Genomic DNA, 72,089 nt, shown 5'->3' with positions numbered 1-72,089 from the left:
TCATTCAATAATATACATCAAGACTTCTAGGTGTGGGATCCAGGACAAGATGTGAAATACAGTGTCATTTCAGCTTACAAGGAAAAACTATCATGGAAATATGGAAGAGATGAGATACCGGTTCTCAAGCAATTATGGAAGCTAAAAATCTCGCCTAAGGCAGCAACTCTAATCTGGAGATTACATCAAAATGCAAATGCCAACTGTTGATAATCTGATAAAAAGAAATATTGGGGTTTCTTTTGAGGATCAACTATGCAGGTTCTACAAGGGGACTCAAGAAATAAGCCACCACTTGTTCTTTGTATTCAACACAATTGACACACTCTGGAAAGCATGTTATGGGTGGGAAAATTTATCTATTGTACTACATTCAAATACCGAACAACATTTCATGCAGCTACCGTGCTCAATTTCTTTTGGAAAAGCAACAAAAGGCTAGAAAATCTTGTGGTGCGCAGTCGTATATAACATTTGGTTGGTCAGAAATAACATCATTTTTAGACAAGAAAGATTGGATATTGAGCAACTTCAATAGAAAATCAAATATACGACATGGTCTTGGCTAAAAATGGACAAGGATTTCACCTTCAACTATGTACAATGGGAGGCCGACCCTGGCACGTGCCTAACTTCATTTGGGTAACAAAGGATGTGATCCTAGGGGTAAGACAAGCAACAAGCAGGAAACACAATGAGCTAGATGTCAAGGGAGGTTCGACAGGGGACAAGGGAGAACGGCTTAAATTAACGTAGTCACATGGCCACAAATGCAATTAGTCTTTTGTTTTGTAATGGGCTCGACGCCGCACAACACTTGTGGGCTTAAATCATCTTTATTCTTCTCTTCTTGGTTATCAGTAGTGTAGTCATCTGGATTATACTACTTCTAACCAAGTATCTTGTACATAGGGTCTTGGCACCCCTAGTGCCATATAATTAAAACTTTATTTTGCTATTTCAAAAAAAAAATGATAAGTGTGGTTTCTCTACTTTCTTCTAATTAATCTCAAGTTATGTAAGGGTTACATATCACTATAAGAAAATTCGCTATTACAAACGGCCAAAATCCGTGGGAAATGCCAAAAATCCGTGGATAATAGTGCATTTCCCACGGATTACCGACGGACACTAACCCGTCGGTAAATTGCTTGTCTGAAATATTTACCGACGGATTTTTATCCGGGGGAAATTACCCTGAAGGATTTTTTCGTCGAAAATTATAATTTTTTTTAATTTTAATAAATTTATTAATGTAACAACCCTCATATTTGGCCTCTCAAGGGTTTTATTTCACGATATTTCATTGTTTAGCGTGTTTTATCCTTACTTGTGCAATTTCTGGGAAACTTCCCAGAAGGTCACCATCCCTGTACTACTCCAGGTCAAGCACGCTTAACTGTAAAGTTTTGATGAGTAAGCTACCGAAATGTATACGTATGTTGTTAGTATAACTTGTACAAATTAATTCATTTAAGTCATCCTCGAATATACAATCTCATATTTGTACTATAATAATAATATATAATAATTTTATATTACAAATAATAATAATAATAATATATTTAATTATTATTTATTTATATATACTTACTTTTATAATTAACATCTACTTATTTTTATTTAAAATTATAATTTAAATTATTTAGTTTTATAATTTATAATGATAATATAATTTAAAAAATTATAAATATTTATTTAATACATACTTATAAATTAAATTATAATATTTTAAATAAATTATTAATTCATTTAATATATTTATTTACCTTAAATCAAACATATAAAATTCAAAAAATGTATTTATCCTTGTTTTTTTTTAATTATCAACTATTAATAAAATACTAACTTAAAATCTTATCTAATTATATATAATATTCTCATATCAAATTTAAAGTCAGATATTAGTTATACAAAAATATTAAGATCATATACTAAATTGTCAATAAGATTTTAGTTAAATAATTTAAAATAATTAATGTTTCAATTATATTGTTAATTCACAAATAATTTATTCCAAAACTAATTAATTTTTTATATTAATTATTAGTAAAATTTAATAAATTTTAATTTAACAATTAATTGGATTGATAAAATTCAACACACGTCATGAGTTACTGAGCAGAATAACTTTACCAAGAGTTATTTTATAAGTTATCTTAAATCAAACATATAAAATTCAAAAAATGTATTTATCCTTGTTTTATTTTTTAATTATCAACCATTAATAAAATACTAACTTAAAATCTTATCTAATAATATCATAATATTTTCATATCAAATTTAGAACCAGTTCTTACATTTTTGACAAATATAAATTTGTCTGAAATATTTCATCAATAATATAGCTTTTCCTACAAAAATTTTCTCATCGAAAATATAAATTTTCCAACAGATTCAATTTTGTTTTATAAGAAATCATCTTTGATTAATATAACATTTTGTATATATGATTTAAGAGTAAAGTATTTTTAATTTAACAGTTGAATTTACAAAATTCACATTTAATATAAAGTTATACGTCATCTTGTAACTGATTTTGTCTAAAAAATAATAGATAATCATACCCTTAACTGATTTTTATTTTATATATTCTAATTTTATTTGTAATAATATGATTATATATTTAAATAATTTAATTTTAATAATTTTTTAAGTATATTTTTGTCTTTTCACTTAAAATATTTGAATTTCCATATTTTAATTTGAATTATTTTTTAAGTATATTTTTCTCTTTTTGTCTTAAATTTTTGAATTTCTATATTGTAATTTAAATAATTTTTTATTTCTATTATTTATTAATTCTTTTCTTTTTTAATGTTTTATAACATTATTAAAATTTTATAATTTTAATCTCTCTAATTTTATCTTACTTTTTATTTTATAAATATAATTTGAATTATTCATTTTATAATTAAATTAAATTTTTTTAAATTTTTTATGGGTTTACATTCTAAGAATGTATTGAAACCCCTCAATATTTGATTATTAGATAACAACAACATGAATATTCTGATTATTAGACATTATGTTATAATTCTACTGATCGTACTATATGTTATTTTTAAATTTGAACTCTTAAACTTTATTTGTTATGTATGACATTTTATTTTGTATGAATGAATTTGTTTTGATTTACATAATTATGATTGATTTAATATCTTTAAATAGGACAATTATTTAATACAATTTTGAATTAAAAAAAAAATTTCACAGAATTACCCACGGATTAGTCCGTGGGAAATTACCCATGGATAAATCCGTGGAAAATTCTGTGAAAAATTATTTTTTTAAAATTCAAAATTTTATTAAATAATTATCCTATTTAAAGATATTAAATCAAACATAATTATGTAAATCAAAACAAGTTCATTCATACAAAATAAAATGTCATACATAACAAATAAAGTTTAGGAGTTCAAATTTAAAAATAACATATAGTACGATCAGTAGTAGAATTATAACATAATGTCTAATAATCAGAATATTCATGTTGTTGCTATCTAATAATCAAAGATTGAGGAATTTCAATACATTCTTAGAATGTAAACTCATAAAAAATTTAAAAAAAATTAATTTAATTATAAAATGAATAATCCAAATTATATTTATAAAATAAAAAGTAAGATAAAATTAGAGAGATTAAAATTATAAAATTTTATTAATGTTATAAAATATTTAAAAAGAAAATAATTAATAAATAATAGAAATAAAAAATTATTAAAATTAAAATATAGAAATTCAAAAATTTAAGACAAAAAGACAAAAATATACTTAAAAAATAATTCAAATTAAAATATAGAAATTTAAATATTTTAAGTGAAAAGACAAAATATACTTAAAAAATTATTAAAATTAAACTATTTAAATATATAATCATATTATTACAAATAAAATTAGAATATATAAAATAAAAATTAGTTAAGGGTATGATTATCTATTATTTTTTAGACAAAATCAGTTACAAGATGACGTATATTTTCCTTTATCTATTACTATAGATAATCAAACAACTATATATTTAACTATTTTTCTTCCATTCATTTTCTCTGTCTTTATCTCTACTTTCTATATATAGATTCATTGAAATTTTAAATACTCATATTTATACTCGTTACTTTGTATTTTAATGATTTACGTAAATATAAAATTCAGAAATCAATTGTGACACCCTTACTACCCCAACACATACATCGTAATAATGTAATTAAATTAAGAAAAATAAACTTTCGAAGTTGGTAAAAGGGTTCACATAAAACTTCATAACTGTTCTTTCTTCAATATCCAAAATAACTGGAAATAAAACTTGAAAGGTAAAATTTAAGAGTTTACAAATTGTTTTCAAAATAATAGGTTTTACTCCATATACAAATACAAATCATGTCTTAGAAATCCTCTGCCCCGATGTCACAATATCATAGCATACCCATAAATCAACTGTTGGCATTTTAGATTCCACTCAAAGCCAGATCTTCCTCACCTAAAACATCCATAAATTGCACGGTGAGAAAAGAAAACATCTATATATAAAGCACATAAGAAAAACATAACATAATCTCATCATTATTCATTAATGAAATATTCACAATCATTTATATATATATAATTTATCAATCATTCAACATCTTCACATCTCAATTACATCAATCCATCACAATCCACACAAATCTTACAATTAACACTATGCCAAGGCCACGCCACAACTAACATAAGTGATACGGGTTAATTGTCTCACTCATCCCACACCATGCCAGGGTCACGCCCTCCCTGTAGCATCACTTACCCAGGGGTCGTGCCATCCCTAGTCATTGATGTGGGGAACCACAATCACATCACAATCCACACAATCTCTTGCAATTAACCCTATGCCAGGGCTGCCATATTTGACATAAGTGATACGTGTTAATTGTCTTACTCATCCCACACCATGCCAGGGTCACGCCTTCCCTGTAGCATCACTTACCTAGGGGCTGTGCCATCCCTGGTCATTGATGTGAGGCACCACGATCACAATCATAATCACATCCATACAACATCTCATCTCATAGCTCAATCCCATATCATATACACAGTTTCATATACACAACAGATAAGTCTAACAAAATAAGGGTTTACACACCCCTCAAGCAATTCACATCTAGATCATCAATTCTTAACAAGTAATATAACAATTATATTCATAAATTAATATAATAATCAATGGAATTACCAATTTAATATAATTTCAACATAACGATAAAACCCCCAATTGTTCATTTTTTTACAGTTTTAATTGTTCTTCCTCTCAGATCATCATTCTTACAAATTAAATATATATTCTAATCCTCAACACATACAGAATCTAATAGGATCATCAATTTCTCAAACAGAAATAATCCAATTTTTTCCAAAACCTAACTTATATGCACTTTTCTATAATTTTGTTCTCTCTCCTAGAGCATCATTTTTACAAATAAAATATATATTCACAATCCTAAATTCATACAGAATCACATAAAACCAACAATTCTCCTAACAGAAATAATTATAAAATTAATCATAATCTTAAGGGCTCTTCCTCTACCAAATTCCCTCATGTAACTCTACATATAAATAATTCCCTTTTTCCCCCGTACCTGGATAAACAGCAGTTGAACTAAAACAGGAATCTCTTGGTCTCCTCCTCTAAATGCCCCTTGGTCTTCAGAGAGAAGAAGAGGAAAAGAAGAGAAAACATAAGAGAATAAGAAGAGAGAATGAGAGATGTGTGAAAATGAGAGGTGAGGGGCGCTATTTATAGGATTTCAGGATCACCTACCGGAACGGCCCATTCCAAAAATGGAACGGTCGTTCTGGACCCTTCGAAACTATGCAAAATTCTCAACTGGAACGGCCCGTTCTCCCACCAGAACAGCCCGTTCTCAATCCCACCAGAACGACCCGTTCTCCTAACCAGAACGGCCCGTTCTGCTTCTCCAATTTTGGGCATTTTTTTATTTCGGAACGGCCCATTTCACTTTTGAAACAGCCCGTTCCGGGCAATCAATTGGGCCTCTGGCCCAGCGATTTTGGGCTGTTACAATACTCTCCTCCTTTATGAAATCTTGTCCCCGAAAATTTTTGCAATGGTACAGTCTTCGCTTCTTATTTTCTAATTCTTATGCAACCTCACTACTTTATTGATGTACAACTCTATCAATTTCACCAAAAGATATCTAAGGGCAAAACAAGTAAACTTGGCGAGCCTATCCACTAAAACACAAATAGAATCAACCTCTTAAGCGTCTCAGACAAACCTACAATTAAGGCCTATCCACTCATCATCTTACTTCCAAAATGGGACGTCTAAGTGCTACAAAAATTCCTAAAGACTTCTAGCATACTAAACACGAGTATACAATTTCTCTACTCCTCTTCTTCACCTTAGGCCACCATGCTTCCGCTGCACCACTCTGATACATCCTCCTAAGGTCCCGATACATCTCATTAGCTCCTAAATATATGTTAAGAGTATTGTTATGTCCTTCCTCTAAAACCATCTTTCTTAATTCAAGGTTACTAAGTACCCAAGTTTGTTCTTGTACCTCAAAACAACGTCGATTTCTACTTAGAAATGGTTATCTATACTTCTACCAATCTTCTCCACTTGGTTCCCTAAGAAAGGATCTGACTCCTAGGCTTCTCTAATCTCATCCATTAATTCACTAGTAACTTTCAACATAATCAATTCAATGCTCGTAAGGATAATCTCACATACCAAGCATAAGTCTTAAATTCTTCAATCAAATCCAACCCTTAAATCATTAAAAATGATATATCAGAGGTCATCATAATCAAGGCATCTGCCACAATATTGGTTTTACTTCTATGATCATTTTTAAAGATCAAGCACCTAAGCATAAGTACACTCGGTATTCATATCAGATCTCTAATTTCACCACTCCATCTACACCCAAGTCAAACTCTTATCCATCACCTTATCCTATAGCCTTATATCTTGTCACCAAAATGAATCATCTAATTATGCTTCTCCAATTTCCTTCAACAATCCATTCGTTACTCAAGTCATACTTAGTCTCACACTACTAAAGGTAACCTTATAAGCCCAACTTAAGTCTCTAATTTGAGCCAAAAGGATTCATCTCTCTAATCATAAGGGAAGATAAATATAAAGGTTTCCTACAAAAAACATCGGTCACCACAATAGCTTTACTCAATTAACAACTAAGTTTGAAATATTAGTCCTCCAGAAATTAAACTATCTCTTTTGTCACATAATTAACTCCTTCAATCAACAGATAATTAAGGCTCTAACGATCAATAAATACCTCAAGCTTAGAATCATATAGGTAGTGTCTCTAATTGTCTCTAAATATTACAACTGCTAACTTAAAATCATAGGTAAGGTAATTCCTCTCATGAATTTTCAATTACCTAGACACATAAGCTACTACCCTTCCTTCTTGCATCCATACTCCAACCAACCCATCTTAGAAGCATCACTATATACCACATAATACTTACTAAAATACGGTAGTATTAACACTAGTCAATCTTTCTTTAAGAGTTTGAAAACTACTCTCACATTTGTTATCCCATACAAAGGCAACTCTTTCCTAGTCAATCCAGTCAAAGGTAATAGTAAGCGACCCAGAGAAGTAAGCGACGAAATGCTTTGGGGAGTTAAAAAAATAAGCATAGGTCCAGGAATTCCCGATATAGATTAACCTTTCGAACTACTACTGAATCCATGGGTAGGAAAGAGACAACCTGGTGAACTGAAACATCTTAATAACCAAAGGAAAAGAAAGCAACAACGATTCCCGTAGTAGCGACGAGAGAAACGAGAGCAGCCTAAACCGTGAACCTCTATCTTAAAAATTTACTTAATAAATTTCCTATAAACTATCCCAATAAAACTCCTACCCTCACTAATTGACTTTTGGTATCTCCCACTTAAGCACAACTTCTACCATAGGTAGATTTACGTTATATCCGCGCAAGAAATTACAGGGCCTAGAACATTCACCTCATACAATCAAAAATCATACTTAGATAATTTAGCCTAAATCTATCTTGGATATATCTTCAGAATTAACTCTAATATAATGATATCACATCTTAAGGTCAATCTCACTAAACACACAACCATTCACTAATTAATCCATAAGGTCATCTATCCTCATATCCACATATATGCATATCAAATGATATTAGAATACCTATTTAAACCTTCATATATATCCTTCCCAATCATATATATGAATATATCACTATTTTACACCATATAGCATGTGCATGAACTTAACTTTACCACATAGCATCATACAACCTTGAACAACCTTACAATCCACATGACAACACCTCAGAACATCATAACAAAATCATTTTTATCCTTGCATTTCCTAGTAACTCAAAAACATCATGATAGCATACATATCCATCAATAACTGTCAAGGAAAATGATACCTAGAGAGTTACACTTGTCCAATGATCTCAATCCTATCTCAAAAGAAAGATAAAAGAATAAGCTATAACTCTTATGAAGACATGAGATTCTGAATAGATCCTCTTCTTAGCTAACAATTCAAAAATCACAACAGATATATTTAACGCTTACAACTAGCTTTTGATTACCAAAATAACTATAACTGGAGTTCTAAACCTTCATTTTACCTGATTCAAGTGCCGTTGAAAAGATCATTCCCAAGACTACAACTTTCATGAAGACCACAAAATCTAAATCTATCAATACGGTACTCTTACTAGCATAACAAAACTACAGCGAAAACATCTCCTACACTAGACAACAATAGTGCATTAACATATCTAAGGCCACAAAAATACCTCAACTCTTCAAAACTCACACCTCAACTTCACATTCAAGCTTCCCACTACAATCCTAAACCAAAACAACTCACATATTCCACACAAAGACTTATATCTGAAATAAAATCCTCATGTAACCTAACCCCTAACTAGGTTAATATGCAAGCATCAAAACTTAAGGAAATCACCAAAACTTTGACCTTCCATCAAGAATGCTCAAAGCTCTAATGCTCAACATATAACCTCTTGGATTTAATCACTACAACTATAGCTTTCAGAAACACCACCAATCGTAAACTTTTAATACATTCGATAAGTCAATTTCTCACCCACATCCAAGATTCCACTAGTTCTAGTTGGTTAGCAAGATACCTTATCTTCTACCACGACTTGCACCTATGCTCGCAACACGAGCGATACCACCAAACCACTACTTCTTACATAAGCAAGAAGTACCAAAACAATTAAGCAATCATGAGAATAACAAAGAACAATCAAAAATAGCATCATCAAGTTATATCATGTCTATCAGACAAATCCTAAGAACACAATGCACACAAATAAATAATAACATAATCAATCATCACATTAGCACATCAATAAGTTCACCAATCAATTCATCACATTACTCATCTACCAAACAAGCATAGTAGACTCATAACTCACGACCGATTGGATCGACCTGCTCTGATACCACTAAATGTGACACCCTTACTACCCCAACACATACATCGTAATAATGTAATTAAATTAAGAAAAATAAACTTTCGAAGTTAATAAAAGGGTTCACATAAAACTTCATAACTGTTCTTTCTTCAATATCCAAAATAACTGGAAATAAAACTTGAAAGGTAAAATTTAAGAGTTTACAAATTGTTTTCAAAATAATAGGTTTTACTCCATATACAAATACAATTCATGTCTTAGAAATCCTCTGCCCCGATGTCACAATATCAGAGCATACCCATAAATCAACTGTTGGCATTTTAGATTCCACTCAAAGCCAGATCTTCCCCACCTAAAACATCCATAAATTGCACGGTGAGAAAAGAAAACATCTATATATAAAGCACATAAGAAAAACACAACATAATCTCATCATTATTCATTAATGAAATATTCACAAGCATTTATATATATATATATATAATTTATCAATCATTCAACATCTTCACATCTCAATTACATCAATCCATCACAATCCACACAAATTTTACAATTAACATTATGCCAAGGACACGCCACAACTGACATAAGTGATACGGGTTAATTGCCTCACTCATCCCACACCATGCCAGGGTCACGCCCTCCCTGTAGCATCATTTACCCAGGGACCGTGCCATCCCTAGTCATTGATGTGAGGAACCACAGGCACATCACAATCCACAGAATCGCTTGCAATTAACCCTATGCTAGGGCTGCCATATTTGACATAAGTGATACGTGTTAATTGTCTTACTCATCCCACACCATGCAAGGGTCACGCCTTGCCTATAGCATCACTTACCCAGGGGCCGTGCCATCCCTGGTCATTGATGTGAGGCACCACGATCACAATCATAATCACATCCATACAACATCTCATCTCATAGCTCAATCCCATATCATATACACAATTTCATATGCACAATAGATAAGTCTAACAAAATAAGGGTTTACACACCCCTCAAGCAATTCACATCTAGATCATCAATTCTTAACGAGTAATATAACAATTATATTCATAAATTAATATAATAATCAATGGAATTACCAATTTAATATAATTTCAACATAACGATAAAACCCCCAATTGTTCCAAAACCTAGCTCACAGGCACTTTTTTACAGTTTCGTTCTTCCTCTCAGATCATCATTCTTACAAATTAAATATATATTTCTAATCCTCAACACATACAGAATCTAATGGAATCATCAATTTCTCAAACAAAAATAATCCAATTTTTTCCAAAACCTAACTTACAGACACTTTTCTATAATTTTGTTCTCTCTCCTAGAGCATCATTTTTACAAATAAAATATATATTCACAATCCTAAATTCATACAGAATCACATAAAACCAACAATTCTCCTAACAGAAATAATTATAAAATTAATCATAATTTTAAGGGCTCTTCCTCTACCAAATTCCCTCATGTAACTCTACATATAAATAATTCCCTTTTTCCCCCTACCTGGATAAACAGCAGTTGAACTAAAACAGGAATCTCTAGGTCTCCTCCTCTAAATGCCCCTTGGTCTTCAGAGAGAAGAAAAGGAAAAGAAGAGAAAACAGAAGAGAATAAGAAGAGAGAATGAGAGATATGTGAAAATGAGAGGTGAGGGGTGCTATTTATAGGATTTCAGGCTCACCTACCGGAACGGCCCGTTCCAAAAGTGGAACGGCCGTTCTGGACCCTTCGAAACTACGCAAAATTCTCAACTGGAATGGCCCATTCTCCTACCAGAACGGCCCGTTCTCAATCCCACCAGAACGACCCTTTCTCCAAACCAGAACGGCCCGTTCTGCTTCTCCAATTTTGGGCATTTTTCTTATTTCGGAACGGCCCGTTTCACTTTTGAAACTGCCCATTCCGAGCAATCAATTGGGCCTCTGGCCTAGCGATTTTGGGCTGTTACATCAATAAAATGTAAATTTAAGAAACTACTACAACTTAAAGAGAGATTTTTAAATCAATCAGTTATTAGGAACAAAAATAATTATTTAGTGTAATTATTTTAACTTTAATGTTTTAAGTTTTAAATAAAGAAGATTTAATCTAGAAAATTTTTTATTAACCCCTACTTGAAGTTTTTCTCAATAACGTCATACATATATCTCTTCTCAAATTTTTAAGAGAGTATTAATTTTCTTATTTGTTTATTTAAGTGGCACATTCAACTACTTATATAAGATAATACTGTTTATATGCTATTAAGAGAAAACAATTTATTAATACAAATATCAATAATTAAATGAGATTTGATCTCTTATTTCATTATTTCAACTTTGTTGAAATTTATTTTAAATATCATGCACACTGTGATTTAAAAAAATATATTAAATTTAAGTAATAATTTTAAAAATGAATTGAAAAAAATCTTATTTACAAAATTGAAGATCAATGAAAGTTTTCATGAAAATGACATAGTATTGGATGTAATTTAGAAACAAATGATAGATACATATATATGATTTGCAGAACATAATTTAACTTTTTCCCCCTTATTTAATTAATAACATTATTTTTAAAGAGATGAGCAATTTTTAAAAATTAAAGAAAAGATATGTTATTCTTAAATTTGGACGTCATGTGTTGGTATTTTTCAAGATAAGTAACAAAAAACACATTTACGCTAATTAGTTTATAATTTATAATACCCTAAACATATAATTATATATAGGTAATATAAGTCATACCTCACACACTTTGATTTATATTTATCTTATTTATATTTTGGAAACACCCATATAATAATGAAAATATTATATAGTGCATTGTTGTGTGTATCGATGCAATCAGGATTGGTTGCATTTGAAAAATAATTGGCTTAAATTTTATTTAATAATTTCAGACGGATTTAAATCCGTGGGAAACTCCGTCAGAAATTTCAGACGGATTTAAATCCGTGGGAAATTCTGTCAGAAATTTCAGACGGATTTAAATCCGTGGGAAATTTCATCAAAATTTTTAGACGGATTTAAATCCGTCGGAAATTCCGTCAGAAATTCCATCATTTAAAAATCTGTCGGAAATTCTGTCAGAAATTTCCCACGGATCTAAATCTGTGGGAAATTTCCGACGGATTTTTGTCCGTGGAAAATTTAACTTTTTCTTGTAGTGTATATCTTGAAACTTTTATCAACTTCTTTAATAAAACTTTTTTTCTTATAAAAAAAAATTCAATATAGAAAGTGAGACTTTCTAGGTTGTAGTGATAATTCATGTAAAATCTCTTTTTCTACATTAATTATAGACTGATGCTAAATTGTTAGCCTTTTTAAATTGACAAGAATATCATGAGTTTTACGATCATGATGTAAAAATGGTCATTTTAATCGATATAAAACTGTCACCATTAAAAATTGTCTCCATTTAATGGTGAGAGTAAGATACACTATAAAACATTTATGTTATAACATATTATAGTTATCATTAAAGTTACTTTTATTTACATAATAGATAATATATATATAGGAGGGTTTAAACGATACCGGTGTAATTTTTATTAAGTATTACACCATTTAATAATTTTATATTAAATATGAATTTTATAAATTTAATCGTTAGATTGAAAGTTCTTTATTCTAAGATTATATATATATATATATATATATATATATTTAAAATATAAAAATATGAACACTTTGATTATCTTCAAGTTGTTGTTTAATTTTAATAAAATTTGATATATATATATAGTGATATGAAGTTTATATCACTTCATTAATATTTCAAAATTAATGAAGTTTGATAAACTCGATAAGAATTATTAGAATATCTTTTAATATAATTTTAAAATGAAAATCCTACAAAATATCTCTTAATTAATATAACATCTTATTTATAACGTGTTTACCTAGATTACGATATTAAAACAATCAAGAAAGCATCACAAAATCACGAAATCTTTGAATTTGATGTTAAATATTGTATTTCGAAGTTGAAGTTAATACGCAGTTGATTGCAGATTTTGTATTTCAAAGTTGATGATGATATTGAAGTTGATGGTAAGTATTATTTTGAAGAATATTGGTTTCCCAGACAATTTTCAGAGAATAATTTATTTGCAGGGGCCTTATTTAAATTGCATATAGTTGCTAAATTTGTGAAGAAACATTATTCTAATGAATTGCATGACATGGTGCCGCGCATTATATTTATAGTCCCAGGTAGAGACACACCTCCATCACAAACCATCATCTATTCCATAAGAAGAAAGAAAGCTCTAGAATCGAATTAAGATGTCAGTTGCAACTTCCACACTTGTAGCTTCCAACCACATTGCAGTACCTGACATCACACGACCTTTTGCAGATTTTCCTCCAGATATTTGGGGGAATATTTTCCTTCAATATGATGCAGCACCACTGGTATTACATTTATAGAACATAATCAACGTGCATGCATGCTTAATGTCAACTTTTATATCGTTAATCAATTATAAATTATTGGTATAACTTCTAAATTAATAATTATAAAATGAATAAACTCATTATATAATAGATTGTTATTAAATTATCCTGTAAAATTACTTTACACCCTTCATGCATGTTCAATTGTCTCATTTATATTTAGATATGTAAGTATTATTACTTTAATGAAATATTGCATTATATTTTAATCTTAAATTAGTCTAGTTAATGCACATATATTACAAGAAAATTGTCATATAATAATACACATCTTATAATGGTATAGTACGTACGTGTCACTAAAAATTATTTTTATCCACATAATAAATATAATATATGTTTATATATATACTGTTAAAAAATGTATGTATAAATTATAGTGACATATAAAATATATTTTTAAATTTTATTCAAAATTAACACTAAAATTATATTTAATTATATGTCGAATAAATATATATTAATTACTATATGTAATATTTAGCTATCTCCCATGCAAAAGTAGAAATATGGAATAGAAAATATATTATATAAAGCTCAGTCATTAATTAGCCGAGTGTAATCTGCAGAGTTTGGAATTTGAATGGACTTCAACTTCCGAATGAAAATCTTCAAAAATAAAACAATAAAGCATTTGATAAAATAACAAGATAATTAGTCTAAATAATACTTAAACTTTAAACTTTATTGCACACTTTTCATTATTTATTTACCATTTTTTCAATTTTATGCTACACAATCGATTTTATTACAAATTATAACTTTAAATATTTCTGATTCTTTTTTATTAATCTTTTGAGATGTATATATAGAAATAATAATACGCATGCATCATATTTTTAATCCATATAGTTTATTTTCTTATTTTTATCGTTTATTGTTATTACCTAAATATATTTCATTTACAACAAATTAAATATTTTTATGTTTAATTAGTTTTTTAAACAATGAGTGCAAATCCTTTAGAGTTGAATGATATAATTAGAGTTATGTTTAGTTAAAGATGTGAATATAAAGAATGAACAAGTTCTATAGGTTAAGTGTTATTTGAACCAATTATCTTATTATTTTACTAAACACTTTATCATTTTTTTTAGAGGATATACACTCGATTTTCTTTTATAAATAAACTGCAGTAGAGGGAAGTAATAGACGAGAAAAACCAATGAGAAAGAGACAGTGCGCATTGTGTAGAATCCATCGTACATACCTGCAATTTATGTCTCGCATGGACAAGTGTTTTTGGCAAAAATAACAAAAGAAACATGTATTCAGTACAGTTTATTTTAATCACGATAGTTTCAATGCAAACTTAAAACTTTATTAAATGCTCTATAAATATTAACCGATTGCAACCATATTTGCAGGAAGTTAGTGACAATGAGAGACATCGAGCTCAAATACTAAAGGGGATGTGAAAATGATGTTTAAATCATCAAACAATTCAAGTATCATACAAAAATTAAATTTAATTGACTTGCTCCAGCGTTTCGGTGTATCCTATCATTTTCAACCAGAAATCAACCAAACATTGGAACTAGTTTATGAAACTTTTAAAAAAAGTAAAACAATTGGTGAAGTTGGTGATCATCAGACTCTTGCTCTCCTCTTTCGTTTGCTGAGGCAACAAAAATATGAAATTTCGTCAAGTACGTATACAACTTTGTTACTCACATAGTGTTGAGATTTCCGTTGAAGTACTTTTATTTATAATTATAGATTAGGTTACTTCCCTCAACGGACTCAAACACGGCAAGTGTACCGGCCGTACAAGTAGTAAAAATATCGTATCCACAGGGATTAGAAGGTAAACTAAGCATTCATTGGCTACTTGTGACTTGAGAACAATCCCAATAAATATGAATATGAATTTAAGAACAAAACTATTGGAATTGTTAAAACACAAATAAATGGATTAGAAATGAAATGGGGTGAGAAATGGTAAAATGGACACTTGAAGTTGTGGGGGTTTGATTTCACCAAACAAACACTAGTGAATCCTATGTCTCTTGTTACATCCATTGTTCAGTCAACCATAAATTTACTCAGACCTAATTCCTTAGAGAAAGAGCCTAGGTGCAAAATATTGAATATCAATCCCTTGAGTACTCAATACCTCCACCCGCATTACCGGTTAGGGTTTTAAGACTACTAATGGGTCAAGCCCTATCCCTAGGTACAATTCCCACTAGGCATATGTTCATAACTAGTTTCAAGGATATTTCCCAATACTCAATGAAACCTTAAATCATGCAAAGGGTGATCAAGCCAAAGCAAGCATTAAGCATAGAATCATACACAACAAGGAATGAAACAAAACATATATAACATTAAACACAAAGGGATTACAATAGAGTTTGTTGGTTACATCAAAACCCCAATACAAAGGATAGAACCTCTCAAAACAAAGAGGGGAAAACTAAAATAGAGATGGAAGAGGAAAGGAAGAACCGAAGGAATGATCCACCATGGGAGGCTTCCGAAGCCTGAGAATCCCTCCTGCAGAGCTCCTGGAGGCGCCCCTGGGCGAATCGGGGAAAAGAACCCCGAAAATGGCTTTAAATACGAGCCTGGGAGATCAGATTAGGGTTCCGCGCCCGGCACACAATTCTTCGCGCCCGGCGCAAGTTCTTCCAGAGAAGTCAAGCACTCTCTGTCTCAGCACAAGCCCGGCGTAATTCCTTTTGCGCCCGGCTTAATGAGCCCGGCGCAATTCCTTTTGCGCCCGGCTTAATGAGCCCGGCTTAATTCCTTTTGCGCCCGGCTTAATTCCTGGCAGAGATGAAATACTCTGTTTTTGTCACGCCCAGCGCAGATTATATTGAGCCCGGCGCAGAGCCTCTTCTCTGCTCCTTAGCTTCTTAGGTTTTCCACTCCTTTAACCCTTTTTTCCTCAATTCTCTACTTGAATACCTGCATATACAAAAGAAACCAAAATGAGAACAATTAAAATGCAATGATACAAAGAATGGAAGAATTTGATCATTAAATCTTGTATAAGTCTCATCCAAAAAGAGGTAAAATTGAGACTTAACAACTCCCCCAAACTTAGAACCTTGCTTGTCCTCAAGCAAAAGGTAATTAATCAAGCAGATAACAAGCAATGCATGTGTGTCAAATTCCTTATTCTTGGTTCACTTACAATTTCATTTCACAAGTATGAACCTTAAACGAATTTTCAGCCACAATTATTGCAATGGAACATGACAATGTGCAAACAAAAGTTTCAAAAGAGATCAAAGAACTGAGAAAAGCTAATGACTATCTATGAATGCATCCTCACTAGGAAAGTGTTTCTCTCATATGCACACTAGTGTATAGGGGTGAGTGTTTCTCTCATATCTACTACTCACGCCACAGGATTCAACTTTGCTCTTCGTTTCCAAATGAAACCAATGGTAATACACATGCAGGCACTTATCACAAGGGCTTTATTAGGGCAATTTAAGGTAATTAGGGTCAAGCATAGCGGTTTCATGGTTTTTCAAGGAATAAGGGTGCTATAGCTTAAGAGAGTACTTGAAATTTCTTCAATAATTTCTTTCTCCATACCCCAATGTATCATTTTAGCACATGCCCTCAACCAATTCCAGCCATTAGCCTTTATATGATGCATCTGTACACTTTTGCATCTTATTTCAAATATTTTTTTTTTTTTTTTTTTTTTTTTTTTTTACTGACCACATACTTCTTCTTCTCAAATTTCTTCATTCTTCAACTCCCCCAAACTTATTTGATGTCATCAATATACTCTCTTAACCAAAACAAGGATTTAAGGTTAATTTTTCAAAGTTGGGATAAGTGGAAGGTTGAGTGTTTAAGCTTAGGAAGATATGGGTCAAAAGAAAAATAAATATGGCTTTTTGGCTTAGATGGTTATCAAAATATAGAAATGCCTTGATCATGTAAATACACTACACTAGCAAACCACCCGGGAAACTCAAGCAAAGTCTATCATGCAACATAAGTGTAGTTTCTCTCATCAGTATTTAGGCTCAGACCTCACTCGGTTGGCATCCACAGATTATCACACTCAGCTCAGTCTATGATCAACATTGAAACCCGTATGCAACTAATCATGAACTAAAGCTCTAATATGACTTGAAAATGTCTAAAGTACACACCATAAACATTAAGCAAACCTCAATCCAAAATTGATCACATACAAAACAAGTATTCAACAAGATTAAAAACCATGCTCTAGCAGGATATTCAAAAAGATGTACCAACCAGAGTAATCCAAAAACAATTAAAATACTGAAAATAACAACAGAAAAAATAAATTGCAAACAGAGGTGAACTAAGGTGAGCTTCATCTATTTCCATCAAATTTGGTCATCTTCCTCAGTAAGTGCTCAACCGCATCTGCATCAGCAGCTCCACTCCCCCACATTTAGAAGCCTGGTCCCCAGGCCAACCAGTATATGCCTGCAAGTCCTAGTAACCAGAAGTTGTGAAAGAGTATAATCATGAAGAACATGGTGAGCATAGTATACAATGATGACCATACAATTATATCAAAAATGAAGAACAACCTTAGACCAAAATTAACCACAAAGAAACATGCTTGAAAACAGAGAAATATAGGTTCAGGAGAGTGCTCGCGCCGGGCGCAGCACAAACTCGCGCCGGGCACCATATCAGTAAAAAGCCAACGAGGTTCAAATTCTGATACCGCGCCGGGCGCAGCATAAACTCGCGCCGGGCGTGGTACTCTGAAATGGTTACATTTTGCCTAAATTTGCTTTGAAGGGAACCTTGTAACCAACCAGAACCAGAATTACCTCATATCTCACACTCCAAACAAAGTATAACCTATATTTACTCATTTCAAACATGATTCACACACTTAACAAGTAACACAAACAATACATAACACAAACAACATATAACACAAAACATATTTACATATAAACAAACAAGTCACAAATAGCTATAAATACTCAATTTGCCATTCTAATCCCCGGCAACGGCGCCAAAAACTTGTTGAGATTTCCGTTGAAGTACTTTTATTTATAATTATAGATTAGGTTACTTCCCTCAACGGACTCAAACACGGCAAGTGTACCGGCCGTACAAGTAGTAAAAATATCGTATCCACAGGGATTAGAAGGTAAACTAAGCATTCATTGGCTACTTGTGACTTGAGAACAATCCCAATAAATATGAATATGAATTTAAGAACAAAACTATTGGAATTGTTAAAACACAAATAAATGGATTAGAAATGAAATGGGGTGAGAAATGGTAAAATGGACACTTGAAGTTGTGGGGGTTTGATTTCACCAAACAAACACTAGTGAATCCTATGTCTCTTGTTACATCCATTGTTCAGTCAACCATAAATTTACTCAGACCTAATTCCTTAGAGAAAGAGCCTAGGTGCAAAATATTGAATATCAATCCCTTGAGTACTCAATACCTCCACCCGCATTACCGGTTAGGGTTTTAAGACTACTAATGGGTCAAGCCCTATCCCTAGGTACAATTCCCACTAGGCATATGTTCATAACTAGTTTCAAGGATATTTCCCAATACTCAATGAAACCTTAAATCATGCAAAGGGTGATCAAGCCAAAGCAAGCATTAAGCATAGAATCATACACAACAAGGAATGAAACAAAACATATATAACATTAAACACAAAGGGATTACAATAGAGTTTGTTGGTTACATCAAAACCCCAATACAAAGGATAGAACCTCTCAAAACAAAGAGGGGAAAACTAAAATAGAGATGGAAGAGGAAAGGAAGAACCGAAGGAATGATCCACCATGGGAGGCTTCCGAAGCCTGAGAATCCCTCCTGCAGAGCTCCTGGAGGCGCCCCTGGGCGAATCGGGGAAAAGAACCCCGAAAATGGCTTTAAATACGAGCCTGGGAGATCAGATTAGGGTTCCGCGCCCGGCACACAATTCTTCGCGCCCGGCGCAAGTTCTTCCAGAGAAGTCAAGCACTCTCTGTCTCAGCACAAGCCCGGCGTAATTCCTTTTGCGCCCGGCTTAATGAGCCCGGCGCAATTCCTTTTGCGCCCGGCTTAATGAGCCCGGCTTAATTCCTTTTGCGCCCGGCTTAATTCCTGGCAGAGATGAAATACTCTGTTTTTGTCACGCCCAGCGCAGATTATATTGAGCCCGGCGCAGAGCCTCTTCTCTGCTCCTTAGCTTCTTAGGTTTTCCACTCCTTTAACCCTTTTTTCCTCAATTCTCTACTTGAATACCTGCATATACAAAAGAAACCAAAATGAGAACAATTAAAATGCAATGATACAAAGAATGGAAGAATTTGATCATTAAATCTTGTATAAGTCTCATCCAAAAAGAGGTAAAATTGAGACTTAACACATAGATAAGGAAAATTATACTATATAAGTCTATAAGTTATATTTTTGAAACTCAAAGTTTATCAAATAACTATTACATCTTATATATCTATTAATTGGGTAGGTGTATTTCATAAATTAAAAAATGAGCAAGGAAACTTCAGTGAAACTCTCACCAATGATATTCAAGAGTTGTGTAGCTTGTATGAAGCTGCACATCTAAGAACTCACGAAGATGATATATTGGAAGAAGCACTTGACTTCTCCAAGACTCAACTCAAGTCCTTGGCCAACCAAGTGAGTCCATCTCTTGCTATCCAAATCAAGCACTGCTTAGCGCAACCTTTAAACAAGAGTGTACCTAGGTTTGAGGCAAGGTATCACATGGTTGTCTATGAACAAGATTCAACCCATAATGAAACTTTGTTAGCCTTTGCCAAACTAGATTTCAATATTCTTCAAAAAATGCATCAAAAAGAAATTGGTAGCATTACCAAGTAAGTTTCTTACTTATAATTTCTCTCTCTAGTGACAACATTTATATATCAAAATACACTATTATTCTAAAGATTTTAAATAATAAAGAATGAAATATATCTAAATTTTTAAGGTGTATTTTTATAGGTGGTGGAAAAACTCAAACTTTGAGACACAGGTCCCTTATGCTAGAGATAGATTGGTTGAAGGCTATCTTTGGTCGTTGGGCATGTCTTACAAACCTGAATATACCAATGCCAGAATGTTTGTGGGAAAATTGATTGCTGTTGTTTGTCTTCTAGATGATACTTATGATGCTTATGGCACTGTTCAAGAACTCGAACTTTTCACAGAAGCAATTCGAAGGTTGACATGCTTCACAAATTATAGCTTATATTATATATTTAATGATTAAAGGACTTTAAAAATAACATGATAAATTTTTATTAGATGATTCCATACTTAAATTTATTTTGGTCAATAATTCTCCTTGTTTACAATTTCAGATGGAATATTGATCCCATAGAATCTCTTCCACATTGTATGAAAGTAGTATTTAATACAATTGTAGCATTGGATGATGAAATAGAATTGGCGACAACTGAGAGTGGAAAATCAAGCTTTGTGGTGCCACATTTTAAACAAGCTGTATGATAATTACAATTCTATTTTATTACTTTAATACTTCTTTACAAGATTTAGTTTATCTTATATATCAATATATTGGTTATTTTACTTGTAGGTTTTTAATTTGGTGAAAGGCTACATGGTTGAAGCAAAATGGTGCCATGAAGGTTACATCCCAACATATGATGAATATAAAGTTAATGGAATTTTGACTTCTTGTTTCTCTCTTTTCATTACATCATTTGTTGGCCTTGGAGAGTCTGCAACAGAAGATGTGTTCAATTGGATTTTCAATGATCCAAAAATCATTGAAGCTGTATCAATTATTGGCAGAGTCTTGGATGACATGGGTTCTCATAAGGTATTAATTAATTTTTTTATTGAAAATGAAAATTTGATTTGACATCTATATTTCACCTATAATTATTTATTCTTCAAAGCAGAAGATATATATTTGGCTTAATTAGTAATTATTGATAAATGTTACATTCCAAGTTAAATTTTTTTTATTTGTTTTGATTAATAGTTTGAGCAACAAAGGGTGCATGTTGCCTCAGCTGTTGAATGTTGTATGAAGCAATATGGCATTTCACAAGCAGAAGCCTATTCCCTTATTCACAATGATGTTGAGGAATGTTGGAAGGTTATAAATGAAGAGTGTATCAAGTTAAATGATATTCCAGAGTCAGTGATTGAGTGTATAGTAGATTTGGCACGTATGTCAGAAGTTTCATATGAAAACCATCAAGATAAATACACAAATGGGGAATTGCTAAAAGATTACATTTATTCGCTACTTTTGGATCCCATATGCTTCAAACGCCCGTAGGAGAGGCTAGCTACCTCATATATTCTAAAAATTTAGGTACAGTTTCTTAAGTATAGTTGGTGATATTTTTTAATTAAAATTAAAGTTTTATCTTTGATAATATGTATTTGCATTTAATGCAAATTTCGTTAATATACATTTACGAATATTATCAAAGTTAAACTCTAATTCTCATTAGAGAATAACACCGACAACACTTAATGAATTGTATATAAGTTTTCTCCTTATTATAATAAATTCTAAATAAAGATGTAGTACCATAGTGCTACATACTAGCAAGCATGAATAAATATGAGAAGGAAGAGTGAATTGTCGGTATAAAGACGATTCCTTCATAAAATGCTGAATATGTGTGAATTGTGTCAAATATTGTCGTTTGTTGTTGTGTCTGTGTGCTTTCATTTGCTTGATTATCAATGTAATAAATAATGTTTACCTAGTTTAATTTGTTTTTGTTCGTTCAATATTTATCGATGTCATTTGTTGTTCACTTTTTTTTTTCTTTTCTTTTTTTGTACATTTAATTAAAGATAATTTTCGATTGAGGGTTGAATTCTATTTTTTTAGAGATTTAAAAATTATTAAAGTAGGTTTGTCTGTCTGACAAAGCCTTATTTGATAAAAATTGAAATCTACATATTTAAAAAAATCCAACTAACTAAATGTAAGAGTTTGTTGACAGTTCTTAGTATTTCATTATTCTCATCATAAGCTACCTAATGACTTGCTCATGGTTAGGGCCAATCTCGAGTTTTTATTTTTATTTTTTATTTTTTTTTACTCTAGACGAATTGAAAAAAAATGACATCATAATTATTTGAATATTATATACAATTTTAATTTTTAAATCCATAAACAATAAATAATTAAACATATATTTGTTAAAAAATGACTAAATTTTATTGTACATCCATTCAAGACTTGGAGTTATCCTAAGATACCACTGTGCAATGGATTGAAGGATCAATAATAGTGACATTTCATAAAAAAAAAAAAAACTTGTAACGGTTAATAAGTAAAGATTTAGGGTGAAAAATTGTCTCATATTGAATAAAGTTGGATATGTTGAATAATATATAAGTAAGAAAAATTCATCAACTTAATACTTGAAAGTTTTGGATTATGATATAGTGTGAAACTCACTTATATGATTTACTACCACTCAATGTATAGAGTGTTCTCCCGTATTCAACTCCCCAACAATATATTACACTCTTTGACACTAATTTAAGTTAACATTTAACATCACTAATTTATTTTACTTTAACAAGAATAAAAAAAATAAGTCTTACTAAAAGAAATATTACATATAATGACATATAAAAAATGTTATTATTAGTATAATATATATATATATATATATATATATATATGACATATAATTATAAGAATGGAATTTAATTAGGTTTTAGGATAAACTTGCTTTCAAAGATAGTTTTTAATTAAGGGTTGCTTTTGATCGCTATTAGGAAACCTTGATTCCACAACAATGAATATAAGATTTCTGTGCACTATTTACTCTAATTTTCCTCCTGCATTTTTTTATTATACATAAGAAAGGACAGAAATTTAATCAAACAATATCCCTAATTATGTAATTATTAGAAACTTTTAAAATATTTTTCTTAAAGGAATTATTGAATAATAAAAAATAAAAATAATAAAATTTAATTTAGTTCAATCAGTTTCCTTACACACTATATATCCTTTGGTGTAATAGAAAATAAAATAAAATTACATAAAATAAAATTATAAGTTAATTAAATTAATTAAAAGAAAAGGTCAAGATTGCGATTACCAAGCTCACAAAATATTACATAAAAAGTTTAATTTGGCCCAATCATAAATTAGGTTTGTTCAATCTTCTCCTACCCATTATCATACATATGGGTTGGAATTATTTATTGTGGTGTCTCTTTTCCAACTTCTACAACTTTTAATGAAAAGTTGAAGCAGCAGGGGAATACTCAGAAGTACTGTACAAAGCTAATGTTCAGTACTGATTGATTTTGCACCCAGGCTTGTTCATGAGTTCTTTCACTTGTCATAACTCATAACAGCTTTCAACTCTTCTCATTGTTTGTGTTTTTATTTTAATCTCCATATTTGTTTGACGTCTTGTAATTTTATGGTTGCTTTTTTTATTATTTAAAAAAAAAACTTAGATATAATGTTGTAGGCTATGTTAATATATACTGTTCTCTAATTAAAGTAGTTAAGGAAAAACAGTTTCTCCATATATAAGATAATAAGTTAAAAATAAGTTTTGTAAATATTATTATCAAAGAATTTCTACAAATTAACTTACATACAAACTAATTTTAATTTTTAAGAAATTTATGTTCTCTCTATATATATATTATAAATGCTTACGAAATTTTTTATCTCAAAACAGGTAGTATCTCTATTGTGAGGGGTTTTAAAGGATATATTTAGTCTTCATTATGTTTAGATTCAGTTCAGCATTTCTATGAAGTCGGATTGGTGTTTTTTTACTGGATTAGGTGACATTTTCCTTTTAAGCTCATGGGTGGTATATCTAGTAATCTTTTTAGGGTTTAATAGTTATCTATTGTAGTAGTGTAGAGTAAAAAATTGTTGTTGCTTTTAAGATAAATTTGTGAATGTCAATAAATTTGATATAAATAAAAGTTTGTGATTAAATAATTGTATAAAATTGTTTTACATGGTTATTATATAATTTTTTTCTCATCTTTTTATTTTTGGTTAGGCACGACTTATATTTCAACCCATACTTCATTATTTTTAATAAAAAAGTCTTTACTTATTTCAAAAATATTATATGAAAATATTATCTTTAAAAAATTTTTAATATATAATATAATTAATATGTTTATCAAAATCATGATATAAAATTTTTTATGGATGCCTTTGTATGAAATCTATTGTTGTAATTTTTCTTTAGTGTTGCGAACTGACAAATAAAGTTGATAGTTGTTGCATCTATGTAATGATGATGTGGTGTGGTTGTTAGATTCTATACGTACATACTTTGTTTGCAAGATAGTACGAGCTTATGCAGGTAAAACTCACAGGTTATCTACCAATGTCTTGGGGTGTTATGGTGGGGAACCTCATGTGGTCGATATGAGACAACCATGGTTAGCTATAACACTTTGACATAACTTTGATATATGTTCTCTAGTTGAGGGTGGTTTGGGGAAATCATTAAGGATGGGGTAGTCCTGTTCTGTGGCTCTTAGGCTATTTTGAGTTGAGGATGATAAGGAGATTAATTTGGTACCACTTGTATGTAGATTTAGGTGCATGCATATGCACGAGTCATTATAATTATAATTACGAATGTTTAAATGACATGATTGTTAGATGTTGATGATGTATGAATGTATTTTGAGTGGTGTCAACAAGATGAATGTGATTGAATATGGAGATGAGGATAAATGTAATATGATTTATGTGTTGATTTATCTTCTTATGTATTGTACATGGATGAGATGTATTCTTACTCCTTATATATTCTTTTGTGTTTGAGTTGATTGCCATTGGCATGCTTATACTAGATACAGGAAGAGGAGTTTGATGGAGGCAAGACTTAGTGTTTCATAGACTTTGAGAACTGCTATGATAGTGTAACATTGCAGCTAATAGTTCATTATTATTTTTTTTTGGCAATAATAGGAGTTAAATTTTTATGAATGATTTCTTTTATTTGAAAGCTTGAGTAAATAGACAAATTGTGCCTCGTCATTGATTATATACACTTTTATTTAAATTAATAGTTAAGTGCATTATGGAAATCTTCATAAATTCAATTACATTTTATACAAAAATCTATGTTAATTAGTATATGGGATACAAGGGTGTCATATTTTTGTTTACTGAGGGTTCAAATCCTTCTCTTTTCGAATCTTTAACAAATTCATCATCAATATTACCCATCACAATGTTTCAAATAATGATTATTTCAAAAAAATATATGGGCTCTCTATTCCTAATTTTTTTCGATAATATAAAAAAGAGTAGAAAAAATGAGCAAGGAATAACAATTTTATGTCTATGATATACGAATGTCGAAAAATCCTAGGCTAGAAACTCATGTTATTTTAGTTAGGCTTAAGTCTGAAAAGAATAATGTTTTACAACCAACAATTCATTTATTTTCAAACCAACCCATTTATTATCTATTTTTTGATTGATTAATCCTTTATATTGGAATGGGGAAGTCAAATGATTTGGCAGTGTCTCATAAGGGGTTGAATCAAGATAATTCTAAATTAGAGTTTTTGATTTTTGTTCATCCTTCACTGCAATAATATCTTAAGGTTTGCAACAATAACTTGGAATACGTCTTTGAACACAATATATACTTTCTTTTCTCAAACACATTATTCTTTGATATTACAATTTTTCAATTTGAAATGACATTCTTTTTATTTGATAAGAAGGTATAATGTGCTTCTATCAAGTAAATCCTTATAAGAGTAAAGTGGTATCTTTAGTCATAATTTTATGTCTAAGACAAGGTTCAGATCCCAATTTTTAGTTAAAGAACACAAGTATCAAACTACTTAAACTAACAAATTTTGACATTAAAATGACACTTTATCTCCAACATTTACCAACAATGTTACATAAAATAAATTACCTATAATGGAGGACACATGCAACACATCACTTAAGACCATCCTAAATATAAAGAAATTTTTACCTACTCTATACATCTGTTATACACATCAAATTAATTCAAATGACACTTTTTCTTCAACATTTTCCCAAGAGTGCTACAAAAAGTAAATTAATTCTACAATGGAGTGAACATGTTTCCTTTCACTTAAGGCCAATGTCTTTCGAGATGTGGACTCAAAGGAAATTTTCCCTTTCCTAGTACCAAAGTAGTCTAACTAAAATCACCGAGATTTATTTGTTCTTCATATCTCTGCCCCCGTAACAATGTAAGAGGTAAAAACATTTCAACTTGTACATGTGTCATTTCAACTTTTACATATGTGTCGGGTAGCCTTATAAGTTATAATCTACCAGTCACTTGCTCACATCGTTCAGTATCCTAGCTTGAAAAACTACCTCAACAGTTACATCATCCTCCTTTATAAGGGTTGTAGTGTCTCACTGATGGGATTATTTTATGGTATTTGTCTGAGGAGATATTTTATGAGGGTTATTTTTATAAGGTTATTACACACATACTCCACAATGATGAGATATTGTCCGCTTTGCGCCTAAGCCCTCACAGTTTTGCTCTTGGTCATCACCCAAAAAGTCTCTCAATCATTGAAGTATATTTGTACTATATAAGTTGTTGTTTCTTATCTTATTTTATCGATGTGGGACTTGTTTGTATCCTAACAATCTTCCTCTCAAACAAGGGACCTAACCTTTCATGTAGTAGAATCTATCTTTGTATATCACATTTTATGTTATGAGTTATGAGGGATTATGGGGTTATTGGTTGTCAACGAATCCGACCTGCGGCTCTGATACCACTGTCTTGTACATGTGTCATTTCAACTTTTACATATGTGTCAGGTAGCCTTATAAGTTATAATCTACCACTCACTTGCTCACATCGTTCAATATCCTAGCACTACAACAAAAATTAGTATTACCGATAATTATTTAATGGAAATAAATTAATTGCCTCTATTTTATTATTTAATAAAATATATTAATGACTATTATATAATGGCCACTAAAAATGTATTTATAGTACATCATCAAAATTTACTATTAGCGACAATTATTTGTTAGAAAAAACTTTAGTCTCACATTGACTATAAATAAAATAATTAAAGAGTATATAAATGAATGATAACTCTCACCTTACAAGTATGTTTTATAAGGTTGAGTTAGACATATAACTTACTATTCTAAGTTCGTATTTAGGAGATAAGATAATTAAAAAAATTAAAGAATATATACTTAGAAGATAAAATTCATCTTCTAAGTCCCAAATCAATTAGAAATAAGGTAACTAAAGAGTATTTGTACTCATCTTACAAGTCCTACATCGACTAGAAATAAGATAATTAAAGAGTATTATAAATTTTTTCTTAAAATTTTAGCGGCAATTTTAAATGCTAGTAACAAATGACACAAAAAGTTATACACTTTTCTCAATCATTATGAGGGTCTTTACCAGCATATAGAATAATTACCGGTAAATGTTTTAGCGACACTACGTACAATGGCTAATGTGTGAAATGCCGGTAAAAGATTTTGTAGCAATTTTTATTGCCACTAAAAGTCATATTAAATGCTACTAAAAGTCTAGTTTATTTTAGTGTAGCTTGAAAAACTAACTCAACAGTTACATCATCCTCCTTTATAAGGGTTGTAGTGTCTCACTGATGGGGTTATTTTTATGGTATTTGTCTAAGGGGATATTTTATGAGGGTTATTTTTATAAGGTTATTACACACATACTCCACAATGATGAGATATTGTCCGCTTTGGGTCTAAGCGCTCATAGTTTTGCTCTTGGTCATCACCCAAAAGGCCTCTCAATCATTGAAGTATGTTTGTACTATATAAGTTGTTATTTCTTATCTTATTTTACCGATATGGGACTTGTTTGTATCCTAACAATCCTCCTCTTAAACAAGAAATCTAACCTTTAATACAGCGAAATCTGTCTTTATATATCACATTATATGTTATGAGTTATGAGGGGTTATTGGTTGTCAACGAATCATATTATATGTTATGAGTTATGAGGGGTTATTGGTTGTCAACGAATCCAACCTGACATTTCATGCAGCGAAATTTGTCTTTATATATCACATTATATGTTATGAGTTATGAGGGGTTATTAGTTGTCAACGAATCCAACCTGCGGCTCTAATACCACTATTGGGGGTTATTTTGTGGTATTTGTCTGAGGAGATATTTTATGAAGGTTATTTTTATAAGGTTATTACACACATGCTCCATAATGATGAGATCGATATTGTCCGCTTTAGATCTAAACCTTCACGATTTTGCTCTTGGTCATCACCCAAAAGACTTCTCAATCATTGAAGTATGTTTGTACTATATTAATTATTATTTCTTACCTTATTTTATTGATGTGGGACTTGTTTGTATCTCAACTCTCACCACTCAAAACCTACATTGAGATGTATCATGACTTAGCTTTCCAGAAATATAATAATTACATTTTTTTTTCTTGAAGTCAGGTTAGTATCATAAGGGAAATTATTATAAACGTATACGTTTATATATATATATATATATATATATATATATATATATATATATATATATATATATATATATATATATATATATATATATATATATATATATATATTATATGCGAACTAACAACTCCAAATTAAAATATATAAAAATTAAAATAATTTAGGAGAGAAATGATTATTTTTATAACCAACTTGCATGCATTAGGACAAATTCACGTGATGTCAACATCCATGAATTTTCTTTCTCATTTTCCATCTGTCGGAGTGGAAAATCGAGCATGGTGATTCAATGTCAAACAATTTCTTATACATGAATAAAAAAAATATATGTTATATTGTTAAACTGATCAACGTTGTTTTGCATCATTCACTTAATTAGTGTTAAAATAAAAACAATACATTGCCCTTTATTTATTTATTTTTCATTTTATCATATTGCCCTATTTTATCCGTATAAATTAGCCTTGAAGAAACCAAGAAACACGAGCAAGCTGCTTTAAGAGTAAAAGATTTTGTAGCAATTTTTATTGCCACTAAAAGTCATATTAAATGTTACTAAAAGTCTATTTTATTGTAGTGTAGCTTGAAAAACTAACTCAACAGTTACATCATCCTCCTTTATAAGGGTTGTAGTGTCTCACTGATGGGGTTATTTTATTGTATTTGTCTAAAGGGATATTTTATGAGGGTTATTTTTATAAGGTTATTATACACATACTCCACAATGATGAGATATTGTCCGCTTTGGGTCTAAGCGCTCATAGTTTTGCTCTTGATCATCACCCAAAAGGCCTCTCAATCATTGAAGTATGTTTGTACTATATAAGTTGTTATTTCTTATCTTATTTTACCGATGTGGGACTAGTTTGTATCCTAACAATCCTCCTCTTAAACAAGAAATCTAACCTTTCATGCAGGGAAATCTGTCTTTATATATCACATTATATGTTATGAGTTATGAGGGGTTATTGGTTGTCAACGAATCCAACCTGACATTTCATGCAGCGGAATCTGTCGAATCCAACCTGCGACTCTAATACCACTATTGGGGGTTATTTTGTGGTATTTGTCTGAGGAGATATTTTATGAAGGTTATTTTTATAAGGTTATTATACACATGCTCCATAATGATGAGATCGATATTGTCCGCTTTGGGCCTAAACCCTCACGGTTTTGCTCTTGGTCATCACCCAAAAGACTTCTCAATCATTGAAGTATGTTTGTACTATATTAATTATTATTTCTTATCTTATTTTATTGATGTGGGACTTATTTGTATCCCAACTCTCACCACTCAAAACCTACATTGAGGTGTATCATGACTTAGCTTTCTAGAAATATAATAATTACATTTTTTTTTTCTTGAAGTCAGGTTAGTAACATAAGGGAAATTATTTTATACGTTTATATATATATATATATATATATATATATATATATATTATGCGAACTAACAACTCTAAATTAAAATATATAAAAATCAAAATAATTTTGGAGAGAAATGATTATTTTTATAACCAACTTGCATGCATTAGGACAAATTCACGTGATGTCAACATCCATGAATTTTCTTTCTCATTTTCCAGCTGTCGGAGTGGAAAATCGAGCATGGTGATTCAATGTCAAACAATTTCTTATACATGAAAAAAAAAGATATATGTTATATTGTTAAACTGATCAACGTTGTTTTGCATCATTCACTTAATTAGTGTTAAAATAAAAACAATACATTGCCCTTTATTTATTTATTTTTCATTTTATCATATTGCCCTATTTTATCCGTATAAATTAGCCTTGAAGAAACCAAGAAACACGAGCAAGCTGCTTTAAGAGTAAAAAGTTAAACTGCGATTCCCTATAAATACCTAGATAGATGTTTGGGTGTTTCATCAATATAAACTACAGAAATTACAAAGCATTAAATTTGTATAAAGCAAAAGATGTCCCTTCCAGCTTCAGCAGTTGTTTCAACCCAAAATGCGCAGTATCTGATATCAGACGACCTTGCGCGAGTTTTCCTCCCAACATATGGGGAGATACTTTCCTTCAATATGCTTCTGAGTTTATGGTATTATATATTTATATTCATATATACTCGTGTAGTTTGAAATAGATGTGAGTTCTATTATTTTTACTGTTCTTTCATGATGTAAATGTATTGGGCAGAAATGATTACTTTTATCACCAAACCCACCTCGTGTAGGCACTTCATGAATTTTCTTTCTCATTTCAGCCATCAGAGTGGAAAATTGAGCATTATTTTTAAATTAAATGATCAATGTTGTTTTTGCATCATTCACTTAATAAATTAATAGACATCATAATTAGTGTCAAAAAGCGCCCAACACATGCAAGCTGGTTTAAGAGTATAAATATGTAGCTAGATGTTTGGGTGTTTCGTCAATAAGCTACGCACTCTTTTCCATAGAAATTAAAAAGCGGTTTGTATAAAGCAAAGATGTCCATTGCAGCTTCAGCACTTGTTTCAACCCAAAATGCAGTATCTGATGTCAAGTGACCTTGCGCCAATTTTGCTCCTAGTATATGGGGAAATACTTTCCTTACATTATTATATATATTCATATTTACACATCTAGATTAAATAGAATGTAAATATATAATATAAAAAGTATATAAATATGCACGCATATGCATAACCTTAGTTTTATGAAAAATAAACTCTAATTAAGAATGTGATTAGTGAATTTGCATATAATGAAACAATTTTTGATTTTGGTTGTCATCACTAGAAGATATGACAATATCTTTTATTTAATTTAGATCATTATTTTTCGAATATTTTTGTCAAATATTTGTATTTTAATTTAATTTTATTAATTAGTAGAATCCTTTTAGTTTTAGGTGTTTTTATTGTTTTTATTAGTTTTGAAATGCAAGGAGGAAGGAGCTAATGATAAAGGAGTTGAACATTGAAAGTATTTGTTTAGAGCGAGAGGAAAGCAAACTTTAAGTGACTTTATTCAATAAATATCTATCTCGTTAATTATTTTTCTTTTGTTCTTAACAATACTTGTTATGTGACATCCTTTATCCCATATGTGTAATTAAATAAACATAATGATCATAAAAGGAAATATGATAATGGAATAACTTCAAACAAAAATAAAGAATATCACATTTGAAATTCAAATAAAATTAAACCAACGCATGGCTATTACAAACTTAAAAACGGTATGCTTTAAGTAAAGTAAACTATAATTCTTAAAATAGAAAGCATGAAATAAAATCCAAGATTCCTCGATATCACATATATCATAGATATCCCTTTAATCAACTAGATTCCTCCAAAGGAAGCCTCTTACAATCACATATAAAACATCCTCAAGGAAAATAGAGGAGTGAGAACATATCTCACTTTAGCTACCGATATAGAATAAGGTTGGGTAGCCACACACAAATATTATATAAAATCAATAATTAAATTTCTCATCAATCCATACAATAATTTCAACTCAGTTTATATCTCATTCCATCATGACATCAATCAAAATATAGTTCAGACATGAGCAAAATGTTATGATCATACATAGACTAGACTTTCTTAAACTATATGCATGTGGTGCTAGCAAAATCACTTTTCCCTACCCAAAAATTGAGTAGTCTAGGAGTACATGTTGGGTCAAATCATCATAACACTTTTACTAGAAAGATATACTACTAGGGTGTTGTTGATATAGTTGAGCTGCGTAAGATACGCACCATGTACATAATGGATAAGATTGGGACTTCCTAAACCAAGTTATCCCCAAAGACTAATTCCAAGCTTTTACCTAAGGAGATCTTCCCTAGCGATGTATTCCACATTGTACGTATCACAAAACACAAATGTCCATGATGCATGACATTCAAGACTCAATGAATTTACCACACATAATCACTTATCACTTATAATTCATAGCACATCACGTTTTGTCATCGATCACTTTATCATTTCACAATTCATCACTTAATATTTTCACTTATCATAATCACTTATGTATGCAAATCCCTCACACACACACATAAGAACTAAATTCAAATACAAGGTTGTGCTTAGAAAGACCCGTCTTGTGCTCGGCACGTATGAGGCCATCGACCCTTAGAAGGAATCACACCTATCGTGATCCTCTCCACGCTTAACGAGATGCATCGAGAAGACCTCTAGAGCTCCTTCGCCCAACATGACTTCACTCACGTCTTGCGTCAATAATGCCAAAAGGATTTTGGGCTTCCACACTCGGCAAGGCCAAGCCCTCACCTGGTGTGCTCGAGGCCACAAGCATTTTGTGTTACCTGCGCTTGATGAGCCCAAGTTATCGCCTGATGCGGGATTAGTAAATAATTTTTCTGCATAATTTGTGATTTTTCAAATATATGACTTCTATGGTTTCAATGATTTTATTTCGTTAAAAGGGTTTCAATAGTCTAATTAATCCACATTTTAGTCACGTAATTAAAAATTACTTCGAATTCATTCCTACTTAAGGGTTTATATACATCCTTAAGGTTCTCGTAAGAACCCACAGACACTCATATATAGATTCATGATCACATATAAGTCTTATAATTAACACATCAATACTCACTTATAACATATTTAAAACATCTAATTTCTTAACAAATTACACTAGGTTTGGGTTAATCCCTTACCCACACACATATGAACATAACCTATGGATTGAGGGTCAATCTTACTACCCAACAATAATCTCACTCCCCTTACCTTAATTTAGGTTAACTCCAAGATTCTGATCTTCAAGTTCCTTTCTAGTTGTGTCTGCTTTGCATCCCTCTTCAGATCACAAAGTACGATCAGATCGCATGAGAGGCAAACTTAGCCATACAAATGTATTTAAACAAAACCCTAACTCTTACTCGCACACGTAGCCCGTTAGTAAAAAAACCCAACTAATTAACCTCATATATTTAAATTAAAAAAGATAATTACTAGAGATCATCTTATCAAATCACTTTAAATATTTTATTCCCAAATTAATTAATTAAAAAAGCATTTTATTAATCTATTTGGAAAAGTGGAATGTTACATGTTTTGTGTTGATCACCCATTGCTCATTCTAATAAATTTAATTGAGATTGAAAAATCTTTTTGAAACCAAGATCTAAAAAATAACACCAATAATACTTATTATTAGAAATATGATAAATATTATTAGTCAATATTTTAACTTTAAACACCTAATTTTAATTCGAGTTGCTGAATAAACAAAAACACATAATAAAAATAAAATATACTACTATAATAAAAAAAATTAAAATAAAATTTGGCCAAATGAAAAAAACCCTAATTATTTGCTTTCCTGTCTTATATATAGAGATAACATAAAATAATAATGATAATAATAATAATAAAATATAATAGAAATAAAATATACTACTATAATAAAATAAAATAAACAATAAAAAATAAAATATTTTATTTTTCATTATGTTGTTTATGTGTGTGTTTTGTCTTTTATTTATCATGTATATAAATTCTTTTCTTTTCTTATTTGTATTTAAATATATATATATATATATATATATAGAGAGAGAGAGTGTAACACACCAATTTCCTTAAAAGGATATTTTTATTAGTAATGGCATTTTCGTAATTATTGATGGCATTTTCGTAATTTTATAAAGGTATTAGGGGCATTTGAGTAACTCGGAACGGGCTGTTCCAAAAGTGGAACGGGCCGTTCTGAGCATTTAAAATAAGCTAAAATTTTAGGTTGGGAACGGGCCCAGAACGGGCCGTTCCAACAAGGAGAACGGGCCGTTCCGGAGGGAGAACGGGCCGTTCTGCTGAGTTTGAGAACGGGCCGTTCTGGTTTCAGAATGGGTCGTTCTGCTTTTTGAGAACGGGCCGTTCCGATTTTGGAACGGGCCGTTCCAGTTGAGAAATTTGCCCACGTTTGAAGGATCCGGAACGGGCCGTTCCGAAATCAGTACGGCCGTTCCGGTTGCGCCAGGAGGCCTATAAATAGGGGCAGGGGGTGAAAATTTGGTACAGAGGAGAAGAAGTGAAAATTTTAGAGAGAGAGAGAGAAGAGAGAGAGAGAAAGAAAGAAAGAGAGAGAGAGGGAAAGAAAAAGAGGGGATCCAGAGGAGGAGACCCTGCCCAAGTTCCAACTCCGCCTATCCAGGTAAGGGGGGGAGTGAGAACCTCGCTCAAGGGTGTGGGGATAATTGTTGGATAGTTGTTTGTCGGATTGGCCCCCAATCCTTTGTCGTTATTGTCGCCACCGGCCCGAAACGGGCTTTCGGCATTCGCGAAGGATGGTTGGACTCTTTTATTTGTTTAAAAATATGGATTGCTAGAATGACTTATTCTCAAACTGAGACCTCGTCAAACGAGCAATTTTATTAAAAGGCTCACCAATCCATGTTAATCCCAAGCGGGACCCTCCATGGATTAGCGGTTTTCATAAAAAGGAAGGGTTCATGGAGTCGCCACCAATGTTTTACTCAAAACATTGGAAAAAGAGGTTTAAGGCAATCGATTCAAAAATCGACTTCGGCCATTACAACCAGAGTCGGGTAAGGGAGTCGGTTACGCGTGGGGAAGGTGTTAGCACCCCACAGCGCCCCTTTCGGGTTCCCTATGACAGATTATTTAAAAATAATAGTGCGAAATTACTAAATTACCCCTATTTATTCTAAGCAATTATAAATTAACTATCTACATGATGACAGTTTAAATATGTACACACAGAAAGCGATAAAAGAAGGGACTTTAAAGAGATAAACCTTTGAAGCGTGCTTTCTTATATATCTTGACAGAAATTGGGAAGCGTTTTGGCGTTCCCTCCCTCTACAAGACCACTCGCTCCCTCCTATAAAATTTTAACTATGGAAATCCGGAGGATTTCCCTTCGACTAGGTTCGAGACTCAAGCAAATGGCTCGTGACTCAAGAACTTCGTCGGATCAACTCTCCGAGTGATTTCTAGGCAGAGCACTGCTCAAAAAAACCCAGAATACTCAAGAAGAGGGTTAAAACTCAGTCCAAAAGTCTCGAATGACGTCCAATTGACGTCATATTTATAGGGATGAGGCGCAATACGGCCTCTGGGGGTCAATACGGTCCGTATTGAAGTTTTGAACTACAATACGGCCGTATTGAATTCAATACGGCCGTATTGAAGTTCAAAAAACCTCAATACGGCCGTATTGAAGTTCAGTGCAGCCGTATTGAAGTTCAGTGCAGCCGTATTGAATTCAGTGCAGCCGTATTGAAGTTCAGAAACTTCAATACGGCCGTATTGAGTTCAGTGCGGCCGTATTGTAGTTTAAAATGTTCAATACGGCCGTACTGAACTTTTGGGAGGCCGTATTGGGCTTCATTCCCTCCACTTTCTTATTTTTTGCTACTCTAAGACCTCTAAACCTACAGATTGTCATCCTAGGGTCTTCTAGGGTCTTCCAGGAGTCCTTCCGGCTGACTTTCCTTTGGTCTTCGAGAGTCTTCAAGCTTTATTTCCGACCCGGACAATTTTAGGGGTCTACAGCTGCCCCCCCTTTACTTAGTCGGACGGCCTTTTGGTGTACCGGTTGACAAGTAAAGGAGTTGACCCAATTGTCCGGGTGATGTGCCAACCTTCTGACTTGTAGCGTCTTCCGGTGGAAAATTGTTGAGTAGCCTCTCCAGGTTGTTTGCATACCTCGGCGCTTCTGACAACCTCGGTAGCTAAGTTTACCCTCTCCAGGGTCAACTTCACTCGACGCCCGAGCCGGAAGTTGAACACCAACGTGCCTCTGACGATGCTGATGGTTGAGTACTGTCTCTCCAGACTTTGAGTACCGTCTCTCCAGACTCTGAGTACCGTCTCTCCAGACTTTGAGTACCGTCTCTCCAGACTTTGAGTACCGTCTCTCCAGACTTTGAGTACCGTCTCTCCAGACTTTGAGTATCGTCTCTCCAGACTTTGAGTACCGTCTCTCCAGACTTTCTTTGAGTACCGTCTCTCCAGACTTTCTTTGAGTACCGTCTCTCCAGACTTTCTTTGAGTACCGTCTCTCCAGACTTTCTTTGAGTACCGTCTCTCCAGACTTTGTTTGAGTACCGTCTCTCCAGACTTTCTTTGAGTACCGTCTCTCCAGACTTTGTTTGAGTACCGTCTCTCCAGACTTTCTTTGAGTACCGTCTCTCCAGACTTTGTTTGAGTACCGTCTCTCCAGACTTTGTTTGAGTACCGTCTCTCCAGACTTTGTTTGAGTACCGTCTCTCCAGACTTTCTTTGAGTACCGTCTCTCCAGACTTTGAGTACCGTATCTCCAGACTTTGTTTGAGTACCGTCTCTCCAGACTTTCTTTAAGTACCGTCTCTCCAGACTTTGCTTTGTCTCTGACGACCTAGGCAACTGAGTTTGCCCTCTCCAGGGTCTGCGTCCGTGTCTTCTGATCACTTCGGCAATGCGAGTTTACCCTCTCCAGGGATCTGAGATGATTTTTTGTCTCCACAGTCCACTATGCTGCTTTGACGATTGTTTTTGATTTTGTGCCACTGAGGGCTGGATAACGCAGGGATCCGTCTAGGGGATGTGCAGTCATTCATAGGTTCTTGTGCCCCAACTTGCATTTGCATAGTTGGTACCCATGGGGAATTTCTGACTCCTTGGGGTGTAGACACAGATGCTCTTCTTGAATTGAGCGATGCCTTATGTTTGGCTGACGTCCTTTGACGTTGGTGGAGTATCCCGATTATCCTTATTCGGGTGTCTCTCTTTGATTTTCTGATTTTGTAGCCTCTATGTAGGCTATTATCCACTGGGGGATTCTGGATGTTGATTTTGATTTTGTCTCCACAGTCCACGATGCTGCTTTGACGATTGTTTTTTGATTTTTGTGCCACTGAGGGCTGGATAACGCAGGGATCTGTCTAGGGGATGTGCAGTTACTCATAGGTTCTTGTGTCCCAACTTTCCTTTGCATAGTTGGTGCCCATTGAGGAATTTCTGATTCCTTGGGGGTGCAGACACAAAGATGCTCTTTCTGATGTGAGCGGTGCCTTATGATTGGCTGTCGTCCTTTCGACGTTGTGGAGTATCCCGGTTATCTTTATTCGGGTGACTCTTTTGGATTTTCTGATTTTTGTTGCCTCTGTGTAGGCTGTTATCCGCTGGGGATTCTGGATGTTGATTTTTGATTGACCTCTTCTGTTAGGCAAATCATCTTGATGTTTAGTGGTTTGGCTAGATGCCGAATTCCGCTTGGGGAATATTTATTTTTTATTTTTCTCCTTTTGTAAGGGTGCCTCTTGAGTAGGCGACTGGGGATTTGGGGATCTTATGTATCCCAGAGTATTATTTAGGAAGCCTCTGCAGGCTTAGCCTCACTCAGCGCTTGAGTCAGAGAGCTATCTTCCACTAAGGAAGTTTCAAGTCCTTTGACTGAATATTTTGCTTTGGATGATCGCGCTTCCATTGGGAATTTTGACGATCTTGCTTTGATAGCTCTCGCTGGGGATTTGTTCCATGAGCTTAAGCTGAGGTTTCTCTGGGGAGTATTATTTCTGCGAGCCTCTCCAGGCTCAGTTATTCTGATGAGAGTATTATTTCAGCAAGCCTCTCCAGGCTCAGTTATTCTGCGAGAGTATTATTTCGGCAAGCCTCTCCAGGCTCAATTATTCTGAGAGAGTATTATTTCGGCAAGCCTCTCCAGGCTCAGTTATTCTGAGAGAGTATTGTTTCGGCAAGCCTCTCCAGGCTCAATTATTCTGTATGATGAATTGGTTTTTTGTTCAGCCCAAGAATGCAAGCTGAGATGTCTTTTGGAGAGTATTATTTTGGCAAGCCTCTCCAGGCTCAGTTATTCTGTATAATTTGTTGGATTTTCTGTATTTTGCCTTTTTGTTGATTTTGGCTTTTTCTGTGTTTTTGCCTTTTTTGTTGATTTTGGCTTTTTCTGTGTTTTTGCCTTTTTTGTTGATTTCGGCTTTTTCTGTATTTTTTGTTGATTTTGGCTTTTTCTGTATTTTTGCCTTTTTTGTTGGTTTTGGCTTTTTCTGTACAGAAATGTCTCTGAGGAGTATTATTTTGGCAAGCCTCTTCAGGCTCAGTTATTCTGAGAGAGTATTATTTCGGCGAGCCTCTCCAGGCTCAATTATTCTGTGAGAGTATTATTTCGGCGAGCCTCTCCAGGCTCAGTTATTCTGAGAGAGTATTATTTCGGCGAGCCTCTCCAGGCTCAATTATTCTGAGAGAGTATTATTTCGGCAAGCCTCTCCAGGCTCAGTTATTCTGAGAGTATTATTTCGGCGAGCCTCTCCAGGCTCAGTTATTCTGAGAGAGTATTATTTCAGCAAGCCTCTCCAGGCTCAATTATTCTGAGAGTATTATTTTGGCAAGCCTCTCCAGGCTCAGTTATTCTGATGAGGGAGTATTATTTTGGCGAGCCTCTCCAGGCTCAGTTATTCTGTACGAGTATTATTTCGGCAAGCCTCTCCAGGCTCAGTTATTCTGTGGAAGTATTTTTTTAGCAAGCCTCTCCAGGCTCAATTATTCTGTACAAGCTGAGGAGTATTGTTTGTATCCTTGCCTTTTTTCGTTTTCGGCTTTTGTTGACTGCTGTCATGCACAAGCAATTTTCTATTTTTTCTATTTTATGCAATTGCCTCGTGGTAAGGTCTTTAAATGTGCAACTAATGTGTGTGATGCACGCGATGCAAGTTTTTATTTTTGTTCTTTTATTTAGAAAAGTGAATGGCTCTCCCTATCCTCCTTTTCTTGGAGGAATTTCTGTCATCGACGTGAGGGAATATTTTTGTGAGCCTTTTATGCAGGAGATTATGGATTTTATAGGAACCCCTCCAATTTTCTTTATTGACCGATTATTAAGGAATTTCATACAATTTTTTAGAAATACCAATTTAGAGGCATAATCACATGGTCAAGAGAGAAAAGAAATGAATAGATATTTTATTAATATTCACAAGTGTTTTTACAGAAAGATATACAGAAGGAATTTCTGAAGAATGGCTGGCCAGGGTAGGCTATATACATTGGGCTTAACAATTATATCTGTAATTGTTGCTCTTTACATTCCCCTAGTTGCTTCGGGTGAGATGCCTGTGCCAGGAGTGTAGATGCTGCAAGACGCTTGCTTCTAGAAGATAATCACTTGATCCGCCTTTCGGTTTTCGATTCAAGTGATCGTTGCTTGCTTTGTTTTTGCATCTTATTCTTTTGCCCCTAATTTTTGTCTAGGACGTATCCTAGCGGGGATAAATTCGCCTTTGTTTTGCCTAGTACCCTTGTAGTGGCGGGCTTTTTGTTTTGCCCTAACTTTTGCCTAGGATGCCCTTTTTCGGGTTTTCATCCTAGCGGGCTTATGCAAGCAACGTCTTCAAGCATAATACTTCTTTACCACGTCGGCGTTGACTGGGTATCGAAGTTCTTCTCCATCTATGTCTGTGAGGGTTAATGCTACTCCTGAGAAGGCTCGTTTTATCACGTATGGTCCTCCGTGATTTGGGGCACACTTTCCGATTTTGTCCTTTTGAGTTGGTAGCAATTTCTTCATTACCAACTTTCCCTCATGGTAGACTCGAGGGTGGACTTTCTTGTCAAAAGCCTTTTTTTGATCTTCCTCTGATAGGCTTGACCATGGCATATGGCGTTCAGCCGTTTCTTTTTGATAAGGTTCAACTGGTCGTATCGGCTTTGAACCCATTCTACCTCGGAAAGTTTTGTTTCCATGATTACCCTTAGAGAAGGTATCTCGACTTCGATGGGTAGAACTGCCTCCATCCCATAAACGAGGGAGAATGGAGTAGCTCCTGTAGATGTATGTACTGAAGTCCTATAGCCATGAGGAGCGAAGGGTAACATCTCGTGCCAGTCTTTAAATGAGACAACCATCTTTTGCACTATTTTCTTGATGTTCTTATTGGTTGCCTCGACTGCCCCATTCATCTTCGGCCGATATGGGGAAGAGTTATGGTGTTGGATCTTGAATTCTTGGCACAGTTCTTCCACCATTTTGTTGTTCAGATTAGATCCATTATCAGTGATGATTTATTTCTCCATGCTTCCACTAGATTATTCTAAAATCTTTTGGGACAAGAGAGAAAAGAAGGGAAAGATATTTTTATTCTGAAGTTTGTGTTTTAGAGGGGATTTATTTTTCAAAAATGGTTTTTGTAAGAATGTTTGGCCAAGGTAGGCTTATGTGTTTAGGCTTGTTTGATTAAACACTTATGAAGTTAAGAAAATCTTTGTTTATTGACGTTGTGATTTGACAACTTAGATAACTTCCCTTGAACCTTTCTTTTTGAATTCGGTTCATGGTACCATCATGGATTTCTTTTGTTTTTTTTTTATTGTCCTTATTTTTGCCTGAAACACCCTTTTGTGGTGTTTTAGCGGACTTTTGTTTTTTGTTTATTTTGCAACCCTAATTTTTGCCTAGGTCACCCTTTCGTGGGATTCCTAGTGGGTTCTTTGCTCTTATTTTTGCACAGTCCCCTTTTTGGGTTTCTTGCCGAGCTTCTTTTATTTTGAAAGATTTCTTTTTACCCATGATGGCACTTGTCGAGGCCAAGGGAAGGTGCTCCAAGTTGTCACACACACTTCCACATAAAAATGATGCGGGTTTATTATTATTAAGATGATTTTAACCTCATTCATGTTTATTCAAACAGGGTTAAAAATAATGTGGTTTAGAATTTTATTATAAGCAAGAAAAGAAGCAATGAAGAATGATTTTATTATAATCATAGCGGAAACATGTGTCCTTATTTCATCACTGGTATGGGTCCTAATGTTGACCTCTTATATCTCTCGGCCATGCCCCAAATTCACAGTCTCCAATTTCTCTTGACGAGCTTCTTGATCTAGCAATCTTTGCAGATCCGGAGAGATGGTCTCCTCATCACTGTCCAACTCAACCCATTCACCTTCGGATCCCGGTCAGAGCGAACAATTACAGACATAATTATTTTATTGGTTCTGTTTAGGTTTAGAATTATTAATGTTAATGAGGAAAGAGAGAAAAGAACAAAAGAGAGAATGATATGAAAAATGCCTCTTTATTGATATGTATTAAAACTGTACAAAAACCCTTATTTACATGAAAAGGTTCTCATGATCTCGGGTACTGATCATGAGTCCCTAAAAGAGAAATATGAAGGGGCCCTATCGTGGCTTGTTCTTCTCTCTACTCCTGCTTTGGCAGAGGATTCTTGCTCACGTCGGGCGCTGTCGAATCGAAGGTGACCCACCCGGCATCAATAAGGTTTTGGACCTTGTATTTGAGAGCTAGGCATTTCTCTGTTGAATGCCCTGGTGCCCCCGAATGGTATAAACATTTGTCCTGTGGCTTGTACCAATCGGGGTAAGGTGGGTCGATCTTTCTTGGTGGAACATAAGCTAGAAGTTTGGCTTCTACTAGCTTCGGCAGGAGATCGCTGTAGGTGGTCGGAAGTTTATCAAACTTTTTCACAGGGGTGAATTGCGATCTTCCCGACTTCGAAGTGGAAGTAGCCGAGGGTATGGTTATAGCATTGACTCCTCCCTCTTTCTTCTTCCCGAAGGCCTTCTTAGCTTCATATGATTGGGAAGGCTTAGCCAGCTTCCCACTTTTAAGTCCTTGTTCCACTCTCTCTCCAATGGTGATGATGTCCGAGAAGAGTGTCGTTGTGTTCCCTATCATTTTATCGTAATAGGGACCAGTCAACGAGTTGATGAATAAGGACACCGTCTCCTTATCCGACAGCGGGGGCTCTATCTGTGCCGCCAACTCCCTCCATCGTTGGGCGTACGCCTTGAAAGATTCATCATTTTTCTTACTCAAGGCTTGAAGATCTGACCTATCGGGTGTTAGGTCGATGTTGTATTTATAGCGCTTGAGAAAGGCGTCGGCCAACTGCCTCCATGTATGTACTAGATTTCCATCTAGCTGCATATACCAATTGAGTGCGGTTTCAGCCAAGCTCTCTTGAAAGCAATGAATTAAGAGCTTTTCATTGGTAGCATATGCAGCCATTTTGCGACAGTACATGGTGAGATGACTCTTAGGGCAAGTCGATCCCACGTATTTTGGGAAATCTGGCACTTTAAATTTGGGAGGGAATTGGATGTCCCTCACCAAGCACATATCGGCGGCATCTTTGATGTCAAAATCATGCCCCTCCATAGCCCTTAGCCGATCCTCAAGAGCATGGAATTGTTCCTTTGAAACCTCGGGCTCTTTAATCATGATCACCGCCCCAAGGGGTACAGCTCGTGGAGGTTCTTCCTCATGTTCCTCCTCCTCATGATGATGGGACTCATGGTCACTGTGAGCTTCTTATTTTGGTCCTCCAGCGCTTCCATCTTCTTGATTTTCTGCGCGCGTGTGAGGACAGAGAGATGACCAGCCACTTTCTAAAATGAATGTTTTATTCTAATTAGTTTATTCATGGTATGAATACACTCTCGATGTGAGCTTGATAAGACTCCATCTTTAAGGCGCTGCCTTTTTAAGATGAAGGTTTATCACCCTCCCTAGCCTATGATCTCTCCCCAACGGAGAATCTCAATAGTCATGGGTCCCTTTTACTCACATCGAGAGGGTATTGGTGATCCTAAAATGAATAATTGATGAGGATGCATGAGGTCTTATTGGCAATGATGTACATGCTCCTCGCTTTTTATTATATTTTCACACATGGTCTTTCCTCTCATGTCATGGTTTTTTCATGCATGGGGATTATTCTTTAGACCTTATCACGAGGTTATTTATTAATGCACAAACAATTGCACATAAGCATTTACACAAACAATTCACTCATCCACGAACAGTCACGAGCGAATCACGAGGTAGGGGTTTCCTGCAGAAAGGTGCATATTCAAGGTGGTTCTAACTGTTCTCACCGGTCTGAGGCCCCCAAGGTGCCCCCATTATAGGGACCCATTTCCTCTCGTCGTAAGCCGATGGAAAGCTCCAACGCACTGTCGGACTCGAGTTCATTGTTATCACCTTGAGTGATGCTTTCCGACAACGGTCTACGGGCACCTATAGACCCATTCGACAACCGGCCGTACTAACATCCACTCCCTATGGCTTACCACTCATGCCCCCGGGTATAGAGGGAACTGTTGTGTGCAAAGGTTTGTGTGCAATTTATATTTCAAACAATTGCGGAAAATTAAACAAACAACAGTTATTAAAGCCATATAAATAAAGCATGTTATCATACAAACAAGGGGTAATGAAGTAATTTTAACTATTATTTGTTAAAAATAATCTGTCACTAAATGGGACTGACTCTAGAGGCTTCCCCAGTGGAGTCGCCATCTGTCGCCACTGGCCCGAAACGGGCTTTCGGCATTCGCGAAGGATGGTTGGACTCTTTTATTTGTTTAAAAATATGGATTGCTAGAATGACTTATTCTCAAACTGAGACCTCGTCAAACGAGCAATTTTATTAAAAGGCTCACCAATCCATGTTAATCCCAAGCGGGACCCTCCATGGATTAGCGGTTTTCATAAAAAGGAAGGGTTCATGGAGTCGCCACCAATGTTTTACTCAAAACATTGGAAAAAGAGGTTTAAGGCAATCGATTCAAAAATCGACTTCGGCCATTACAACCAGAGTCGGGTAAGGGAGTCGGTTACGCGTGGGGAAGGTGTTAGCACCCCACAGCGCCCCTTTCGGGTTCCCTATGACAGATTATTTAAAAATAATAGTGCGAAATTACTAAATTACCCCTATTTATTCTAAGCAATTATAAATTAACTATCTACATGATGACAGTTTAAATATGTACACACAGAAAGCGGTAAAAGAAGGGACTTTAAAGAGATAAACCTTTGAAGCGTGCTTTCTTATATATCTTGACAGAAATTGGGAAGTGTTTTGGCGTTCCCTCCCTCTACAAGACCACTCGCTCCCTCCTATAAAATTTTAACTATGGAAATCCGGAGGATTTCCCTTCGACTAGGTTCGAGACTCAAGCAAATGGCTCGTGACTCAAGAACTTCGTCGGATCAACTCTCCGAGTGATTTCTAGGCAGAGCACTGCTCAAAAAAACCCAGAATACTCAAGAAGAGGGTTAAAACTCAGTCCAAAAGTCTCGAATGACGTCCAATTGACGTCATATTTATAGGGATGAGGCGCAATACGGCCTCTGGGGGTCAATACGGTCCGTATTGAAGTTTTGAACTACAATACGGCCGTATTGAATTCAATACGGCCGTATTGAAGTTCAAAAAACCTCAATACGGCCGTATTGAAGTTCAGTGCAGCCGTATTGAAGTTCAGTGCAGCCGTATTGAATTCAGTGCAGCCGTATTGAAGTTCAGAAACTTCAATACGGCCGTATTGAGTTCAGTGCGGCCGTATTGTAGTTTAAAATGTTCAATACGGCCGTACTGAACTTTTGGGAGGCCGTATTGGGCTTCATTCCCTCCACTTTCTTATTTTTTGCTACTCTAAGACCTCTAAACCTACAGATTGTCATCCTAGGGTCTTCCAGGGTCTTCCAGGAGTCCTTCCGGCTGACTTTCCTTTGGTCTTCGAGAGTCTTCAAGCTTTATTTCCGACCCGGACAATTTTAGGGGTCTACAGTTATTCTGTTTAATTTCTATTTACTCTACTTTGTTTTTTGTTGAAGGTGCCGTTGTTCTGTCTAAATTTCTATTTACTCTACTTTGCTTTTTGTTGAAGGTTCCGTTGTTCTGTCCGATTTTCTATTTATTCTACTTTGTTTTTGTTGAAAGTGCCGTTGTTCTGTCTGATTTTCTATTTACTCTACCTTTTTCTTTGTTGAAGTAATAAATGAATATGAAATTAATGTTAATAATAAATGGATTTTAATATGAAAAAGAATGCTCTCTGGATCTCTGTGAATTCCTATGCGAACCTTATGAGGAGTATTTATGACACGACCTTGTGAAATATGGACAAATGGCATGAGACATATGAATGGACTATTGAGACATGTGATTATGAGACTATGACAAATGAGGACATGATGTACTAAATGAAATTATGTAACAAGTTAAATATTGAGTCAATGAGATTATGATGGTATGACATGCATCATACGCATATATTATTCCAGGTGTGCCGCTGAGGCCGCATACCAGTGATGTAACTTGCTAACGAGGTGTACCTTGGGGTCACCGACAGTTGATGCTAACAAGGTGTACCTTAGGGTCACCGACAGTTGATGATATGCTAACAAGGTGTACCTTAGGGACATCGACAGTTGATGATATGCTAACCAGGTGTACCTTAGGGTCACCGACAGTTGATGATATGCTAACCAGGTGTACCTTAGGGTCACCGACAGTTGTGCAGGTGTGCCTTAGGGTCACCAGTGATGATATGTGAAACTTCCTTATGGCGCCACATGCATGTATTTATGAGTTGAGTTCATGACATCATAACATGATAAATGAGTATATATGTGATATTGATTATTTATGTGTATTATTTACATATGACTTGTATTTGTTGTGTGTGTGTGTGCTATCTAACCTTTATTTCTGCATCTGAAACTGAGTGAGATGTTTCTCACTCCCTTGTTGTTTTTGTATATGTTTTAAATTATGTTGCAGATAATCAGCATCATGGGGATGTTGGTGATGAGGCTTAAGGCTTCAGTGGGGCATGCTCTGATAGGATGTGACATCGGGCATAGCTAGGCTTGTTTTTGGGATGTTATTGTTTTAAAAGCTTTAATTTTCTCTTCTTATGTAATTTTGAACGTTCTTGAGGAAAGATCAAAATGTACATCTTTGTTATACTATTTTATTATATGATTTTAAAGTTATAAATTAATTCCTAACTAGGAGGCACTGCCACCTTTACTGGAGTTAATTTATATTTCCTTTATTTGTATATATATGATTTCTTGTTTTCCACTAAATTATATTGAAAGTCTTAACCTCTTTTCTTTTATAATTTCTACACTAGAGTTATGATTTATGAGTTACGAATGTGAATCTTCTACCTTATAATATTTGAAACAATTATTTTATACATGAAAGATGTTATTAAACTATGAAAGATTTTATTTACCCAAAAAGAAGAAAAGAATAAATATTTTATTGTTACATTTGTTGTATATTAATAATGGGGTAGAGGGTGTCACATTTAGTGGTATCAGAGCAGGTCGATCTAATCGGCCGTGACTTATCGAGATTCTGTTGTGTACTCTGACATTGTTTTGTTTGTTGTATACTTTGGTGATGCTTTGCTTTGATGATGTTTTGCTTTGATAATGATGATGATGATGTTCTCCTTGTGTTGATATTGTAAAGTTTGATATTGTTAAGTTAATTTTTTTTTAATTAGAGGAATGATAGTCATGATAGTGTCAGCTAATACCATTATGACCTTTCTTCTTCATTCTTATGATTGTTTAATTGTTTGATACTTACGTAAGAAGTGGTGGTTGAGTAATATCGCTTGTGTTGCAAGCATATGTGCGAGTAGTGGTAGACGAAATATGTTGTTAATATTGTGGAAACTATTGAGGCCTTAGATTTGGGTAAGACATTGATTTATTTTAAAGTGTATTAAGAATTTATGATTGGTGAAATTTTTGAAAGCTATAGTTGTAGCAATTGAATCCAAAGATGAGGTATGTTGAGAATTGGAGTTTTGGTATTCTTAAGGAAAGATTGAAGTGTTGATGATTTTTAGAGTTTGATGGTTGCATGAAAATTTTATTTTCTAAGCCTTTTGTACTAGATAGGTGAGTTATTTGGTTTAGATTTGTAGTGGGAAACTTTGATATGAATTTCAGGTGGAAAGGAGTAAGTTTGGAAGGATTGAGGTATTTTTGTGGTTTTAGATGTTGATACACTATTGTTGTCTGGTGTAGGAGATGTTTTGTTGTGACAGTACAAGTGCTATACTAACAAAATTAGAATTTTTGTTAGTCTTCAGGAAAGTGGTAGCCTTGGATGTTATCTTTCTAATGGAATTGGAATCAGGTAAAACGGAGGTCTAGAACTCCAGTATAGATGCTTTGGTAATCAGAGGTATAGTTGTAAGCATTGAATATATCTATGGTGATTTTTGAATTTTTTTAGCTAAGAAAATGATTTTTTTTTTTTAAATCTCATGTCTCACTAAGAGTTGTAGCCTATTCACTTAGTGATAGGTTGATATCACGTGGATGAGTAGAACTCTTTATGTGTTGTTTTCTTTGATAGTTGTTAAAAATAGAAGTTAGTCTGTATAATAATGTTTTCGGGTTAGTAGGCAATGCAAGGATAAGAATTGACATGTTTTGAGGTGTTTTCGTGTAGATTGAGAGGTTGTTTAAGGTTATATGATGCTATGTGGTAAAGGTTGTTCATGTACATGCTTATGGATGATATATATGAAGGTTTAAAGTAGGCATTCTAATATGACTTGATGTGCATGTATGTCGATATGTGAATAGAAGACCTTAGGGATCAAATGGTGAATGTTGTATGGTTAGTGATATTGATCTTAGGATGTGATATGATCATATTGTAGTTGAAGGTGAAGATATATCCAAGACGGTTGTATGTTAAGTTTTCTAGTCCTTGTAAATTTCAGTTAAGGTGAACATGAATCTGTCTTAGGTAAAAGTTATGTTTAAGCAGAGAGATATCTAAGCAAGTTAGCGAGAATAAAAGTTTTATGAGGCTTACTATAGGAGATTTATTGAAAGAATTTCTAGGATAGCATTGCCCTTGACTACATTCACTATGAGGGGTATTGTCTTTATGTGAGATAGTAAGTATAAGAGTAGTTCTAACTCTTATGGCAAAATTGACTAGTGATAATATTACCTGACTCTAGTAAGTCTTATGTGGGATATAGTGATGACTTTGAAGACAGGTTTGGGTGGATTATTGATGCAAAGGTAGTAACTTATGTTTTTAAGCATCTAGGAAATGGAAAATTCATGAGAGAAATTACCTTGAATTAGAAGTTGTAATAGTTACGCCTGAGATTTTAGAAACATTATTGAGATATTTAGTGATTATAAGGATCTTAAATATCTGTTTGATCCGAAGGAATTGAATATGAGATAGAAGAGATAGTTGGAAATTGTAAGGATTAAGATTTTAATCTTAGTTGTTATCTGGGTAAACCTATAGCAGTCGATGCTTTGAATAGGAAATATCTATATTTATCTTTCTTTATGGTCAAAGAGATATATCTTTTGGCTCAAGTTAGGAATTTAAGTTTGATTTGTGAAATTACTCCTAGTAGTAAGGGACTATGTATGACTCGATTAACGAATGGATTATTCAAAGGATATTGAATAAGCATATTAGTCGATTCATTTTGGTGGCCAGGTATGAGATTATAGGACAAGGTAGTGAATAAGAGTTTTCTTGGAGTATAAATAAAGTGGTAAGACTTGAAGACCGAGTATGAGTACATAGTGAACTTACAATTAGGTGCCTAATCATTGGAGAAGATTATACAAGTTAAACTAATATGGTGACAAATGTCCTGAGTAGGATGAACATTTATCTATCATTTTGATGATATAAGGGTTGAGTTTGATTGAGTAGATTAGAAACTTAAGCATGATGTGTGAGCTCACCCTTAGGAACATTGAATTGAATATGTTGAAAGGATTAATAATGAGATTAGAAGACTCAGGAGTTAGATTCTTTCTTAGTGACCCAAGTGAAAAAGATTGGTAGGAATATAAATAGCCTTTTACAAGTGGAAGTTGATGGTGTTTCGGGATACAAGGATATAATCTATGTGCCTAGTAAACCCAAAATTAAGGAAGATGATCTTAGAGAAAGGACATAAGAATATTTTTAGCATTTATTTAAGAGTTACTGAAATGTATCAGAGTGGCGCAGCGGAAACATGATGGTCTAAAGAGAAGTAGAGAAGTTGAATCAAGGTGTAGAAAGTAAGTTTAAATTTGGAGTGGATGGAGTGTTGAGATTTAAGGATGGGTTGTATATTCCAAATGTGCCAGAACTTAAGAGAGCAATCTTGGAAGAAGGTCATAAGAGCAGTCTTAGTATTCATCTAGGAGTTACTAAGATGTATCAATATCTTGAGAAGATGTTTTGGTGGCCTAAGATGACGAAGGAAGTGGAGGAATTTGTGTATGCTTGCTTAGTATGTTAGAAAGCTAAGGTAGAACACCAAAAACTTTCAGATTTAATACAACCTTTAGACGTTCTAATTTGAAAATAAGATTCTGTATCTATGGATTTAGTTGTAGTTATGTATGATATTCTTAAGAAATTTGATCTTATTTGGATTAATGGATAGGCTTACCAGGTCTGCTCACCTTGAACTTATTAACATTAAACATTTCTTGGAGAGATTGATAGAGTTGTACATCAATAAGGAAATTTTGAAGAAAGTGCTACATGGGAGTTAGAAAGCAAGATGCGAGAAACTTATCTATTTTTGTTTTCAGGTAAATTTCGGGGACGAAATTTCTAAAAGGAGGGGAGAATTGTAACACCCCAATTTCCTTAAAAGGATATTTTTATTAGTAATGGCATTTTCGTAATTTTATAAAGGTATTAGGGGCATTTGAGTAACTCGGAACGGGCTGTTCCGAAAGTGGAACGGGCCGTTCTGAGCATTTAAAATAAGCTAAAATTTTAGGTTGGGAACGGGCCCAGAACGGGCCGTTCCAACAAGGAGAACGGGCCGTTCCGGAGGGAGAACGGGCCGTTCTGCTGAGTTTGAGAACGGGTCGTTCTGGTTTCAGAACGGGTCGTTCTGCTTTTTGAGAACGGGCCGTTCCGATTTTGGAACGGGCCGTTCCAGTTGAGAAATTTGCCCACGTTTGAAGGATCCGGAACGGGCCGTTCCGAAATCAGTACGGCCATTCCGGTTGCGCCAGGAGGCCTATAAATAGGGGCAGGGGGTGAAAATTTGGTACAGAGGAGAAGAAGTGAAAATTTTAGAGAGAGAGAAAGAGAGAAGAGAGAGAGAGAAAGAAAGAAAGAGAGAGAGAGGGAAAGAAAAAGAGGGGATCCAGAGGAGGAGACCCTGCCCAAGTTCCAACTCCGCCTATCCAGGTAAGGGGGGAGTGAGAACCTCGCTCAAGGGTGTGGGGATAATTGTTGGATAGTTGTTTGTCGGATTGGCCCCCAATCCTTTGTCGTTATTCTGTTTAATTTCTATTTACTCTACTTTGCTTTTTGTTGAAGGTGCCGTTGTTCTGTCTAAATTTCTATTTACTCTACTTTGCTTTTTGTTGAAGGTGCCGTTGTTCTGTCCGATTTTCTATTTATTTTACTTTGTTTTTGTTGAAAGTGTCGTTGTTCTGTCTGATTTTCTATTTACTCTACCTTTTTCTTTGTTGAAGTAATAAATGAATATGAAATTAATGTTAATAATAAATGGATTTTAATATGAAAAAGAATGCTCTCTGGATCTCTGTGAATTCCTATGCGAACCTTATGAGGAGTATTTATGACACGACCTTGTGAAATATGGACAAATGACATGAGACATATGAATGGACTATTGAGACATGTGATTATGAGACTATGACAAATGAGGACATGATGTACTAAATGAAATTATGTAACAAGTTAAATATTGAGTCAATGAGATTATGATGGTATGACATGCATCATACGCATATATTATTCCAGGTGTGCCGCTGAGGCCGCATACCAGTGATGTAACTTGCTAACGAGGTGTACCTTGGGGTCACCGACAGTTGATGCTAACAAGGTGTACCTTAGGGTCACCGACAGTTGATGATATGCTAACAAGGTGTACCTTAGGGTCACCGACAGTTGATGATATGCTAACCAGGTGTACCTTAGGGTCACCGAAAGTTGATGATATGCTAACCAGGTGTACCTTAGGGTCACCGACAGTTGTGCAGGTGTGCCTTAGGGTCACCAGTGATGATATGTGAAACTTCCTTATGGCGCCACATGCATGTATTTATGAGTTGAGTTCATGACATCATAACATGATAAATGAGTATATATGTGATATTGATTATTTATGTGTATTATTTACATATGACTTGTATTTGTTGTGTGTGTGTGTGCTATCTAACCTTTATTTCTGCATCTGAAACTGAGTGAGATGTTTCTCACTCCCTTGTTGTTTTTGTATATGTTTTAAATTATGTTGCAGATAATCAGCATCATGGGGATGTTGGTGATGAGGCTTAAGGCTTCAGTGGGGCATGCTCTGATAGGATGTGACATCGGGCATAGCTAGGCTTGTTTTTGGGATGTTATTGTTTTAAAAGCTTTAATTTTCTCTTCTTATGTAATTTTGAACGTTCTTGAGGAAAGATCAAAATGTACATCTTTGTTATACTATTTTATTATATGATTTTAAAGTTATAAATTAATTCCTAACTAGGAGGCACTGCCACCTTTACTGGAGTTAATTTATATTTCCTTTATTTGTATATATATGATTTCTTGTTTTCCACTAAATTATATTGAAAGTCTTAACCTCTTTTCTTTTATAATTTCTACACTAGAGTTATGATTTATGAGTTACGAATGTGAATCTTCTACCTTATAATATTTGAAACAATTATTTTATACATGAAAGATGTTATTAAACTATGAAAGATTTTATTTACCCAAAAAGAAGAAAAGAAGAAATATTTTATTGTTACATTTGTTGTATATTAATAATGGGGTAGAGGGTGTCACAGAGAGAGAGAGAGGGGAGGGTTCAAACGACACCAGTGTAACTTTGACTAAGTATTACACTGCTCAATAACTTTATATTAAACATGAATTGTATAAATTCAACCGTTAGATTGAAAGGTTATATCACTTTATATGTGTATATCAAATTTTATTAAAATTGAACAACAACTTGAAGGTAATCAAAGTGTTCATATTTTATTATATTTTAAAAGGTATATATTACATTAATTTTTTTATAAGAATGAAGTATCAAATAATCTTGGATTAATATAAAATTTAGTATATATTTAATCCACACGCATCTATAATATTATTGAAAACTAGTTTTACGTTCTAGATGCGTGTTAAAACTAAAAGCGAGGAGGAAGAAGATAATAGTGAGAAAATTGAAAGAGGAGAGGGGAAGAGAGTAATATAAAACTAAAAGAATTAAAATTACCTACCAAAATAAGTAAGAGTAGAGGAAAGGTAAGGGAGTTCATGTGAAAACAGGGGAAGGTGTGAAAAAAAAAGTGTTAAATTATTTAAGGTGTAAAATAAAAAAAATTAAAAATAATAAAAATAAGGATATTTTAGAAATTTAATTATTTTTTTGAAAAAAATGAAATGTACCTATAAAAAAAGAGATGTATATATCATGAGCCTTATATTTTGTCTCTTAATTTAAAATCTTAATTATGATTTTATCCTTTAATATTATAATTGTATGACTTTGATCTATAAATTTTTAATTGAACAATTTTAATTTTTTAAGTATCATAATTATATAGTTTAATCTCTCAAGTATCATAATTATATAATTTTTTTGACTTATTTAAATTACAAATATTATATTTTTATTTATTATATTTATTTTTATTTTAACTAAAATTACTAATACAAGTAATGAGTAAAAATAATTTATTATCTTGTATTTTGTAATTGATAGATGTAATGCAAGGAGAATTATACTACGGGGAGTCGATATATTTACCTTATGATGAGTGGTTTCTCTACTTTCTTCCAATTAATCTAAGTTATGTAAGGGTTACATATATCTTAAAACCTTTATCAACTTCTTTAATAAAACTTTTTTTGCTCATAAAAAAATTCAATGTAGAAAGTGAGACTTTCTAGGATGTAGTGATAATTCATGTAAAAACTCTTTTTCTACATTAATTATAGACCGATGCTAAATTGTTAGCCTTTTTTACATTGACAAGAATATCATGAGTTTTACGATCATGATGTAAAAATGGTCATTTTAATCAATATAAAATTGTCTCCATTTAATGGTGAGACTAATTTACACTATAATTAAAAAATTTGTTATAGTATATACTTTGTCATTAAAGTTATTTTTATTTATATAATAGATATAATATATATATATATATATATATTATATTTATAGTATCAATTTTTGTGTATTAGTGTATATAATATTTTTTTTATAATATTAAAAAGGTTAAATCAAATAAAGAAATATTATTTTAAAATAAGTACTAATTTGATTTTAAAAATATTTTTTAAATTAATTAAATTTACGGGGTTGTTTTTTCATCATATAATTGTTGCGGGTGGTGAGATAATGATGTAATAGTGAACTAGGACCGACTCTAAATTTTTTTTTTGTGCATGTCGTTTTTATTTTGCATGTCGTGGATGTATATTAAAAATAACGATGTTGAATCACTAGGGTTAGTCTAGTGGTTGAAATAGTTAGAAGTATAGAGATCTAGGTTTAAACCTCATCGCGATTATCTTTGTAATTTTTTTTATCTTTAAAAAAAATAACGATGTTATATTAAATTATTTAAATATTACAACTCTAATTTTAAATTCAAATGTGTTAACAATAAACAATTAAATACATACTAGCTAATTAAAAAAACTAATTAAAAATACAGTATATTTGTTTTGTTTAGACCATGAACTATTTTTAGAGACCATTGCATGGTGAGAAAGAGGATTGATAACAATGAAATATTACAAAAAGTTCCTGATAAAGAAATAGAAGTTTGCAATTTGATTTTAACACATGGAAGTGATAAGTTTCGATTTATATATTTACCGTATGATGAGTGGTTTCTTCCTATCGCTGGTTGGTAGAGCTTGTCTGATTAACTCTGTCCTCTCTTCACTTCTTTTATTCTACTTGTCTTTCTTCAGAATCCCTAAGAAAGTCCATCTCCAGCTAGTGAGGTTACAACAGAACTTCTTGTGAGGACACATGAGGGATCACAAGAAGGTGGCATGGATCACTACAAGAAAAAGTCAAATTTCCCACGGACCAAAATCCGTCGGAAATTTCCCACGGATTTTTACATGAAGGAATTTCCGACGGAATTTCTGACGAATTTAAATCCGTGGGAAATTTCCGACGGATTTAAATCCGTGTGAAATTTCCGACGGAATTTCCCACGGATTTATATCCGTCTGAAATTTCCGACGGAATTTCCCACGGATTAAATCCGTCTAAAATTTTTGACGAAGTTTCCCACAGATTAAAATCCGTCTGAAACTTCTGACGGAGTTTCCCACGTCTAAAATTATTAAATAAAATTTAAGCCAATTATTTTTCAAATGCAACCAATCCTAATCGCATCAATACACACAACAATGCACTATATAATGTTTTCATTATTATATGGGTGTTTTCAAAATATAAATAAGATAAATATAAATCAAAGTGTGTGAGGTATGACTTATATTACCTATATATAATTATATGTTTAGGTTATTATAAATTATAAACTAATTAGCGTAAATGTGTTTTTTGTTACTTATCTTGAAAAATACCAACACATGACGTTCAAATTTAAGAATAACACATCTTTTCTTTAATTTTTAAAAATCACTCATCTCTTTGAAAATAACGTTATTAATTAAATAAGGGGGAAAAAAGTTAAATTATGTTCTGCAAATCATATATATGTATCTATCATTTATTTCTAAATTACATCCAATATGTCATTTTGATGAAAACTTTCATTGATCTTCAATTTTGAAAATAAGATTTTTTTCAATTCATTTTTAAAATTATTACTTAAATTTAATATATTTTTTTAAATCACAGTGTGCATGATATTTAAAATAAATTTCAAAAAAGTTGAAATAATGAAATAAGAGATCAAATCTCATTTAATTATTGATATTTGTATTAATAAATTATTTTCTCTTAATAGTATATAAACAATATTATCTTATATAAGTAGTTGTATGTGCCTCTTAAATAAATAAATAAGAAAATTAATACTCACTTAAAACTTTGAGAAGAGATATATGTATGACGTTATTGAGAAAAACTTCAAGTAGGGGTTAATGAAATTTTTTCTAGATTAAATCTTCTTTATTTAAAACTTAAAAGATTAAAGTTAAAATAATTACACTAAATAATTATTTTTGTTCCTAATAACTGATTGATTTAAAAATCTTTTTAAGTTGTAGTAATTTCTTAAATTTACATTTTATTGATTTCTGAATTTTATATTTAAGTAAATCAGTAAAATACAAAGTAACGAGTATAAATATGAATATTTAAAACTTCCATGAATCTATATATAGAAAGTAGAGATAAAGACAGAGAAAATGAATAGAGGAAAAATAGTTAAATATATAGTTGTTTGATTATCTATAGTAATAGATAAAGGGAAATATACGTCATCTTGTAACTGATTTTGTCTAATTTTATTTGTAATAATATGATTATATATTTAAATAGTTTAATTTTAATAATTTTTTAAGTATATTTTTGTCTTTTCACTTAAAATATTTGAATTTCTATATTTTAATTTGAATTATTTTTTAAGTATATTTTTGTCTTTTTGTCTTAAATTTTTGAATTTCTATATTTTAATTTTAATAATTTTTATTTCTATTATTTATTAATTCTTTTCATTTTAAATATTTTATAACATTAATAAAATTTTATAATTTTAATCTCTCTAATTTTATCTTACTTTTTATTTTATAAATATAATTTGGATTATTCATTTTATAATTAAATTAAATTTTTTAAATTTTTTATGAGTTTACATTCTAAGAATGTTTTGAAATTCCTCAATATTTGATTATTAGATAGCAACAACATGGATATTCTGATTATTAGAGATTATGTTATAATTCTACTACTGATCGTACTATATGTTATTTTTAAATTTGAACTCCTAAACTTTATTTGTTATGTATGACATTTTATTTTGTATGAATGAATTTGTTTTGATTTACATAATTATGATTGATTTAATATCTTTAAATAGGATAATTATTTCATAAAATTTTCAATTTAAAAAAAATAATTTTTCACAGAATTTCCCACGGATTTATCTGTGACACCCTTCTACCCCATAATAGATAAGTAACAACAATAAGAATAATTCAATAAATATAACATCAAGAAGGGTCCACATATTTTAATAAAAACTCATAGGTTCACAAGTCTTGAAATAAATAGAAATAATAATAATAATAATAATAAAGTTTTACTCTTAAAAGAAAATTATCAAGGTCTCTAAAGAAAAATGAAAGGGATCCAGAATTTACAAATATAAGGTGAATATAAAACTCCTAAAATAAGTCTCCTCAAACGACAAATAACAATTCATAACTAAAGCATCCTAAATTCATGCCCCAATGTCACATCCTATCAGAGCAGAACCCTTTCCCTTTAGAACTCAACACTATGAGTGCCTTCATCTTCACCTAAAAGAAAATCACATAAAAACAGGACGGTGAGAGATAGATAACATCATATATGAACATAGAGCTACCCAATTCCCACCCCACACCATGCACCAAAATATCATCATTAACTATAAACAACAAATACATCTCATATAATTACCAAACATCATTTTTTTTAATCATACAAGCTTTCATACACATGCTCACTATATGCTCACACACATCTCCTCTCCTAAGAGTCTCAACTTGGCACTCCGCACAATGGGCGTACCTCGTCAATTCTCTTAGTTGTTGCCAATGCGGGCATACCGTTCTCACACCCTCCCAGGGCCGGTATGTTGCACGGTTAAACACCCAGCGGCCCGTGCAAAGGCAATCCACCCACCATTAAACCCTCTGTGGCCAGTGAGCTGCGCAGTTAAACACCCAACGGCCCACACATGGAATGCCTCCCGTCATGGTCCCCCCTGTCTCAACCCCTCTCTGGGCCTAGGGTCCAATGCAATATAGCCACGTCTGGCTTCTCAAGCACCACATGCAACTCATAAGTCTCATGCAACTCATGCATCCCACGTAACTCATAATTAATGCATCTCCATTATATAACATCATCACATGTCAATAACAATCCATGCAATATCATCCTCACATGCTAGGTACCTATCATTAAGTTATCAACATCATAGACCACAAATTTCACATAATTCTTCACACACATCACAATATCTATGACATTCAGTTAATAATTTAACCATAACTCGAGATATACATATCCTTTCTAAGTGATCCCAACTCCATTAGAATCCTAACATCAATATATACAACTTTCATGAAGAACACAAATCCTAATAAAGTCTTTTAGGTTACCATTCAGGGCTCACAAAAATTGATGTTGTGGTTCGCACACAGATTGGAAGGCTCAAATTCCAACTCACATAACTTGATCAAATATTAATATTTGTACACGATTCTTGTGTCTAAATGGTAGCCCCAGATGTCTAGTTTCTAACAAAACAAACGGCACTCGATTTGGATAACTACACAGAAAGATATCGCAAAATTACAAACGTATGTCGGGGTCCCGACGCCCGACGCCCAAAACTGGTGCTGAGCGCCCAAATCTCTGCCCAGACTCCCCTCTGTGAAATTAAACCTGCGTTTTACGAGTTCCAACCAGGTTTTTACCAATTTTCACTACTTCTACACCCCGTTGGTTCAGTTTAACTCCATTTATATTCTTCATACGTTCCAAATCAATCCATACACATCTCAAGCCTCAAAAATTGGTTTCCATTGGTTTTACAAAAAAAAAATCTAAACTCTTCTTAACACATAAAATTCAAGTCATCAAATTTAAGGATAAAGAATTAACAAGAAAGCCCCAATGGAATTCAAAGACAATTCAAGAAATAAGTTCTTCCAAATGAATTAAGAATTTAGAACATCGATTGCACAGATAATCGTTCAGAATTTTAAATAGAGTTCCTAGAGGGACTTAGGGATTGCCCTCACTACCCGAACACCCCTATATTCACATATGAAGAAACTCATCCCCCGTACCTGGATGAGCAGAAGATGAATGGTCTTGGTGTGATCTAAGATCGTTCCTGAGTACTCTTCCTTAGAGCTCTTTGTTTCTCCTCTTTTTTTCCCTAACCCTTCAGAACGCAAATGAGGCAGATAGGGTTAACACGACCTGACTCCTTTCTTAAAATTAATCCATTGGACTGGGTCAACCCAACCCATTTTCCTTCTCTTCTAACCCACTTCTAATTTTCCTCAAAATAATTAAATAAAATAAATACATGTATATTATAAAATATTTTTTCTCTATAATAATAATATATTTCTGACCCTAAATATAATAATATAATTTCAATAACAAAATATCATATAAAATCAACCTTCTCTTAAAACATATAAATATTTATTTAAAAATGCTAATAAAAATACTTTTAATACGTACAAAATAATTGTCCAAAATAATAATTATTTAAAACGTAAAAAATAATATTCCTCTATAATTATTAAAATAATTATGACCAAATACCATCTAATAATAATAATAATAATAACCTTTTTGAAAATTGGGGTGTTACATTATCCGTGGGTAATTTCCCACGGACTAATCCGTGGGTAATTTCCCACGGATTTATCCGTGGGAAAATCCGTGGGAAATTACCCACGGACAAGTCCGTAGGAAATTACCCACGGATTAGTCCGTGGGAAATTACCCACGGATAAATCCGTGGAAAATCCGTGGGAAATTCTGTGAAAAATTATTTTTTTTTAAATTCAAAATTGAAGAGTTTCAATACATTCTTAGAATGTAAACTCATAAAAAATTTAAAAAAATTAATTTAATTATAAAATGAATAATCTAAATTATATTTATAAAATAAAAAGTAAGATAAAATTAGAGAGATTAAAATTATAAAATTTTAATAATGTTATAAAACATTTAAAAAGAAAAGAATTAATAAATAATAGAAATAAGAAATTATTTAAATTACAATATAGAAATTCAAAAATTTAAGACAAAAAGACAAAAATATACTTAAAAAATAATTCAAATTAAAATATGGAAATTCAAATATTTTAAGTGAAAAGACAAAAATATACTTAAAAAATTATTAAAATTAAATTATTTAAATATATAATCATATTACTACAAATAAAATTAGAATATATAAAATAAAAATCATTTAAGGGTATGATTATCTATTATTTTTTAGACAAAATCAGTTACAAGATGACGTATAACTTTATATTAAATGTGAATTTTGTAAATTCAACCGTTAAATTAAAAATATTTTACTCTTAAATCATATATACAAAATGTTATATTAATCGAAGATGATTTCTTATAAAACAAAATTAAATATGTTGAAAAATTTATATTTTCGATGAGAAAATTTTTTGTAGGAAAGGCTATATTATTGATGAAATATTTCAGACAAATTTATATTTGTCGAAAATGTAAGAACTGGTTTTAAATTTGATATGAAAATATTATGATATTATTAGATAAGATTTTAAGTTAGTATTTTATTAATAGTTGATAATTAAAAAATAAAACAAGGATAAATACATTTTTTGAATTTTATATGTTTGATTTAAGATAACTTATAAAATAACTCTTTGGTAAAGTTATTCCGCACAGTAACTCATGGCGTGTGTTGAATTTTATCGATCTAATTAATTGTTAAATTAAAAGTTACTAAATTTTACTAATAATTAATATAAAAAATTAATTAGTTTTGGAATAAATTATTTGTGAATTAACAATATAATTGAAACATTAATTATTTTAAATTATTTAACTAAAATCTTATTGACAATTTACTATATGATCTTAATATTTTTGTATAATTAATATCTGGTTTTACTATATGATCTTAATATTTTTGTATAACTAATATCTGATTTTAAATTTGATATGAGAATATTATATATAATTAGATAAGATTTTAAGTTAATATTTTATTATTAGTTTATAATTAGAAAAAGAAACAAGGATAAATACATTTTTTGAATTTTATATGTTTGATTTAAGGTAAATAAATATATTAAATTAATTAATAATTTATTTAAAATATTAAAATTTAATTTATAAGTATGTATTAAATAAATATTTATAATTTTTTAAATTATATTATCATTATAAATTATAAAATTAAATAATTTAAATTATAATTTTAAATAAAAATAAGTAGACGTTAATTATAAAAGTAAGTACATATAAATAAATAATAATTAAATATATTATTATTATTAATTATTATTATTCGTAATATAAAATTATTATATATTATTATTATAGTACAAATATGAGATTGTATATTTGAGAATGACTTAAATGAATTAATTTGTACAAGTTATATTGATAACATACATATACATTTCGGTAGCTTACTCATAAGAACTTCACAGTTAAGCGTGCTTGACCTGGAGTAGTACATGGATGGGTGACCTTCTGGGAAATTTCTCAGAAATTGCACAAGTAAGGATAAAACACACTAAACAATGAAATATCGTGAAATAGAACCCTTGAGAGGTCAAATATGAGGGTTGTTACATTAATAAATTTATTAAAATTAAAAAAAATTATAATTTTCGAGTAATTTCCCACGGATTTATACGTGGGAAATTACCCACGGATAAATCCGTGGGAAAATCCGTGGAAAAGTTACCCACGGATAAATCCGTGGGTAAATTTCAGACGACCAATTTACCGACGGATTAGTGTCCGTCGGTAATCCGTCAGAAATGCCTCATTACCCACGGATTTTGGGCATTTCCCACGGATTTTTGCCGTCTGAAATACCGAATTTTCTTGTAGTGGATAAGCTGGGATAGGGTATGCCAAAGCAAAAATCAAGGGGGGCTAGGCATCAAAGACATTGTCCTGTTCAATGAATCATTACTGGGGAAGTGGAGATGGAATCTTTTCCATGACTCCAATAGCCTATGGGGAAAATTATTAGAATTGAAATATGGAGGTTGGAGGAACTTAGTGGAAGGTGAGGATAAAAGGAGTCATTCATATTGGTGGAAAGATCTAAGGCGGGTATGTGGGTCAAACATTGAGCAACAATGGTTTGACAATATGATGACTTGGAAGTTGTTGGATGTGGAAAGGATCAGGTTTTGGGAGGACAAGTGGCTAGGTAACATATCCCTAGCGGATAAATTCCCAAGGTTGTATGTGAACTCGTTACAGAATCACTAGACAATTAAAAACATGGGGACATGGAGCGGAGCACTATGGATCTGGGGTCTCAAGTGGAGAAGAAGATGGCTACGAAGGGACAATACTCAACTACAAGAACTGGAATCATTACTTCAAGAAGTTTTACTCAATAATATGCATCAAGACTTCTGGGTGTGGGATCCAGGACAGGATGAGAAATACACTGTCAATTCAACTTACAAGGAAAAACTATCATGGAAATACGGAAGAGATGAGATACCGGTTCTCAAGTAGTTATGGAAGCTAAAAATCCCGCCTAAGGAAGCAACTCTAATCTGGAGATTACATCAAAATGGAATGCCAACTGTTGATAATCTGATAAAAAAGAATTATTGGGGTTTCTTTTGAGGATCAACTATGCAGGCTCTACAAGGGGACTCAAGAAATAAGCCACCACTTGTTCTTTGTATTCAACACAATCGACATACTCTGGAAAGCATGCTATGGGTGGGCAAATTTATCTATTGTACTACATTCAAATACCGAACAACATTTCATGCAGCTGTCGTGCTCGATCTCTTTTGGAAAAGCAACAAAAGGCTGGAAAATCTTGTGGTGCGCAGTCGTATATAACATTTGATTGGTTAGAAATAACATCATTTTTAGACAAGAAAGATTGGACATTGAGCAACTTCAATAGAAAATCAAATATACGACATGGTCTTGGCTAAAAATGGACAAGGATTTCACCTTCAGCTATATACAATGGGAGGCTGACCCTGGCACGTGCCTAACTTCATTTGGGTAACAAAGGATGTGATCCTAGGGGTAAGACAAGCAACAAGCAGGAAACACAATGAGGTAGATGTCGAGGGAGGTTCGACAGGGGACAAGGGAGAACGACTTAAATTAACGTAGTCACATGGCCACAAATGCAATTAGTCTTTTGTTTTGTAATGAGCTAGACGCTGCACAACACTTGTGGGCTTAAATCATCTTTATTCTTCTCTTCTTAGTTATCAGTAGTGTAATCATCTGGGCTATATTACTTCTAATCAAGTATCTTGTACATAGGGTGTTGGCACCCCTAGTACCATATAATTAAAATTTTATTTTGCTATTTCAAAAAAAAATGATAAGTGTGATTTCTCTACTTTTTTCTAATTAATCTCAAGTTATGTAAGGGTTACATATATCTTGAAACCTTTATCAACTTCTTTAATAAAACTTTTTTTCTCATAAAAAAAAAATTAACATAGAAAGTGAGACTTTCTAGGTTGTAGTGATAATTCATGTAAAAACTCTTTTTCTACATTAATTATAGACTGATGCTAAATTGCTAGCCTTTTTAAATTGACAAGAATATCATAAGTTTTACGATCATGATGTAAAAATGGTAATTTTAATCGATATAAAATTGTCACCATTAAAAATTGTCTCCATTTAATGGTGAGAGTAAGATACATTATAAAAAATTTGTTATAACATATACTTTATAGTTATCATTAAAGTTACTTTTAATTACATAATAGATAATATATATAGAGGAGAGTTTAAAAGACATCGGTATAATTTTTTATTAAGTATTATACCGTTTAATAACTTTATATTAAATATGAATTTTATAAATCTAACCGTTAGATTGAAAGTTTTTTACTCTAAAATTATATATATATATATATATATATATATATTTAAAATATAACAAAATATGAACACTTTGATTACCTTCAAGTTGTTGTTTAATTTTAATAAAATTTGATATACACATGTAGAGTGATATGAAGTTTATATCACTTCATTAATATTTCAAAATTAATGAAGTTTGATAAACTCAATAACAATTATTAGAATATCTTTTAATATAATTTTAAAATGAAAATCCTACAAAATATCTCTTAATTAATATAACATCTTATTTATAACGTGTTTACCTAGATTACGATATTAAAACTATCGAGAAAGCATCACAAAATCACGAAATCTTTGAATTTGATGTTAAATATTGTATTTCGAAGTTGAAGTTAAAACGCAGTTGATTGTAGATTTTGTATTTCAAAGTTGATGATGATATTGAAGTTGATGGTAAGTATTATTTTGAAGAATATTGGTTTCCCAGACAATTTTCAGAGAATAATTTATTTGCAGGGGCCTTATTTAAATTGCATATAATTGCTAAATTTGTGAAGAAACATTATTCTAATGAATTGCATCACATGGTGCTGCCGCGCATTATATTTAGTCCCAGGTAGAGACACACCTCCATCACAAACCATCATCTATTCCATAAGAAGAAAGAAAGCTCTAGAAGCGAATTATTTTCCTCCAGATATTTGGGGGAATATTTTCCTTCAATATGATGCAGCACCACTGGTATTACATTTATATAACATAATCAACGTGCATGCATGCTTAATGTCAACTTTTATATCGTTAATCAATTATAATTTATTGTTATAACTTCTAAATTAATAATTATAAAATGAATAAACTCATTATATAATAGATTGTTATTAAATTATCCTGTAAAATTACTTTACACCCTTCATGCATGTTCAATTGTCTCATTTATATTTATATTTAGATATGCAAGTATTATACTTTGAGTTTTAATGAAATATTGCATTATATTTTAATCTTAAATTAGTCTAGTTAATGTACATATATTATAAGAAAATTGTCATATAATAATATACATTTTATAATGATACAATATGTACGTGTTACTAAAAATTATTTTTACCCACACAATAAATATAATATATGTTTATATATATTATTAAAAAATATATGTATAAGTGATAATGACACACAAAATATATTTTTAAATTTCATTCAAAATCAACACTAAAATTATATTTAATTATATATCGAATAGATATATTAATTACTATCTGTAATATTTAGCTATCTCCCATGCAAAAGTAGAAATATGGAATAGAAAATATATTATATAAAGCTCAGTCGTCATTAATTAGCCGAGTGTAATCTGCAGAGTTTGGAATTTGAATGGACTTCAACTTCCGAATGAAAATCTTCAAAAATAAAACAATAAAGCATTTGATAAAATAACAAGATAATTAGTCTAAATAATACTTAAACTATAAACTTTATTGCACACTTTTCATTATTTACTTACCATTTTTTCAATTTTATGCTACACAATCGATTTTATTACAAATTATAACTTTAAATATTTCTGATTCTTTTTTTTTTAATCTTTTGAGATGTATATATAGAAATAATAATACGCATGCATCATATTTTTAATCCATATAGTTTATTTTCTTATTTTTATCGTTTATTGTTATTACCTAAATATATTTCATTTACAACAAATTAAATATTTTTATGTTTAATTAGTTTTTTAATCAATGAGTGCAAATCCTTTAGAGTTGAATGATATAATTAGAGTTATGTTTAGTTAAAGATGTGAATATAAAGAATATGAACAAGTTCTATAGGTTAAGTGTTATTTGAACCAATTATCTTATTATTTTACTAGAGGGAAGTAATAGAGGAGAAAAGCCAATGAGAAAGAGACAGTGCGCATTGTGTAGAATCCATCGTACATACCTGCAATTTATGTCTCGCATGGACAAGTGTTTTTGGCAAAAATAACAAAAGAAACATGTATTCAGTACAGTTTATTTTAATCACAATAGTTTCAATGCAAATTCAAAACTTTATTAAATGCTCTATAAATATTAACCGATTGCAACCATATTTGCAGGAAGTTAGTGACAATGAGAGACATCGAGCTCAAATACTAAAGGAGGATGTGAAAATGATGTTTAAATCATCAAACAATTCAAGTATCATACAAAAATTAAATTTAATTGACTTGCTCCAGCGTTTCGGTGTATCCTATCATTTTCAACCAGAAATCAACCAAACATTGGAACTAGTTTATGAAACTTTTAAAAAAAGTAAAACAATTGGTGAAGTTGGTGATCATCAGACTCTTGCTCTCCTCTTTCGTTTGCTGAGGCAACAAAAATATGAAATTTCGTCAAGTACGTATACAACTTTGTTACTCACATAGATAAGGAAAATTATACTATATAAGTCTATAAGTTATATTTTGAAACTCAAAGTTTATCAAATAACTATTACATCTTATATATCTATTAATTGGGTAGGTGTATTTCATAAATTAAAAAATGAGCAAGGAAACTTCAGTGAAACTCTCACCAATGATATTCAAGAGTTGTGTAGCTTGTATGAAGCTGCACATCTACGAACTCATGAAGATGATATATTGGAAGAAGCACTTGACTTCGCCAAGACTCAACTCAAGTCCTTGGCCAACCAAGTGAGTCCATCTCTTGCTATCCAAATCAAGCACTGCTTAGCGCAACCTTTAAACAAGAGTGTACCTAGGTTTGAGGCAAGGTATCACATGGTTGTCTATGAACAAGATTCTTCCCATAATGAAACTTTGTTAGCCTTTGCCAAACTAGATTTCAATATTCTTCAAAAAATGCATCAAAAAGAAATTGGTAGCATTACCAAGTAAGTTTCTTACTTATAATTTCTCTCTCTAGTGACAACATTTATATATCAAAATACATTATTATTCTAAAGATGTTAAATAATAAAGAATGAAGTATATCTAAATTTTTAAGGTGTATTTTTATAGGTGGTGGAAAAACTCAAATTTTGAGAGACAGGTCCCTTATGCTAGAGATAGATTGGTTGAAGGCTATCTTTGGTCGTTGGGCATGTCTTACAAACCTGAATATACCAATGCCAGAATGTTTGTGGGAAAATTGATTGCTGTTGTTTGTCTTCTAGATGATACTTATGATGCTTATGACACTGTTCAAGAACTCGAACTTTTCACAGAAGCAATTCGAAGGTTGACATGCTTCACAAATTATAGCTTATATTATATATTTAATGATTAAAGGACTTTAAAAATAACATGATAAATTTTTATTAGATGATTCCATACTTAAATTTATTTTGGTCAATAATTCTCCTTGTTTACAATTTCAGATGGAATATTGATCCCATAGAATCTCTTCCATATTGTATGAAAGTAGTATTTAATACAATTGTAGAATTGGGTGATGAAATAGAATTGGCGACAACTGAGAGTGGAAAATCAAGCTTTGTGGTGCCACATTTTAAACAAGCTGTATGATAATTACAATTCTATTTTATTACTTTAATACTTCTTTACATGATTTAGTTTATCTTATATATCAATATATTGGTTATTTTACTTGTAGGTTTTTAATTTGGTGAAAGGCTACATGGTTGAAGCAAAATGGTGCCACGAAGGTTACATCCCAACATATGATGAATATAAAGTTAATGGAATTTTGACTTCTTGTTTCTCTCTTTTCATTACATCATTTGTTGGACTTGGAGAGTCTGCAACAGAAGATGTGTTCAATTGGATTTTCAATGATCCAAAAATCATTGAAGCTGTATCAATTATTGGCAGAGTCTTGGATGACATGGGTTCTCATAAGGTATTAATTAATTAATTTTTTTATTGAAAATGAAAATTTGATTTGACATCTATATTTTCACCTATAATTATTTATTCTTCAAAGCAGAAGATATATATTTGGCTTAATTAGTAATTATTGATAAATGTTACATCCCAAGTTAAATTTTTTTCATTTGTTTTGATTAATAGTTTGAGCAACAAAGGGTGCATGTTGCCTCAGCTGTTGAATGTTGTATGAAGCAATATGGCATTTCACAAGCAGAAGCCTATTCCCTTATTCACAATGATGTTGAGGAATGTTGGAAGGTTATAAATGAAGAGTGTATCAAGTTAAATAATATTCCAGAGTCAGATTGAGTGTATAGTGGATTTGGCACGTATGTCAGAAGTTTCATATGAAAACCATCAAGATAAATACACAAATGGAGAATTGCTAAAAGATTACATTTATTCGCTACTTTTGGATCCCATATGCTTCAAACGCCCGTAGGAGAGGCTAGCTACCTCATATATTCTAAAAACTTAAATACAGTTTCTTAAGTATAGTTAGTGATATTTTTTAATTAAAATTAAAGTTTTATCTTTGATAATATATATTTGCAATTAATATAAATTTCGTTAATATACATTCACGAATATTATCAAAGTTAAACTCTAATTCTCATTAAAGAATATAAGACCGACTACACTTAATGAATTGTATATAAGTTTTCTCTTTATTATAACTTCGAAATAAAGATGTAGTACCATAGTGCTACATACTAGCAAGCATGAATAAATATGAGAAGGAAGAGTGAATTGTCGGTATAAAGACGATTCGTCCTTCATAAAATGCTGAATATGTGTGAATTGTGTCAAATATTGTCGTTTGTTGTTGTGTCTGTGTGCTTTCATTTGCTTGATTATCAATGTAATAAATAACGTTTACCTAGTTTAATTTGTTTTTGTTCCTTCAATATTTATCGATGTCATTTGTTGTTCACTTTTTTTTTTTCTTTTCTTTTTTTTGTACATTTAACTAAAGATAATTTTCGATTGAGGGTTGAATTCTATTTTTTTAGAGATTTAAAAATTATTAAAGTAGGTTTGTCTGTCTGACAAAGCCTTATTTGATAAAAATTGAAATCTACATATTTAAAAAAAATCCAACTAACTAAATGTAAGAGTTTGTTGACAGTTCTTAGTATTTCATTATTCTCATCATAAGCTACCTAATGACTTGCTCATGGTTAGGGCCAATCTCGAGTTTTTATTTTTATTTATTTATTTATTTTTACTCTAGACGAATTGAAAAAAAAAATGACATCATAATTATTTGAATATTATATATAATTTTAATTTTTAAATCCATAAACAATAAATAATTAAACATATATTTGTTAAAAAAATGACTAAATTTTATTGTACATCCATTCAAGACTCGGAGTTATCCTAGGATACCAATGTGCAACGGATTGAAGGATCAATAATAGTGACACTTCATAAAAAAAGCTTGTAATGGTTAATAAGTAGATATTTAAGTGTGAAAAATAGTCTCACATTGAATACAGTTGAATATGTTAAGTAATATATAAGTGGAAAAAATTCATCAACTTAATACTTTAAAGTTTTGGGTTATAATATAGTGTCAAACTCACTTATATGATTTATTACCACTCATTGTATAGAGTGCTCTTCCGTCTTCAACTCCCCCAACAATATATATTACACTCTTTGACACTAATTTAACATTTAACATCACTAATTTATTTTACTTTAACAAGAATAAAACGAAATAAGTCTCATTACAAGAAATATTACATATAGTGACATATAAAAAGTGTTATTATTAATATAATATATATATATATATATATATATATATATTTGACATATATATAATTATATAGAATTTCAATATTAATTTTGAATAAGATTTAATAATATATTTTATGTGTCACTATAACTTATATTCACACATTTTTTTTTGACAATATACCAATATATATTGTATCAATTTTGTGAGTAAAAATAATTTTTAATAACAAATATTTTGTTACTATAAAGTATATGCTAATATAACAATTTTCTTGTAGTGTTTACATGATATGTTTGAGACAGTGGAGGTGGTTTAAACAAAGTTTATAAAGTTTTTTTTCCTTAACTATATAGCGAAGAACTGAGAGCATATTTAAGGAAAAACAACGTCCAAACTCCTAGTAACAAAACAAAGATACGCTCTGAAGTGTTTACACAATGACGTATTTAGATAATATTCATATCAGGCGCAACCAGCGAGACCTTTTTCTTCTCTCCATCTTTTCCCTTTTAATTTTCTTTATCTTGTAAATTATTTATTATAATCGTTGCTGTCTAGTTTAATAAGTGTTATATAATGACGTATTTAGATTGATTCGGCTTAGTTAATAGGATAGCCCAATTGGACTGGAATTGGAAGTTAGAAGTTTCGAATTGGACTTATATATTGGCTCTTGCAGCTTCAGATGTCACGATAAATTTTTAATTGTAAGAATGGAATTTAATTAGGTTTTAGGATAATTTTTTCTTTGAAAGATAGTTTTTAATTTGGGGCTGCTTTTGATCCTTATTATGAAACCTTGACTCCACAAGAATAATGAATATAAGATTATTGTGCATACTATTTACTCTAATTTTCCTCCTGCATTATTTTATTATACATAAGAAAGGACAAAAATTTAATCAAACAATATCCCTAATTATGTAATTATTAGAATGTTTTAAAATATTTTTCTTAAAGGAATTATTGAATAATAAAAATAAAAATAATAAAATTTAATTTAGTTCAATCAGTTTCCTTAACACACTATATATCCTTTGGTGTAATAGAAAAATCAAAGTTACACCGTCATACAAAAAATAAAATAAAATTATAAGTTAATTAAATTAATTAAAAGAAAAGGTCAAGATTGCGATTACCAAGCTCACAAAAGTTAAATGTTCCAAGTCAGATAAGGGAGTAATAGAATCATATACTTAAATTAACACTTTTGGCGTAGATAAAAAATATATTAACATTTTTAGCATGAAATTAATTATTTTTTTAAAAAAAATACTTAAAATCAACACAAAATTATCAAATTGCTTCAACGTATTGTCCTATTTTAAACAACGAAATTAATAAGGTGTTGTGCCTATATTAACTTTATTTTTTTATAATTATTTTATTAGTGATCATTGACTTAATTTGGTTAATAATTAATTTTTACTAAAACCTTAAATAGTCGCTTTTAGTGAATTTCTCCTTTCAATTACTTTGCACAAGACCATTAATATAAAAATAAATTAGCTATAAAAATATTTTAATTTAAATATTTACTGATCAAGATCTTTAATTAATTAGTCACAACTTAGATGTCCGTTTTTAAGCTACATAAATAAGTTGTCATGCAAAAATTATCTCTTTTAGTGTAAAATTAATTTACTTGAGAAAATTCAAGATCGTCAAATTAAATTTATTGTAAAAAAATTATTTAAATCCAGCTTCCCTACTGTTAAGTCCCTCTTTTTAAGACCGACAACTTTTGTTCCTTTATTTTTTAAATAATTTATCTAAATTCAAAGTTAGGTTTTAATCCTTAATTAATATCAATTTAAGTTATCTTTTAAATCTCTAATATCTTCTTGATTCATTTTGACATTCATCTCTTATAAACACTTCTAATAAAAAATGTTAGTAACACATTATCTACTGGACTCTTTTGAATACATTTTTGTTAACACTAAAATACCATCTAGTTGTAAAAGTGGGGCTATATTCTCATTAGTTAATTTAGTCGTTAAAAGCTAACAGGTAATATGGTCAATATAATGGAAATAAATTGAAGGTCCCATAAAAGCAAAAGTCATAGCTTTAAGTGAGAAAAGGAAATTGATGGAAAAACAAGGGGACCCAATTTCATATATATATACTATGGTTTCATTCACTTTCATCAGATCATCCTTGACATATGCAACTAAGGTTTTGGTGAGGACAGCTACCTAGATTAACTGAGAAACCGAACTACGGATTAATTCTTCTCCATTCCTTTCCATGGTTACTACTAGCCAAAAAAATAGCACTAAAGTACGAAAATGATAAAGATATCATTGAAGCACACTTTCTTTGTCACATACCATTAGCAGAGAATAGCAGCACAAGATATCATTGAAGCACACTTTCTTTGTCACATACCATTAGCAGAGAATAGCAGCACGGCGTGCACTTTCCGAGTTGGATGTGCAAAATCCCAGAACCTAAGCTGAAGTGCTCTCTCGCTCCTCCCACG

The 72,089-nt window shown here is 32.0% G+C and overlaps 1 protein-coding gene and 1 pseudogene across 3 annotated transcripts in view; both read left to right on the top strand.

Moving 5' to 3' along the window:
* Nucleotides 1-22,642, top strand: part of LOC145952601 (putative sesquiterpene synthase) — a 37,790-nt gene extending 15,148 nt beyond the window's left edge. Inside the window, exons 1-7 of one of the 2 annotated variants that reach the window (XM_083065331.1) lie at nt 13,680-13,882; nt 15,292-15,573; nt 20,370-20,742; nt 20,870-21,088; nt 21,229-21,370; nt 21,465-21,710; nt 21,876-22,642. In XM_083065331.1, the coding sequence (XP_082921457.1) occupies nt 15,345-15,573; nt 20,370-20,742; nt 20,870-21,088; nt 21,229-21,370; nt 21,465-21,710; nt 21,876-22,178 (1,512 nt within the window). In that variant the 5' untranslated portion in view covers nt 13,680-13,882; nt 15,292-15,344 and the 3' untranslated portion in view covers nt 22,179-22,642. Of the gene's footprint in view, nt 1-13,679; nt 13,883-15,291; nt 15,574-20,369; nt 20,743-20,869; nt 21,089-21,228; nt 21,371-21,464; nt 21,711-21,875 lie in introns of those variants that run through there. The other variant, XM_083065332.1, reaches the window with a different exon arrangement.
* Nucleotides 22,643-31,192: 8,550 nt separating this feature from the next.
* On the top strand, nt 31,193-68,759 carry LOC145949240 (putative terpene synthase 2; annotated as a pseudogene). The gene is made up of 7 exons (XR_014430291.1): nt 31,193-31,445; nt 66,073-66,355; nt 66,482-66,854; nt 66,982-67,200; nt 67,341-67,482; nt 67,577-67,822; nt 67,993-68,759. The product of XR_014430291.1 is annotated as a putative terpene synthase 2 (transcript).
* Nucleotides 68,760-72,089: the final 3,330 nt, after the last annotated feature.

Source organism: Cajanus cajan, chromosome 10 (assembly GCF_000230855.2).
Source record: "Cajanus cajan strain Asha chromosome 10, NIPB_CcT2T_4, whole genome shotgun sequence".
Lineage (NCBI taxonomy): Eukaryota > Viridiplantae > Streptophyta > Magnoliopsida > Fabales > Fabaceae > Cajanus > Cajanus cajan.
Note: the sequence above shows the minus strand (reverse complement) of the source record. Positions and strands in the feature narration are given on the sequence as shown.